This window comes from Oenanthe melanoleuca, chromosome 4 (genome assembly GCF_029582105.1).
Source record: "Oenanthe melanoleuca isolate GR-GAL-2019-014 chromosome 4, OMel1.0, whole genome shotgun sequence".
Taxonomy (NCBI): domain Eukaryota; kingdom Metazoa; phylum Chordata; class Aves; order Passeriformes; family Muscicapidae; genus Oenanthe; species Oenanthe melanoleuca.
Window position 1 is genome coordinate 35,274,256 of NC_079337.1, and position 57,626 is coordinate 35,331,881.

At 35.4% G+C, this 57,626-nt stretch overlaps 2 protein-coding genes across 7 annotated transcripts; one reads left to right on the forward strand and one right to left on the reverse strand.

The window, feature by feature from the left end:
• Positions 1–1,179: 1,179 nt before the first annotated feature.
• On the reverse strand, positions 1,180–21,022 carry FBXO8 (F-box protein 8). The gene is made up of 6 exons (XM_056489555.1): positions 20,812–21,022; positions 18,756–19,089; positions 16,483–16,609; positions 9,660–9,778; positions 8,069–8,265; positions 1,180–7,314 (listed from the first exon to the last, which is right to left on the reverse strand). Exons 2-6 carry the CDS (start codon positions 19,079–19,081, stop codon positions 7,127–7,129), a joined length of 957 nt encoding a protein of 318 aa, XP_056345530.1. The 5' UTR covers positions 19,082–19,089; positions 20,812–21,022; the 3' UTR covers positions 1,180–7,126.
• A 13-nt stretch (positions 21,023–21,035) lies between these two features.
• CEP44 (centrosomal protein 44) lies at positions 21,036–33,639 on the forward strand. 6 transcript variants are annotated; one of them, XM_056489553.1, is made up of 11 exons: positions 21,036–21,604; positions 22,603–22,741; positions 23,341–23,488; positions 24,491–24,637; positions 25,514–25,621; positions 27,047–27,175; positions 27,524–27,733; positions 30,285–30,354; positions 32,246–32,373; positions 32,624–32,661; positions 33,442–33,639. In XM_056489553.1, the coding sequence occupies exons 2-11, from the start codon at positions 22,653–22,655 to the stop codon at positions 33,548–33,550; spliced, it is 1,176 nt and encodes a 391-aa protein (XP_056345528.1). In that variant the 5' UTR covers positions 21,036–21,604; positions 22,603–22,652; the 3' UTR covers positions 33,551–33,639. The 6 variants fall into 6 exon arrangements, with proteins under 6 accessions (XP_056345528.1, XP_056345523.1, XP_056345529.1 ...); XM_056489548.1 differs by having other exon boundaries at positions 21,036–21,146; positions 27,044–27,175; XM_056489554.1 differs by having other exon boundaries at positions 21,038–21,146.
• Positions 33,640–57,626: the final 23,987 nt, after the last annotated feature.

A 57,626-nucleotide genomic window follows, 5' to 3' on the forward strand; every position in this document is an offset into this window, starting at 1 on the left:
TTTTGGAATGGATTGAAGTCATTGACAAACTGTCAACATGGCTTCTTTAACTTTTGTATAACAGAACTGTCTGTACTTAGAAAATACTGATACTCACTGAGAGTACATCCTAACTGCTAATTTCTCTTGTTTCTGTTATTTAACCACTGTGAAGAAACTACAGAGAATACTTTATAATTTAAAAATAACAAGATTGCACGCTATTTACTAATTTGGGAGGGAAGAGGTGCAGTTTGCAAAGAAAGGCTGCTCTACTTCCCTGTGCTCTGCTGTGGAGAGGCACAGATGTGTTGGCAGGGCATAAAAGCTGTTATGTTACTGCAGGAAAGAGGGAGGATGAGTATGTCTGGGACCAGGTGTCCACTTAAAGAGACCACCAATCTCACCTCTTCAAAAATTCTGTCTTGATCTGCATTAAAACCAACAAAATTTTAGCTTTAATGACGTCTTATCACAGAAAATTTCCTTTGCTTTTTTCTGTATTTGAGTCTTTAGACTCAGGCTATAAATCTTGATTTATGACAGACAATTTAACTTAATTTTTCATTTTTAATACATTTCAAAGTCTTTATAATTTTAAATAAAATCTGTTTTACATAGGAAGCCAGAATAATGTATATGTCCCATTTAGATCTTCAAATCAGCCCTTTTAAGTGCTGTGATTTTTCAGTATATGTTATGCAGCACTATGCATATTGTGAAGACTTAATACCAAGAAAGAGAAATCATATTTTACTTTTAAAAAGCTGATTACATATCTTGTGACTTCTGGATTTTATTACATATCTAAACTTTATCTACAGAGAAAAAGATTCAAGCATTTCTTATTGTATTTTTGCAGTGATAGATGAATTTTGAGTATTTATTTCAATTTTTTCTGCTATTCCATGGGAACAAAACACCAAAAAAGTCAGCTTTTGCTAGTACAAATTAGAAATGGTACTGTCAGACTTCAGACAGTGTGAAACAGTAATAAATACTTTTATTGATATAAATTCCTAAGTGGAATATAGAAACAAGAAGTTACATTTAATGTGAAAAAATACAGCATCTTGATTGTTACTAAGAAGCACGCTGAGAGATGCACTTCTTTAGCACTTGTAAAGAAGTTCTGTGGTTTCCTCATTTGTTTTGTCATGCAGGTGATTAATGCTGCAGAAGGCAAGTAAATTCAGTAAGTTCTGTTATAAAAATATATTTCAGTTCAGTTGTGATACATGTAATTATGGAAATTAGCCTGAATTCTAGATACGAAGACAGGGAAACTGCAGTTGTGAAAATACTTTTTTTTAACACATAAAAATAGCTAAGATAAAAGTAATGCAAAGAATACATGTGCCATCATGCCCCATAAAAGAGTACATTCTGCCTGGTGCAGCAGAGCAGTACAAACTCTTTTTCACCACCTACATCTCTGTGAAGCCTGCAGGATTTTTTTGCCTGCTCATTTAACGTATAGAACTGGTGTCTAAAGGGGTCCACAGGAGTGAATGCAAGGTCAGTTTTTTGATACAGCATTGTGTGGCTGCAGGAGGACTTGCACAGCACAGGCAGGCATGTTTTCTCAGAAGGGAAAGGCTGTTTTTGAAATTGAAATAATCTTTCTGATTTTTGAGTATTTCATATGTAAGAAAACACAATGCTCAAACTGTAGACCAACAAAACAATCTTCCATAAGGAAATCAAAGAAGACAAATTGTAAATAATTTTCAATATCAACCTTACATTTCAAAAGAGTTACTCACTTGCTTATATTATGGTCATATGTAAGAAGTATTGCAAACTTGTCAGATTTTGGCTCTTGGCATACACATTGATGCATCTGCATCAAGTTCAACAGAACATTCCTTGCCACTCAGCAAGCTACTGGCATGCATAGTGCTCAAAGGTTGAGCTCCTCCTAACAGAATACAATATACAGATTGAATAGATGGTCTTTCTCCAGAAAATCTTAGCTAAATCAGCTTTGGTGCATATTTTTTCCCTTTTAAAGTATTTCTCTTCTGCATGGATTATAGGATTTTCCATAAGGTTAAAAAAATATCTATCCTTGCTCTAAAAATTTAAGTTTACACTGGTATCCACTGTCAAAATTTGAAATAACAAATGAGGTTCACTTCCTCAGAACGTGTAAATGTCCCAGCTTAGAGTTAAACTTTCAACAGCTGAAAGACAATACCATCGACATGTACCTGGCACTGGTTACTCGGGTTTATTTTTTCCTGGAAAGCAGTTTTGGGCGACAGAGCGGCGTCCGGGTTTCCCAGGTTGTTGTGCTGACAAACTGCAGTGGTGGTAAAGGCAGGGAGTCTGACAAAATCCCATTAATCATTTTAAATTAAATCCAACATTCCACTCCAACACTGCCAAGAAGAAAGCTAACTTTTACAAATGAATACTCTCTCTGAAAATAACTGGTATCCTGACCATATTGCTTTCACAAAAACATGCTTGATTTCTGTTAGGTACACATACACTATTTTTAAGCTTAAAAATGCATTTTTTTTGATTGCTAGGAATCTGAAAAGTGCTTTTTGCTTGTTTTTTCTGTTAGGGTCTCTGAGTGAACCACACAACTGAAAATTAGGAGCCTCTTTTTTCTATCAATGAAGTTTTTTTGCTTTTCTAGTATTTTAAGTACATAAAGTTTGTTTTTAATGCAAGTAAATTTCACATAGGAAATGGAAGTACTCCATTTAAATATTTTCTCTAAGCATATTTATATAAATAAGAAAGGAAAACTGCAAATTTACTAACATTAGTATTAGCAAAAACACTGATGTGACAAAGGAGCAATGTGATCTCTCTCTAGGTTTTCTACAGACACACTTCTGTAACTACTCCTAGCTATTTGATGATTATGATTTAATTACACATGGCAAGTCTAAACTTTAAACATCTCATAAATAATTTTAGATTATCACATAATTTTTTTTCTTACTAAAGTCATTATTACATGATGATTATAAAAGTTTGTATTTCTCTTTAAAGCAAAATGAAACCATAATGTGCTGATGTGAGACACAGGTAATATTTTATATCTGTTTGCTGTCCATTTTGAGCTTAGAGTGGGAGACTTTACAATGGCAGAGAACAAGTCATCAGCCTTAATATTTATTAGTTTTAATACATCCATGAAATTTTTGAAAAGAAAAAAAAAATCCTAATTCAATAGAGGGCAAGTAAATCTGATTTTCCCAAATACTTTTTATAATTTTGACATTTTAACATGATCAAGTAGGTATACCTCAATTTTGTTTAAGTGCTTAAAATAATACTTGTTTTCTAAAAGTAGAGCTATCAACAATATCAGATTGCACAATGATATCCTTACAAAGAGAACAAAAATATTACCACTTCAAAAGAGAGCAATTACTGTTGATAAATTTATGTCAAGAAAATTAATAAAATGCAGAATACTGAAGAAGAATAGCAACATGTATTTGTCCAGCTAGTCAGTTTATTTTCTTAAAGCTGTATTTTGAAACTGTTTACATTTTTTCTTTTTCCAGTGTGGGGAGTGGAAGGAAAGGTTAAAGAGAAAAAAATTGGATTTTTTTTTTCCTGAATGCAAATTTCTCACTTGCTTCAAAATCAACAAACATGTCTCAAACTTGTATTTGTTTGGGCTTCTGTATGTTGCAGCAGTTTTGATTTATTTTAAAAAGTCAGAACTGTATAAATGTGTTGTTTAGAGTTTGAATGGAAAGTATTCTAGACAGAAATAATTTGAGAAAACAGATAATATCAGATGCTATCTACAGCTAAGCCATGTGAATATCTAATATATGCCATATTCTTTCAATAAAAGCAATCAGAGTCTCAGACTTTAATCAAAGCAAACATGAGCTGCATTTGTGTGACACTTTACATGGACACAGGTACACTCATTTTCCCAACATGAACAGAAAAGTCTTTATCATATTTGCGTATACTGAAGTTACCAAACTTTCAGAAATGACCATTCAGAACACTTCCAGTGTCTTTTAGGACAGAACAGTGAGTGTTTGCAGGGGGATGGGCTGCAGGCTCACTTCTTCCCTCAGTGCTATGTACAGTGCATACTTAAGAGTTAAGGCAACACCACATGGCCAAAGTTCAAAGGACATGCAGTGGTGGAATCACAACAGCTTGGGAATTACTTTGCAGTTATAAGTATAATCATGCTCATGTAATTCGGCTTGAGATCGTCTACCTAAGTGCTTGATCAAGTAGCTATTTCCACATCACATCATTTAGTGACACCTGGATCAATGAAGCACTATTATTTTAAAATGTGCGTGGAAACACCAAGTGCATTGAAGAAAACACTGCCCAAAACTTTGTTTTTTAAAGTTTTGGAGGACAACCAAGACTATTTTTTCATTTTTTAAGAGTATTATTACACCTGATTAAGACTTTTTTTTTCCTTTTAAGACAGAAAAATGTTTAACTCCATGTAAAGTCTAGATTGCTAAAATGCAAAAAATTACTTCTCAGCCACTTTAGAGCTTGACTCAAGCTGGAAAAAGGACAGAAGAAATGTTTGTATTAATTAGTTGTTTTGTGGTTGCCTCTGAGGGAATTCACTCTTGGCATGCTGTGTTTGCTGTTTTCTGTTCCACTCTGTGTTAGCAACATAACATGAGCTGGGCACTAATCCTCTAACATTGTTCAAAATCCTGTTGTGAAGATCAGATGCTGTTATCTGCATGTCATTAGGGTTTTGTTTTCCTTTCCCCTGGACTTGTCTTATGGAAACTTGAATTGTATTATTCTGTTTCTAATTTATCTCCTTGGCTGCTACACTGGCCCAAGTTTTCTAAATCTTGCTAATAGATGTACTCATCTATTCCAGTAAAAACATGTTCTGTCAGCCTGAAGGCTTTGCTCTGTATCAGGGTAACTGGAAATTAAGAGAAATGCAGACTAACAATTCATACTCTCTTACTAGTGCAAAATCAACATTAGTATCACTAATGTCAACCTAAGTATAAGTCAGAACAGAATTAAGCCTTGCTCTGCATTTGTGGTTTGAGGAGAAAATACTTTCTAACAAGAAAAGTTCTAATTTCAAAATTCACTGAATTATTCTTTTAAAGTGAATAACCTTTGAGGAGTGTTTCTTAGAAAACTATATTCTCCTCTCTTCACTTCAGACCACTTTAAAGAGCCCAGAGACACTTGTTCTTTATTGTTAGTTTTATAAATTATAAGTTTTTCAATTTTTTTTCCTATCATACAGAAGTAGATACCTGTGCCTTAAACAAAGCTCCCCACAGTACCATGAATTCTTAATTTGTGTTTGAGATTAATTGACCACTGCAGAACACATCCTTGGCTTTCTGCAATAAATGAAACAACACTGGGTGAAGAGTAGTTATCCTGAGCAAGGCAGGTGATACTGTAAACCTGCCTGAACAAGGCTGAAGTACTGCTGGCTCCTGGCTTTGGCTCTGTATGCTACATAAATGCAATGGCATCTACACTTGATTAAAGGTAATGTCATAAAAAAGTACCTTTTCTGCATGCATTTCGGTTTGTGGAGCAGAGTTATTAACACTTGAAATAGCAATGATAGCTACAACTTTATCTTCCCATGATTTATGTAGTCCTTGTACGGACTGTCCTCACACCCAAAACAAACATAACACTCCCTAGGTGCCAGCAGCAGCATAGGCAAAGTGCATGGTGTGAGGGGTCATTCCTGAATTGAATTCTTGGCTCTGCAATAGGCTTTCTACATAAAAGCTCAGATTAGTTCTGTTTTACAGATTATGAATACCTTCCCACCTCACCTCATGGTACGGTAGGGAAAAAGAATAAATGTAGTTGTTACCATGATGTATCTAGATGCTACTGATAGCTGAATATTATGTAAACAATCAGGAACAGCTCTTACTTCAACTACATGTTATGTCAACTTAAGAAAAGCACTGCTCTGTGAGTTGTCTGAACGAAAACTAGTCAAATCCTTATTCAATTGCTGCACATGCACAGCAGTTCCACTGCTAATACTCTCCACACTTCAGAAAATGTCAAGACAAAACCTAACCAAGTAATTTTAGAAGTATTTCCATAAATTTAGAGCTGCTTAAAATCCAATTTAGAAAGTAATTCAGTATCTGAATCTGAATTTATTCAGTTCTCCAATCCTGCACAGTCACTGCTCTAATCTTGCACCGTCAGTTTTTAACAGCTTTAGCAACGAGTCATCTGGTATACATTTGCCAAGGCATTTCCATCATTGACACTTCTAGACTGAGGGAACCAGTTGAAAGCAGCACTTTATTCACTCTTACCACTTTCCCTGTCCAGACTTTTTCTTGCTTACTGCACTGAATAGATGATTGTAGCTGCCCTGTCCCCAAAAACTAGTACTGCAAAATAGGTTATGTATGTAAATAACATAAACCTGTCTGTACACTGCATGATTTCCCCTGGCTACCCTTGTATGGCATCAGGGCTCATCTAAAATAGAGCCTGTTATATTTAAAATTGAGTGAATAGCAGATTGGCAACATGCTAATTCAAGTTAATAAATATAGTATAAAATACCAGCTTAGATAATTTACAAGTGTTCTATCATCTCCTAGAATAAACTTTATTGTAGTATTCAGACCAATGTTCCTCTAACTTAAGTATCTGAGGTAGTCAGCATTGTAAAAAAATGCAAACGAAAGTCAAACACTAATTTAAGAGATAAAAGGAGAAATTTTAGTTAAAATACTTTACAATAAAATAATTATGATTATAAATCTCTTTAGTTAAATATATACACATTACATGGTATTCTAAAAAGAATGAACTTATTAAAGTTTCAAGCAGATCTAATGCACAAATACACCACGTTTTCAGCTTAGGCTGTAATGTCAGTTTAACATTCATAAATGGCTGTGTCAGACTAATGGCATTGTTTTGTGCAAAACTAAAAAAAAATTATGAAAAAAAAATCCTTCTGTTCCCACAGTAAATAGATAGAAAAGGTAGTTTACACATACACACATTTACACACACAAACTTTGATTGCATACAGAGGTTAGAATGACCAGCACTAAAATAACCCCCATCTCTACAAAATAATTAATATCTTGAATTGATGTAGTTTTTGAAAATTACAAATTTTAAGTGCTAGCAAATTGTGCTTTTAAGCAGCCACATGGCCAATAAGGTAGATGTTGTCATAAAGGTGCCCTACAAAATCTTCACTAATGTTCTGTGCAGCTCGTCGCGTATTCCGGATGAATTCCCTCTTTGACATTTTGTTCTTCACGTGAGGGCTCGTTAGATCAATCGAAAGTAGAATCAAAGAGTAACACAGTACATACACTGCATCTAGACAAGAGAGAATAAATAAAAAAAGTTTAAAAAAGAAACTGTCATCATCAGAAGTATTTTTCCCTGTCTAAGAACCTTATGGTCTTTATCATCTAGGCTCTTAATTTTATATATATACATATACATACAACTACACAAAAGGGTATCCCAGTGAAATAAAATTTAATATAGCAACTTTCAAATTAATAATGTCAGCACAGTGCCAAATGAAAATTTAAAAATCTCTTAATATTTCTACATAATCCAAAAGCCACTAAGGGCTTTATATATTTTCATTTAAACAGATTCTTGAAGTTTGTGTAAACTAAAACCAACATATTCAAAAAGCTTATCTTTTAAATATGTAAGCAGTTCCACTGCTGAAAACTGTTTCCCCCAACCAATTAGAAATGCTTGCTAATTTGAATGTGGCCCAATATTCCCTTTCATTTCTGTGAGACTATCCACAAGGTTTTTTTTTGTTAACAGTGTAAGACTCTGCAAGATGAAGTTCAGAAAAGAGAAAAGCTCGAAGTACAGACAAAAATGAAGGAAAGATAACATGGAAATAAAACCAACTAATCAGATAAAAAAAAAAAGAATCTGTACATTTGGTTTTGGGATTTCCCCCCCCCCCCCACAACCCAAGTGGAATGACGACTCTATACTGAACCATGTTGTACTTTCAGAAATACTTGTTTAGGTGCTGCTATCGGGAACAGTAGCATCATCCAGAAGTATAAAGACTGATCCACCACTCATTTTTGCTTACCAGGGCTAAGGCCAAGCTCTCTCATTAAATCAGGATTACAAGCACAGAATCTGTGAGAGAACTTTGTTATGAGAGTTTCAAGGTACTCCCCACGCTCCTCAGGAGCGTGAATGTGTCTGAAGAACTCTCTCAGTGCATTTGGCAAAAACTGATTTCTGAAGTTGTGCAGCGTCACAAGGTCATCCAAAACATCTCTTCTGGCAGAACAAAAAACCCACATTATTAGAAAAGTTTCTTTTAACTGTTTAAATATGAAAATGTGTATATTTTAAAAATAAAAATTAAGGCTTTAGAATAGTATAAGCTTTAAGGCAAAATTATCACTAACAGCACAAAGATAATATAAACACATGTTCTTTGCCTATTTGTTACCAAATACTATAAAAACATACATGAATCAGAACTCAAAGTTTATATGCATATCAATCAAGGTCAATATAGATGCCTTGCTTCCTTTAAACTGTGACAAAAGCATTAAAAAAGATAGTAAAAGGAGAAGATTCATGTGTGTCACACATTTTGATGTCTAAGTAGAAGCTGTTACAGGGAGTGTCTTGTTAAAACCAGGCTTCAGCTAGGCAAAATTTGATCATAGAATTAGGGTGTGATGTTCTCAAGTGTTTTGCACTGAACACAGATACATATAAAAGATTCAAACCACATCTATATTACCAGATGTGCAAAAGACAGTTGAAAAAATTTGGAAGCAAATTTGAAGTGAACCTAAGAATATTTTCCTATGTTTAACCTGATTTTTACCTTGCTTGTGAGTTTCAACTTCTAGAAAAGCAGTTTTTATTTTTAGTGCCTGATTATACTATTTATGAAGGGAAGACAAATGGCAGTAGCAGTCGCTAACATTAACTGGCAATCTCATCCATTGAATGGTTTTGTATTTTTATTATTGTCAAAAAAAACTGCAAGTGGTGATAACATCAAAGACTCCTTTTATTCCTCAGGCTGAAGAGGATGAGAAGCAAGAGGTGATTCCTGCTAGAAGTGCAGTTGGCTCTCTGTTCTCCCTATTCATGTGCAGTCACTATTCTCCTTCTCCTCCTTGCCCTACCCCAACCTCATGGCATGAGAAAGCACTGCAGAGACAGAACAGCAGGCTACAGCAGGGGAGTGTTCCCTTCTGCAGCTCCTGATGTCTCCAAGAGGATGCTCCCGTCCATCTCAGGAGGGGTGTGCAACTTCCAATCAAGAAATATCAGACAACCAAGGAATGGTTAGATAATTCAACATTAGTTAAAAAGCTATCATTCGTTAGTAAAGTGATAACTACTTTTTCTGAGTAACACTCATACGAAAGGAAAAACAACCCTGTCAAGTCAAAGAAAAGCAGCAAAATATCTATGTAAGATTTCGTGGAGATGTGAGATTTATTATTTATAGGTGGTATTTTTGAGGATTCTTATTAAGTATTACAGTCTCATAAATACTTGAATGGAGTAACTGTTCAGATTTAGCAGAACCATTCATTACCTAGCTGCATACATCCTTGAAGTCACATCTCTACATTCAAAACATTGTTAAATGGGGCTGTACATTGAAAATTAATAGAAAATGTCTTAAGAGAAATTTGAATTACCTTTCATCAAGGTAGATTCTCAGCTTCTTCCAATTCAGTGTTCTTGTGCAAAAGATAAACTTAGCTATTTCTTTCGGTGAATCATCTAGTATGCCTTTGGACATAAAGTAGTTGACTCCCTGAGATAAAATAAATGTACGTATAAATATGTTTAATCTTCATAATGTATTTAGGAACAAGTATTGTACTTCAAAATGAAGGAATGTAATCCTACAAATTAACTGGTTTGTTTTTCAGAATGATTCCTCCTCTCTAAATCACATTTCAACATGCAGAATACACTCTAAAATTACAAATCAAATGCAAGGAAACAATTTAGTGTTATGGTTGAGATTTTACATAGTCATAGTAGAATATTTTAAGTTATGAACCCCATAATGAGCATGGCGGTTCTTTAATAATTTCTTTACAGTGTATATCAGTATTTTGCTTTTTATAGTTTTTTTAATAGTATTTAAAATGTGGCAAGGACCATAACTGGTAATTTCATAACTTTGGCAAATAAGAAAATCTTAGCCATAATGCGTTAAGTCTTCAACACCTTTCATTAAAACAGTAATGTTCTCACATATATACAATGTATCACATTCAAATAGATGCATTAAATGCATTTGTTTAAATGTGTAATAATGCAAATAAACACAAGCACGCTGATTTCAAAGCAGAGGTAAGTATCAACATATAAAAATATGCATACACATAAATAAGAACACTATGCCTAACATAAAAATAGTTTAAAAATACAGAATCGCATATAATTTATACTCATATTATGATTTCCAGAATTTTACACTTTGACCAAGCACACATTTTTTATAGAATAAACACAACAAATTTAAAGTATTTCAGTGATATTCTGGCTTCTCTCTGGCCACTGAAATATCCCAAAGCATAAAACTATTTTCCTTACAATCTCTTACAAATCAAAACCAAACTAATGGATTTTAAAAATGTTCACACGTTCCAACTAAGTTTAGCAAAAATCTAAACCTGAGAATAACTAACCAAGTTCTTCTCACTCAATTTGGCAGGGGCTGGGAGCAGTTCTCAGCATTTGTCACAAAGTGTTGCCATAGTTAAGTACAACAGATCTTGACTATAGCACAAGGTTGAAATGTAGAATGAGTAGGACAGTGCATTTCTGCATAGAATAATGTACCAAGGCCACAGCCTAAACCACCTTTAAAATACTTCTGAAATATATTTTCATAAATCTTCTGATATCAAACTTCACAATATTTTGTAAGTCTGCCCTTTGTGTTTATATTATAGCTACATAGATGTAAGGGCAGCCTGCCATTCAGTGTATAAACTAAACTTCCCAATGCTCTTGAATTTTGTGTGAAAAAGAAATCAAGGACTGAGTGCAGGTTTGGAACATTTTGTGAAGTGGCTTAGTAAAACAAGTCTTAGTTGCCCTGAGCAGGAAAACAGAATATAAGAACACAAGTTAAAAGATAAGAAACGCGTGTAGTATTAACTAGCTGTTTTTAACAGACCATAATTTTTGCTTATATATTTATAGAAAATAGCAGTTAATCAAGATACATTTGTTTTGTTAAAATAATGGTTTATAAAAATAAATAAAAATATAAGGGTTTTTAGATAGGTAAAACAAAAAAATCTAGCAGTGTTACACCCCAATTTTAAGAAAAATCTGTATTTAGGATGACAATGAAACATGCATTGCTCTATCAGCCTGCATTTCAGTCTAAATTAGGTAATATTTAAGTTTGTCCATAATATGGATGAACAACGTAAAGCTAAGTACTTTCTTGAACCAGAGCTAAATAAGAAACTAAAAATGGGAGATAACAACAAGGATTTTGGCAATTTATGTAAGATGAGCAGCAGAATATCTCCTTTACATATATCCCAAGTTAATGAGATTTATGTTTGCTTCAGTAAGAAGTATTAGCTTAAGGTAATACAAGCTGAAGCCTGGTGAGGAAATCTTGAGTAGCATTTCTGCTGCAATTAACAAACACTTCTTTAACATATCCAGAAAACACCTAGCACGACACAGAAGAGGCAGGAGGAAAATAATACTTTCTTTATGATAGGTTTGTTTTTTATGATGGGTTTGTTTCTCTGTGACAACAAATGCTGCAGTTTCTTTCTCATGCCCTAGCTCGTAACTCAATGTAGGACATCCATCTGATAGGCTACAAAGCCTTTGCACTATTATTCTCTAATTCTTTTTTCCCCCACCACACATAATGCTTAACAATATCTTTCCCTGTGAATGCATTTTCCTCTACTGCTTCACAAGTAAACACTTCACCACATGCCATTGTTTTTAGTTACTTTTTACTTCATCCTAAGCTGTCGAGAATACTTTGCAACAGTAGAAACCTGATTTCTCTTTCAAGTTCTTAAATTTTGTCTCACAGCAAATGAAATTTATTTACAAGATTTACAACATGTCACTGAATCTGCTTTTCATAACACTATAAATACTACCTTGAAAACCTCTCAGAACCCTTGCTTCAAATAAATCACTTTTGGTAGCTAAAATGGCCGCTTGTGGCATATATACTAGCTGAAATAAGTAGCCCTAAACACTATTAAAACCTATGCTAAGATTATTTATCAGTCAGCTGGTGATTCTCTTAGGAAACACTTGACTGCAATCAGGTAGGCTTTTCTGTGCCATGATCTAGCAGCTCTGAAAAGGTCTTTTTAATACTTGGGAAATATTGCAGAATGAGCACATATAGTAGTTTTAAAATTCTGATCCAGAGCACTATAATGTTCTTAGCACTGGAGAATTAGGAAAGATGCCTTAAAGCTTGCCTCTGAGGACAGCATATTATTTCTGAATTTCAGACAGCTCTGGATAAAATATCAACGTATGGAAGTGTTGATTTAAATTATATATACAAACAACAATTTTAAATATAGACTAATAGTTACAACAAAAGCCATTTGTTGTATTTCAGTATGTTATTTTTTACAGTAGTTTTCTTTTTCCCAGCACACAATGCTTGTTTTGCCAGCCCATTCCACTACAGCACTGACACTTCCTTGCTTGTTTTCTACCTGTTTCCAATAGTATTTGGATTTCTTTATAACCATACAGGATCTCTTTTCAGTGTTGATCCCATTTCTGCATTGACTATCTTCTTTGCTAAGAGTACTTTCAGACCACTTCAGTACAGCAGTCAACATCAAAACTAGCAGTGGCCTTTGACACCTCTGTTTAGATATGCACACAAAACATACCAGACATATCCTAAATTAATGGCACAGAAATTTTAGAATCATTATCTAGTACAGTAGGGTCTCAATTTCTGTTGGTGATTCTAGGTAACACTAACATTATTAGTAAATAATAAGTAGACACGTATTATTGTTCCCATTTTTCTTGGGAAGTACACTGTCTTAAAATATCTAATGGTACATCTTCTGGAACAATGCAGAGTATTGATGAGATATTGTAGAATGCAAATTTTTATAACTACTAAGTTATGAATCAAGTCATTTGCTGAAAAATGTGGACACAATATATAATATACATTTCAAGCAATGTCTCTCTCTTTCACTGTGTGTCTTTAAAATACAGTCTCAGTGATATAAACTTATGATGGTAGAAATTGCAAATAGAACCTGGAAATATTTTTCATGTTACATAGAATCCATAACTAATAATTTACAAGATTAAACCACTCTTATTTTCATGCAGAATTATCAAAAGGTTTCAGGTCAGTGTTCCTTTCCAACTATTTTGATAAATCATGTAAGAATTTCTTTACAACATACACATACTTATAATATTCAAACCGATAAATCAATGCATCTCAAAACTGGCTTGCTGAGTAGATCACTACAAAACAGGATAAGTTTCAAAAAGTTTTGCTTAGAAATATAGCACAGTAGACATTTTATAATCTACAGACTATCTATAATTAAAAAGCCAGGCAACGTAGCTTTATACAAGTGGCTAACAATTTATAACCAGGAAAAGGCCAGAAAAACCTGGCCTCGGTCTCAAAAACTAAGGGCAGCTTGTGGAATGAGACAATCAGAAGAGTGGAAAGAAAGGCTTAGTATAAGCACTATCTTACTGTACTTTATTATTATGCTACATAAAGGAAAAGCTGATCTCACTGAAGACAGACAGTTTTGGTACAGTACACCAGAAGGTCCATAAAAATAAATCCTATTAAATAGATCACTTAGAACCATTAAGGATGAAACAAAAAAACAGATCTTCTTTCCTGACCAAAAGATTCTTGTTTGTACTTTCAGTTTCAATTTTAGCTACATAGCATTGATTCATGTAATAAACTTGGCAAAATGTTTTGTAGAGAGTTAGAAACTGGATACAAAACAATGGGAAGTAACTTCTAGTTGCTTACAAATTCTGAGTCATAAGTACACGAGATGAAATGAGCACTGCATGAGAAACATTCCACATACAGCATAGACTCTTTAAAATAAAATACAGCAGAAACCAGGTAGGTTTAAACAACATGGTATTTATATTCAAGCACTAATACTAACACTAAGCCATCCCCTCTCTCCAAAGAAACAACAAAAACCAGGTTCCAAAATCTTGGCTACAATGGTGGTGCAATACAAAAAAAAGCGAACAAAACCAACAAACCAACCAACCAACAAAAAAAAAAAAAACCAAAAAACAAAAAAACAAAAAACCCACCCCAAACATGCACTGGATTTTTTTTTCAGATTACATGTCGTGTTTAGGCACATCCTATCAGCAGAATGTGAGCACCTGCTGTGAACTATGCAAGCTCATGCACACAATCAACACGTTAAATTACAGCAGATATCACAACACCATGCACACAACAATGGCTAACCAGAGAATCCTACCACAAAGTATGTAGATGCTCTTCCCTACCCCGTGAGCCACCGCTAGCTCTGGAGCTGTTGCTGTGGAGCCTGGTTACCCATTTTGATGACATGGGCGGTGTCCTTTGGAGAATCTTGCTCCTGTGGCTGTAAGTATTCTTATTTTTATAGTAATTTGATCAGGTCTGTTATCAAATGTAAAGCAGAGTTTGGCAGGAAATTCGGAGACACAATTTTTAATAGTGGAATGTCATATCATATATTCCAGTCACAGTGTCCTTATAATAATAATTCTGCCAATATCACAGTTGAAGCAGTAAAAGCAGTAGTATTTGTGAATTCTCCTGAAACTCAGGCCCTGAATGATTCCTACCAGGCTACGGTGCTCCACAGGGAGAGAGGAACAGAGCCCTTAGGAGATACCCTGAGGTTTTCATCTCTCATTGAAGCAGTGTTTGTACTTCTATTGTAAAATATAACCATAACCAGAGTCACATCATAAAGTTAATACCTAATTTAGGTATGCCATAAGTTAGGTCTAATTTGCAGATCTTAATTTCCTTTAAAAAATAATGAATATTCCATTAATTGCCTTTTCTGAATGTTCCAAATGCTTTAAACATACCAAGATTACTTTAAATAAGATTGAACTATAATGGCACATTATAAACTGAGAGAGTTAAGTGAAAAATTATGTGAAAAAAATTGAAATACAAAGAAAAATTTGGACAGACAATGCTGCTAGCAATATACTTGATATTTTACTGAAAACATGTAAGTTACCTAAATATTGTATCTCGTTTGAAAACTTTTACATTTATTTCTAAATTTGTGAAAATTCTGCAGAAAAACAATACTAATCTCTCAAGTGGCCAGGTGCTGATGTCTCCAAGCTATGTATCAGAGTTCAAGGCAGAGTTCTACCAGAGAAATTACAAAGTACTCTATTTGTGACTGATAAAAGTAATGGTCTCGTAATCAAGCAGAATATGAGATAAAGCAAGAACTTAATTGAAATCACATTATTGCAATGATTCATAGAACTGTTTTATTTATTTTACCCCATGGTCACAAGTTCACACTTTCTATATCACACCAGCTGAGTGAAATTTGCTCCTAGAAGTGTTTCTTTTCATATCTCAGTCCTTTTTCTACTTTGGATTTATTCAGTTACCACTTCCATGTGTATGTGTAACTATATGCAGGAAGTTAACAGCATTTTTGTTCAGTACTGTGTACACTCTTTTCCTAGGAAACATGAAGCAGGAGTCTCGTTTTGTACACAAAAGACTCTGTCACTTGGGCATTAACTGTCTATCTCCCAGGCAAAAGCTGTCTACTCTCAAATTGTTTTCCATTTTGAAAGGTGACAGACTGAAAGCAAAAACTTAGAAATGGAAACGTTTCAGTTTGACAAGGGATATTTTTTTTTTAAGATAAATTTATAGTTGTTCTAGAAGGAAAGATTATGCATAACAACACCCAAAAAAATTAAATCAATTTGATCTTCAAGATAGTTCAGCAGTAGATCTTTTTCATATTTCAAGATTTGCTCCTTGATAGTGGAAATAAGTAAAAATCCCCTACAAGAAAATGTGATTGTCATAAAAGCAATCAGACTTTATACCCCATCCTGCTTTGCCTAAAGTGGAACCAAACTCATACTCTGCATTTAACATTTTTATTTATGTAAGCTCATTGTTATGCTCATACAATTCACCACTGTCTCTTCAGTTAGGATATCTGCCTTGTTCCTAAGTTAATATGTGGTTATGAATTTCTAGCATCCACAGAAGTGTATAGAGCACTTAACAGGTAAGTCATGTAAATGGTGTACAAAGGTACAATATTCAAAAAAAGACCAGAATATGGCTGTAGCTCAGTATTAACATCCCTACAGTAAAAAATACACCTAGTAAAACTTTGTTTTTATATGGCTATAATTATAAAAAAAACAATCACAATTATTGTAACTGTTTATTACTGTCAGCAACAGTTCACTTACCTCATCAGGGTTGGCATTAAAGGTGAGACTGCCCTCATCTAGCTGCATATACAATTTTCTAAAAGAAAATCCTAGAGGCGGATTCTTATTGTATATAGAACAGTGACCCCAAGTGGATTTGCACAACCTATGAAAATAGAATTAATCTATTATAAAAATTCCTTTCTGAATTTCATGGATTTTACAGAAGTAAAATGTAATCAACACTGCAAGGCTAAATACTCAAACCATAGGAAAAGTTAGAAGCACATTGCTGTAACAGTTATTAAGTCTTTTGCCATATTTTTCTAAAATCTTCAATTATATGATTAAGAGGTTTTGGTGTATTTGAGTGCAACCTCAAAATATATCCCAGTAGGTGGCATCTTGACAACTACAGAGCAGAGACCTCTGGCACTCCAAGAACCTGAGCACTGGAGAACAGTGACAAGTTGTTCTCCTGAGGTACTATGACAGATTAAAACATTTTGTTTCTTTTCTTGTGCCCCAGTTGTGCAGTGAATTGGACACCATATCTGCACAAAATTATGCCATTAATTCAGCACTTTCCCCATCTGTTTTCTTCACCCAACTCTTCTTCCTCTTGTCCTAACTGGCCAGTCCTCTTGGTCAGCCCTAATGACTAGATCCAGCCCCATCCTTCTCTATCTTCTATAACTTATCAGTATCTTTCCCTTTTATTCCACCCTGACTCCACATCTCAGTTTCATCAGTTTCTGTCCCCCATTTCAGTTTCTTTGATGATACCATCTGCAATTGCCTTTATGCACACTCTAGGTTCCTTACTGAACTGGTAGCTCTGCTTCAACACACCTGCCCTGTAACTAATTAGGAACAATGTTTTGGACCAGCAGGTAATCACTGAAGACATGGAAAAGACTTTTGTTTTCAGTTCTGGAACCTGGGTCTTATTTGGACTGAGTTTGGAACTGCAACCACAGTATTTGCCAAAGCTTAAACACACACTTGTATATGTGGAATAGATTATGCAAATTGAGATTATTTATTGCTAAATCAGGACACAGTTTCATTACCAAAAGAAATGTGGTATGAACGTGAGTATTATTTGGAAAGACTTCATGAAAAATGATTGAACTGTTTCCCAGAATGCACTTCAAGGAAAATACATATTTCCACCCCACATGGTAAGAATATATACCACAGGCAATTAAGAAGCTCTAGAATCTTCAAGCTTTGGTCTATGGAATTTATTTGTATTTAGGATGGGTTTGATACCAAGAACTAAGCACAGTACAGTGCATATTGATAAACTTCGAAGCTTCCTGGTACCCTTCACTAGAATTCCTGTTTCCTGTCAATGTAACAGTCCCCAAAGGCAGGACAACTGTGACTAAGAAGTTATCCTGCACTATCCTTTTGCTAGGTTCAAAAGCATGATAGGAAGGGAAGCTGCTCAATTCAAATGCAGCAGGACAAGGAAACAGATGAGGGGAGGAAGTGATGTAGAACATTATTAAAGGAAAATAAACAACTTGAACAGCAACCCAACTGCTACTGTCTGTTAAGGGAGAAGAAAATGTTGTGAAAGTAGTTACAAGTTCTGCTGACTGCCTACTCTAAAGATAAGTATGATTTCATGAGTCTTTCCTAGTGCTACAAAACATAAAATACCAAAGAATATGTTAATTACATTTTGATATTACACTATTTTATCTGAAAGAATATTCCTTTATTTATTTCTCAGACATACAAATTCTGCATATGTTATACATAAATGTGTTTCAAGTGTTAAGCTGAAGAAATTTCACTTCAGAAAAAATGACCTTTTCTTTCCTCCCTCCATGACCATCTTCCAATGAAGATATACCTAAGCTGCTACAGGTGTAGTAGATGAGCTCACACTCCTCTTCATTTGAGGTTTGGCTGAGTAAGTTTGCTTGCTTAAGCTACACAGCTGTTTGAAGTTCAGAGGAGTAATGAAACAAACACCTGAGATGTGCTTTGAGCTAATAGAAAAGTGAAGACAAGTCCCTGTTTTTATCCCATGCTATCTCAAACACCAGGTGTATAATACACATGTATATTGTGCCAAACACACTTGTATATGTAGTAATCTCCAGTAATACCCCATACTAATTAGAAATCCAGAATAACACATTTATAAACTATATAGTGTTTTCTTTATATCAATCTCATTTAACTTAGGAAACCTTTGCTAGGGTTAGAAAGACAAAAAGCACTTCCTGAGGCAAAATTAAAATCTAATACATTTTACTATGTCCAGGTGATACTGCTTTTATTTTTGTGCTTACCCTTGCCAGAGGAGCTCATCATTAGCAAGATCCTGCCAGACACATGATGCTAGACAGAGATCAGTTGCATTCAGGTATGACAAAATGGTAAAACTAAGCTCTGGTGGCAACATTTCCAAGTTAATGAATCCTTGTTCTTTAGATTTTCTTGTCTTCAGCAGGTGGTAAATGTCAATGCCTCCTTGGGCTTGCTTGCGGTGGCTTGTACTGGAAACATTGTTAGCAGGTATCCTCCTACCATGCTCTCTGGTAAGATAGCCTTGTCCACTGTATCCTTGCTGTTGCAATTGCTGGTTTCTAGCAATTCTCCAGAGTCCCTGACCCATCTGCGAGCCTGCCGGACATGAAACCCAAATTAGATTTTGACAGCTATTTGTAAACATTTGTAAGACAGACTCAGCACATAAGCAAAATTTTAGGACTGATCTGAACAGGTAGAAAGTGAGTTCTGTCAAAGTTATGCTGACAGGTAACCAGTCTTCATGAGGCAACTGAAAAAATACTGAAAACAAAACCCATTAAAAAAAAAGCTAGAAAATTTTTTTTCAAAATTTCCATGCTTGAAGAGCTACAAAATTAACAATAAGCATCTTCAAAGAGTACCAAATATTATCTATATCCCATGCAAGTTAATAAACTTTAGGCTTCAGAACATTTGGAATCTTCAGATTTCCTTCAAAATTTAATTTAAAAATCTTACTTAGAGTCAATGAAGTACTATAAAACATAGGCAGAAACAAAAATGTATTGGGTAGCACAGTGACTGACACTGAAACAAAGTTTAATGACTTCAGTGATAATGCAGTAAGACTTTTGAGTGCTCAGAAACAGGAGAATAAGTATATTTTCAAGCTTTCTTACCAAGTGACATAACATAAAGCCTTGATAATAAGGTACTCACATACTTATACAAAGGATATCACTGCAGAAATAGCATAAAAAGCCTTTTGATAATGTAAAAAAAATGAAATATATTTGCTATTGTAAGGATCAACTAAAAAAATTTCACAGAAGAAACAAAATGAGACAGAATTTAAACGAGTCTAGAACCAGCTGCTGAAAATCCATAAGCTCTGCTATTTGTATATTCAGCAGCTTATATGCCATTTGTTAGAATTTTCCCAATCACGTAATTACTTTCAGCTTTGTAGTAATCCAGGATTAATGCTTTCAGAGCCCATCATAATAAAAAATGAGCAAACCCATTGTTATAAAGCCCTTTAAGTAGTGGTGTCAAAAACTATATTTTAAAATTATTTTGAACATATACTTTCAATCTCCAGATTCAGTATGCCACTGAAATGCGTGTTTTCAAACTTTTAATACTGTAATTTTATCTAGTAATTGAAACCTCTTGATAGCTTGGCTGCACTGACTACCACAGTAAAAATAACATCAAGCTTGTTTATTAATCGCTGATCTTCTCTAGCTCTGTCTGCTATCTATCAAAGTCTGATTTAAATTCCAATCGTGTCTTCTTTGTGTTACTTTGCTACTGCATAATAAATTCTCCTGCAGTGTTGACAAGCATGATAGGATCCTAAAAGTAACCTAGGTTAAAGCTGCATTAGTACTGGATTCTACTTCATTAAATAAAAATCAACACTCGCTCTAGATATAAACACTCTCCACTTCATGGCGATTGAGCCCTACAGCTGCTACTTTGCAGCCACGATTATCCCAACAGGAAAACGTTCTTTCCTTCGATGCAAGCGTGTTGAAGCCAAAGCTTTGTTCATAGCAGCTGCACTGCAACCGAGGCTGCCGGTGCCCCCCGTAAGGTGAAAGCCCTTCAATCCCGGCACCGGGCCGGCGGGTGCAGGCGCAGCCCGTCCCGCAGGCCCAGAGCCGCCGCAGGGAGCCGAGGGCCGCGCCGCGTCCCGAGAAGCTCGGCAGCCCCGCCGCCCCCGAGCCGCTGCTCCCGCGCAGAGCGGCACCGGGGCCCGGCCCGGGCACGGCCGCCCCGCTCCCGGGACAGCGGCGGTGCCGCCCCCCGGAGCCCGGCTGCCGATTGGCCGTGCCGCCCGTCCGTCCTGCGCGGCACCCGCGGCCCTACCTGTGCCAGCTCGGCTCCAACCGCCGCCGCGACGAGCCCGGCCCGCCTCCGTGCGAGGGCCGCGCCGGGCGGGAGGGGCTGCGCGGGCCTGGCGGCGCGGACGGGCGGACAGCCCCAGGGAAGGAGCCGCGGCAGGAGGCCGAGCCCGCCGCCGCCGCCGCCCCGACTGCTGCCCGGGCAGCGCTGACGTGCGCTGTTGTTGCTGGAAGTGACGTCGGCGGAAGCGGAAGTGCCCGTGGGCCCGGCGGCGGCAGATTCGGTCTGCGCCAGCCGCGTCCGGGAGCGGCCGCGGGGCCCGGCCGCGCTCCCGAGGGAACGGCGGCGCTCCCGCCCCGGTGAGCGGCAGCAGCGCCCTCGGCGCGGGGTCTGTCCCGGCTGCCAGCCCGGGGCTCTCCCTCTCCTGGAGACGGCGCGGTCTGCGGCTGTGGTAGGGGCGAGGAAAGGCGGGTGGGGAGCCGGCCCCGTTCCCACTCTTGCGAGTTTGCCGCAGAGCGCTGGTTCCGGGACCGCAGCCCGCCTGGCGTGTCCTGGCTGGGACACGCTTTTTTCCCGCTGGTGCCCAGGGCAACCAGCCCCTTGTGCAGTTGGCTGGTGTGCAGGTGGCCTCTGCGCCGAGAGTGTCGCAGCTGGCACGCCCGCCAAGTCCCGAACTTGTCGGTGGCGCTTTTGCATCTGTGTGTAATAGTGCGATTTCCCCCAGCTCCCCGACCTATGCAACAGAAGAGTCCAGATTCAGAAGAAACCAAAAGTCTAGTTAATGGGCATTTCAACGTTTGCAGTGTTAACATACTTGGTAACTTGCATGGGGTAGTTGTTTTAGTTTTTGTTTGTTTGTTTTGGGTTTTTTTGTTTAGTTTTTTACATTGATCCTTTGAATATCATACGTATTTTGAGAGTTGTCCTTTGACCCACTTGCTCAAAGTCCTATATTATTATATATTGGAACTTTGGTATACTTGATTTTTACAGCAAATGCTCTGCAAGTTCTGTTACAAATTTCTACAGACAAAAGCTGTGTACTTCGTTTTACTGGTTTTGCCTTCCCAAGATTTGCTACCAACCTGTTATTTTTATGATCTCTTAAGCTATTTTGTAGTTACCAGCTCTTATATCCAGAGGTCTGGTGTAAAAAGAATGATTGTTAATACTCTTGGGAAACAGCCTGTATGATTAGACAAAACCCTGAGAGTGTCTTCTGTGAGTGTTTGCACTGCAAAATAGAGTTTCAGTTTTATGTCAGATTCTTTGAGATTTGTCTTAATAGCGAGTTAAATTGGAAAAACCAAAGAATGGGTTGCATTGTAACATAATGCAGGAAGAACAGCTGCCTCAGTGGCCAAATAATTGGTTAAATTCTCCCAAGCTTTTAACAGTAAGTATTGTGTACTTCTGTCTAGTGCAACTAATTACCCAGAACCTAATGATTAAATTAAAGGAATCTGATGATTAAGTAGGAAGAAAACTATTTTAGCAAGGGCAGAACACATAAGAAGAGCTTAATCTTGAGGGCTGCTGGTTAAACACCATAGAAGCACAAGAAGAAAATCATGCACAACAAACCCAGCCCACTGTAAATGCAGGCTTTAACTGTCTCTTGAGAGCATTGCTTCATTTACAGGCTGTGTGACTGTGCCTCTTCACTGCTTGGATTGGTAGAATACTTGTTTTGTAGCAAGAAGAGAAATTTAGTGAAGATAGTGGCAGATAATTATCTCCTAGGTTCTAGCAGAAAGCTGAATTAAAGTGATTATTTCCTTTTGTAATTTTTATGTACATAATTATTTTGAACAGACTTTTTAACGTTTATTTCATAATCTGAAAGAAGAATAGCATTTGGAATAATGGCAACAGGAGACCTAAATGGAAGTTTAAGAAAAATAGAACAAGGACTTCGCTTGTTAAATTACCCAAGAGATGTGGATTATACAGTGTAAGTGGCAGTGTGAAAACTTGTGCTAATACATAATGACAGCAAGATGTGTAAACAAGATGTGTATAAGGATTAGCATTGCACCCAGTGATAATAAACAACACAACTGTGGGAAGTTGGGGTGTGGTCTGTGTGAACTGGAATATTAAAGCATGCAGTTTGGCTCTTCTGAGCAATCCTTAGAACAATCCTGAGCTGTATTACTGTCTTGCTTCTCTTCTGCTGTACTTGTCTTTGCTTTGGTTAATCTTTATGCTTTTTTGGAAGTGCTTGCAAAACTTCCTTCAGGAAATTTTGTCCTGTAAAGTTCAGAAATAAACAAAAAAAAAGGTCTGAATTTTGAGCTGGAAATGCTGGTGGGCTTCAGACTTGACAATGTTTAAATTATATGAAGACCACAAAGCCATTTTCTTTTAGCATTTTATAGATAACAGCAAAGGTGGCTGAATGAGACATGCCTGGACAAAAAAACCTTAAAATGAAAGATATTTGGATATAAAGTGCTGGCTGTATTTATTAATTTCAAGTTAAATGTTTGAATTCATATAAAAAGCCTTTTTTTACTTTCTGCTGTGTAAAATACTTTTGTTTCTTAATAGGTTAGTAAAGGGTGATCCAGCTGCATTTTTACCTATCATCAGCTATTGTTTTACATCTTTTTCAACTTGCATAGCAGAGCTTTTGGTAAAGTGTGGTGTGGAGCTGACAGCCAAGAGTGACCTGCGTTTTATTGAAGCTGTTTATAAGGTATCTCTTCATGTTCTTTGCAAAAGAAACACGGGTCTGGGTACAACTTCACAAAAATTAAACATTTACTGTGAGCTTTACTAGAAAGTGAAAGTTTTTGGCAATGAACATGTATTTTAGTTCTATTAGGATTTAAGATTGGTAGTAAGTCACTGTACAAGTGACTTTTACTTTTTTAAATTTTAATTAAATTAAAGGATAGGTGGTGGTAGCCAAATCTCAATTTTGAGACCTTGGCAGAAACAGTAATATTGTTAGATGTTAGTTTGGAAGAACACAGAAATATTTATTGGATAATAAGATTCATAGAAGTGACCTTGGCAAAAATCTTAACCAAAAAAAATTATAAGAAACTCAAAATATTCTAATGTGAGCACAGTTTAAAAATACAGCTACTTTCAAACACTATGCCATTTTAGTACATAACATAAAGTTGAGTACTTAACCTTTTATAAATTGGAATCAAATTCTTAACTGATTGAAAATAACTTTGAACTATCCTTAAAATATAAAAAAGCGTGTTAGGTGGATTGCTGAATTAGAAACAGTGGCTTATTCAGACTAGTTTTCCATCTGAGAGACTGCTTTGCTTTGCTGTGGGAGCCTTATGTAGCCCTCTGATGCATTTGATGAGATTAAGACATCTTTTTATTATGCATTCACTTTAAAAGCTCTTAGTTTAAATTTCTTAGTATTAATTTCTGTAGTAATTTATTTCTTGAATCTTAAGACTATGAGTTGAAGTTTACAGGAGGGATGTGAATAAAAGGGGAGATAAATTTAAGGCCTTCCTTTCTGGAAGAAGGGGTATGTTTAAAGCCTAGTTAAAAGAAGCAGCTATATATTTATTTATATATTTAAATAATCAAATGAGAAAAGGCTTAACTGCTGAAGTGCAGAATGAAAGAAAAGATTGCAGTAAAATAAGAATATGGGCATGCCATTTCTACAGCAAATTGTGAGGTGATTTTGAAAGTGAAGTAAACTCTTATTTTGTTGCAGTTTCTTCGAGATCAATTTCAGTATAAACCAATTTTAACAAAAGAGCAGTTTCTTCAGTTTGGCTTTGCAGAAAGAAAAATGCAAATTGTTTGTGACATTATCAACTGTGTGGTGAAGAAACATAAGGAGTTGAATAACTCTAGTAAGGTACAGATCAATTGGTTACCTTTATTATAAGTTTCTTTTGACATGTTTGATGCTGCAGATAAACTGGTCTTCAGCTTCTGTTTGAAGATGCAGCATTGCTCTTGGACCAGATAATGGAAAGTTAGTATGAAGTTTTGTTGTAAGATGCTTGAATGCTTTCATTCCAGACATGAAGCAGCCAATAATTTGTAGTATTAAAAAAAATTAGAATGAAGATAAACCTAATTGTTGTCTTTACAGTAAGTGATATATTTTCTTTTATACTTCTTGATACAGTCAACATGTGAATCAATAAACTTTTCAGATAAATTTAAAGGCAAAACAAAATCATCTTATTTGTTGATTTTCTGTAACAATTTAAATTTGACACTTGTGTTCGTTTCTCAAATCTGATTATTTTCATCAATGATACTTGTACTGGCATTTTTTTATCAGTGTGTGTCGAGTATCAATCTGCTTTAATGAAAGGAATTGCTAGTCTTTATATTTTACTGGATTTTGTTTCCTTTGAGTTTTTAACAAGTCTTCAGGACTTCTGTATACATAATTTGTCAGTTTTGAAGACACAACTACATTTTTTATATTTGTTTTATTTTCAAATCTGGTCCAAGTTGTCTTTTCTATTTATAACCGTCTATTGATGCAATCTAGCATAGGCGTTAGTGAGTGTGAAACTGTGGTATTCACTTCTGGATTTGTGTTCTCTATAATTTTGGGTAATATTTAATTTTTTTAACCAATTTTGTACTACAGAGGTTTAAATGTGTTTGTGTGTCTGTGCCATTAAATATTCCTGACTGTCAGTGATGGTGTTAGAAAGTGGGGTGTGGAATCCTGAAAATCTTCCTGTGTTGTTTTCTTCTGTTCCCTTTGGAGGTTAAATCCCAAACGAGGAAAAAAATCAGACCTGTTAAATTTGAAGTATGGTCAAATTGTGGTAAAGGTCTTGCTGATCCAAGTGGCAGTGCTCTGAATTCCAAACAGGTATGAAAATAATTTTTGTGTTTTATGTCTAAAGGTTAATCTCGTTTCTAGCAAGTCAGGCTCTTGCTGAAATTTTTGCTTTCATTTAGATTTTAATACTTAATCAAACCAGTTTAGAGGTGGGTTTTGTTTGGTTGTTTTTCCCCAAAGTGTGGTTGGCTGAAATACAGAGGATGTTGCCTCTCTCTTTTACTGAGTAGTAGATCTATCTCAAAGTCTTGGTGGTAATGACCTGCTGCTGTTGTTTGTGCTATATTTGAATTATATCAAGTGTAAGGGAGAGCAATGGAGAAAGATACAATGGGGCAAAGAAGCTATATCGTGTTTGAAGAGTGAAGTGTGCTTGGCCTAACATGTTTTCAATACAGCTTTCAAAACACTGGTGTTTTGTCTGAATCTGTTCAGCAGATTTTCAAAATGTGGCATTCCTCATGGCTTTGGTTTTACAAAGGTAAAATGATTATGTGTTGAGTAAATATGATTATACATCATGCCACTCTTGACACATTAAGAAGGCAGCTTTCCTAATATTTTCTGCAAAATAAAATTGTAGAAAACTTTTAAAACTATGACTGCCTGTTAATAGTTTATGATTCTTACTTATAAGGAAAATACTGCTTTTATCAAGGAAAACTTCACAAAGAAAGTATTTGGAATGGCTTCTCTGTCTCTTCTAGTTGTTTAATAGTAGTGCTGAATGGGGAGAGATATGTGTGTTTTAAGAATTCCCTAGTAGGGGAGAGTTTCAGCTTAACTAAAACATCGAGGAATCTGTGCATGTTAAGATGCTGCAAAGTAATTGTGCAGTCTTAATCATTAAATATTCTGTTTTATTTTGTGATAGTATCATAGGATTTAATCCACCCAGAAAGAATTGCATTTCTCTTCATTTTCTCTAAAGGAAGCCTTCAAAAGAAACTTATGTGTGGCTCATAGGGTTATTTGCTGATAGTTTTCAAGAAAAAGGAAAAATTCTAACCTTCCTAGTTAAACCCTTTTTCTTCTTGATGTTTTAGTTATGGTTTTGATGTTGGAATTGTCTATATGTATGAATTTTGCTGTATGTAATAATGTATTTTCCAGTCCAAACTTAGAAATCTAACAACCTTTACATTAATGGAAGACATTCATGTCTTCATTACTGGTTATGGAAAGGAAACAAGGTACACAGTATATGTGGTAAAGTGTGTGCATATTTGTTTTACAGTTCCTTCAAGGCTTTGATTTTTTATAAAAATTAAACTGCCTGCTATTGCTTTCTGTGTTTTGTAACCAGTTGGGATAAGAGAGTTAGATTTGAATAAATATTGAAATAATAGGTCTTATGTGTTATTACTTGGCTAATGAATTGAAATATTCTTGCAGTGAATAATACCAACTCTTTGTTGGTTTTGTTTGTTTGTTTTTAAACATACCCAAAAGAAGCCTCTAGTGGAAAGGCACTCAGGAAATGAAGTTAGTGGTGACCTTCGTCCACTACCCCTTCCAGCACAGGAAGGGAACAAAGAAGAATTATGCCTAGATCATGATACTGTGGAAGTTAAATGTGAACAAGTAAGAACTTCTATTTTAAGATGCTGTCTTCTTTTACAGGATTTTTCTAAAGGGATAAAGGTTTTTACATTATAGTTGTATTTCAGGAGCACGCAGTTCCTGAATACATTAATAAATGTACTGAAAAAGTTGGAAAAAAGGAAGAGTCAGTTAAATTGTACTGTCTCTTTCGAGACACAGTTTTGTCAACAGCTTCTTTTAAAAGCTGAGTTCCCTGAGTAGGCATATTTTGGGGATTCTGGAAAAAATGTGGTTACTGAACTTGAAGATTGCACTTAATTATTTTAATAAAATGATTAATTGTTTTTGTTTTGAAATTAGAGGACGTGTTCTTATTGATATTTTCAGGCCATAGAAGAAAATTCACAAATTGAGTTTTTAAAGAATCAGCTTGCAGATTTCCAGGAAAAGCTTCAGAAGCTAGATTGGATGGAAGATAAGCTACAAGTTTTAGAAGAGAAACTGCAAGGAAAGGTGATCATAGATGAGAAGGACTGGAACAACTTACTGAATCGAGTTTTGCTTCTTGAAACAGAACTGTTGTTACAATCCCAAAAGGTATGTTAACTTCTCTTTTAATTCTACAACAAAAATTGCCCAAACAATCTTATTGGTCTGTTTCTGCCCTCCTCTTCTCTCCTCTTCTGTTTTTTTTTTAAAAGCACGATCTGAATGCAAGTGCTGTTTATGAAGTTGATGGTATTTTTTCTTAACTGTTACATTCTTTTCTCTGACACTTTATGAACTAAAGCTCTCCATCTTTTCTTATTAGTAATGATTCAGTGTCATTTTATTTACTACTGAAGTTATAGAAGAAAGTTTTTGAACATGGACTCTTCATTCTCTGCAAATGATAGTGACAAAAACGGATGGCATGCACAGTGAAAAATGCAGGGTTCATCAAAAAGTTAATTCTTATTTTAGTCCTATGTTTAATTTATTGGCCCTTGAAATTTCTAGCCTAATCAATGGGTTTTTTCTCCTATTTCTACTCTCTTCCCCTACTTCCTATTTCCTGTCAGTGATATTCATTGCATTTTTGAACTTGTAAAAGCACTATAGTTGTGATGTGGCTACATTTGGCATACAAATAAAGCCTCTTGTTGCATTAAGACTGGGTTATTTTTCATGCTGTTGAAAGGTCCTTGTGTGCACATTATGTAGCACACATGTAATATTTTGAGTTGTAATGAACCATAGCATCACTTTGAAATTAATTGTGTGATCCAAAAATTTTATTCTCTCATACATCTTGTGTGTTTTCCAGAAGCTGAAAACCGTTATGTGTTTGCATTTTTTTTTTTGCAGTTGTAAAACTTCTGAATTTATTCATGACCAGGAGTTCTGTGCATGTTGCTCACCCCCACAAATTTGAAAGTGTTACTAATACTTCTATACAAAGCATCTTTTACTGTGTGCCTTGGAAATGTGGTGGTTATGTAAAGTCTTGAAATGGACTGGGGTTCAGACTGCTCACTAGGTTATTTCTAAAGGCTATAGCTCAATTCCTAGGGATAGATATTCTCAATCACTTAGAAAGTTTTAGATCAGTAGTAGCTCAAGTGATTTGCCATCTGAAAGTAGATTCTTACGGATCAGTAGACATATGTCCAAATAACACCATCAATAATAATTTTTTTTTTCTGGCAGCAGTCTCAAGAGGCCTTCAGGTGAACAGCCATGGACAATTTTTCTACTGTTTCAAATGTATTCTTTTCAAGAAATTACTGTAGCACATGGGAAAGCTCATGTTTCAGACTAGACTTGTTCTTTTGTTTTTGTACATTTGGTTTATTACTGTTTCAATAACATTTTTATTGCAGTTGTTTGTATGGTAGAACAGTATTTGGAAAATTCTCTCAAAACTATCACTCAGAAATTTCATGTGAGATAATTATGTTTCTGTACTGCATGTTACTGAAAGAATTCACCTGCAGAAACAAGTTCAGTTAGAGTTTCTGTGTGGCATTGTATATATAAGCATATATATATATTTATACATAGTCTTCAAAACTGTTTTGCAATAGACATTTGAAAACTAAGAAATAAAGCTTTGGGCCACAGAATTGCTGCTTTTTTTGTTTAATAGACTTGCATCCAAGTCATGCTTCACACATTCAGAATTACTCCTCTCTCACTCTTGCACTTTTCAGGGACCTTTTGGCATCTAGCCAACCTAGCAGGAACACTCTGAGGTCTGCCTTTTGCTGTTGCCAAAGTAGCAGCAGCTGTGCATTTAGCTCTGGGAAAATCTGAAAACTACCAAATCCAATTGAACAGGCATGGTCTGTGCAGATTCTATTTTTGTATTTTTTAAGAGATAGACATTATTACAGTTTTTTTCCAGCATTTTCTCATACAATGCCTGCTATTTCTCCTTCATTCATTTATTTGGGTGTAGTATTCCCCTGGTAGCTGATGTAGTTACTCCAGTATATAAAGGCTAAGATGTCAAATTGTAATGGTAAGTCATTGGTAGAAAAAAAGTCTGTATGTTGTTTGAGAGTTGCATTTTTTTACTTTGAAATTAGAAAGTTTACTATTGTTTCCTTCTTGTGAACAACTTTTAAAAAGTTAGATTGAGTTAAACTGAGAATGTTTCTTAAAAGAGCCCTCTCTCATTTAGGAGCCTGGGAAACAGCCTTCTGAGTACTAAGCATTAGGTGGAATGAGTTTCAGTTAGTCTATAGGCTATTTTTTTAGGACTGAGGACTGCATTTTTGAATATCAACCAGCAGTAGAAGGCACACTTATTTTAAGCTAATGGCAACCAATGTTGTGATGGAATGATTGGTATGGGCTGAGAGCATTCTGATTGTCCATTCTACTCATAACCAAGTTATATGCACTGTGTTTTGGCCTGGTTTTGGCCTCTTTATGAACAGCAATATTGATACTAAGAAAAAAGACCCATAAAATAGACTGTTTTTTAAATGGAAAATGGAAATGTTGAATTGTTTAGTCCTGTGAAGATATTTGTGCAGTGCCAACATATCTGGATGGTGTAGCGAGCAAATACATACATACCTAGTACTTAAATATACTTTTGTTCAGTCAGAAGATGATTTAACAGGATGGATGGCTAAAATGCAGTAAACTTGTATTTCAGAAAGACTTACCAAAAGAGTTCAGCAATATAAATCAAGAAAGTACTTCTAGTACCATTCCAGTATCTCCTGGTGAGTATTAATGATTTTCCTTTTAATTAATGTAAATATGTTAAACACTTCTTGCTGGCCTTGACTATAATAGTTTAAGTAGGTAACTGCAATTGTGACCTCTGAATTTAAAAACATACTGCAGATTAGAAGTCAACCTCCTCATCATTTCATTTTTCTAATTTATTCTTTAGATGATTTGGTTGCTATAGCATAGTAAGTAATGGTTGCAAATAGCTACTAAAAATATCAAAGATGCAAATCTAATCAAGGTTCTGTTACTAAGGCTGTGAAAAAAAAATACTGTCATCTGGACTTTAAAGCAATTATCATGTTTTAAAAATGCACTGTTCTTAAACACAAATGGAGTTATTTTTGCTGTCACTAATATCTTTTGGATTGCTGTTTTCTTGTTTTTAATGGGACTCAGACAAATCATTATTCATAATCTTTGCTGATTTTCAAGTCTCTACTGAATGTTTTCTCTATTTCATCTCTGAAGCAGTTTAGCAGCTATCCAACTGGCATTTTTGATAAGATTTTTTGTTTTGAAGGGAAAGACCAAATCTTTTTCTTCCATTTCCAACTTCTGTTTAATTTTGATAACATAGGAGAAGTAAATGAAGCAGACTTGAGTGGGAAAGAAGTTAAAAGCACTGCCCAGGCCATGAGTAATTCTTCTGTCTTCCTCAATGGTAGCTCTATAGCCCTCAGCTCTGTTAGCTCCCTTACCTCACTCTGTTCTCTTCCTTGATTTGGCATGTTTCCCTTGTGGCAGCTGTTCCTACCACCAGTGGTAAGGAGGATATTCTATTTTCCATTCTCACACATTAGGCTTTTTTGTCCAGTGTTGAGCTCATGAATTGTAATTGAAAGGGAGTCTCAGTAATCCAATTTCCATGGAAATTAGGAAGGTAGTTCTTGGTTATGTCAAAGCTTGTTTTTATTGTGGAGTCTCAGAAATGGGACCTTCATTTTATAGGACATAGAAAGCTTGCAACATGTTTGCTTCTTTTAAGTTTAATGGTATGTTAATGACACTTGAGGACTTTGTAATTTAAGTAAACAGGCAGATGGTTTTTAAATGAGAATTTTCATATTTTCAGACTCCCCAAATTCTTATGAATTTGTTATTCCTACTTTTCTAAAATTCAGGAAATTTTAGGCATAAAAGTTATGGGGACAGTCTTAGCTCTTTTACCTGAGAGTATAGTAGTTTGAATCCTTTCAGGCTCTTTTTGGTTGTAACACTCTTCAGAAATCACAGCTGTATCAAATAAAAAAAAAAAAATTAATTTTTGGTGTTTAACAGTTTAATATGAATTTTAGATACAAAATAGTGTAGCTAAGTATGTTTCAAAGGTATGATGTATAGATGGTGACATTATTAAAAAATGGGTGTGGGAACATTGTTTTTTTTCAAGATACTAAGTTCTCTTCCCTGACAATAGTAATGTAAATTTGCAAAGAATATCACAGCCTTCCAAATTTGGAAAAAAAGAAAGAATTCTACTACTTATGAGACAGGTTACTTAGCACAAATTAAAGACATGTTTGAACAGGCAGTTTACAATAAAAATAATGTAAACTATATGCAATTACTATTAAATGTTTGGCACTGTAATCAGATGTTCATAAGCTTTGATTTTACTCTAATCAGGAGAAAATAATATTAGTAGTCTTTGGAATTTGCTTTTTGTATATTATATATATTATACATAGTGTAATACTGCACTTGTTTTAAAAAACTGAGAAACCTATTTTGGACTCTCATAGTAGCTTTTTCTTTTCCCTCTCTAAACAATGCCTTCTCTTCTGTTATTACCTACTGTAAATCAAGTTGTTTGATAGGTGACCTTGCAAAAGAGAGCAAAAAGGCAAAGGTGACATAAAACTGAGCATTTCTCTATAGATACAGAGAGGAATGAGGAGATGCCAGAGAGTCATCCTCAGTCGTCTGGATGCAGTTCACTGTTATCCACAGACCAGTCTCCCAAAGACATGACCATTAATTCTCATGATCTGACAGACATTTCAAAGGTAAGTATAACTGGTGAATACTCAATTGATTTCCTTTGAGGTCAGGAGAACAAGTAAGCTTAGGTATTAGTTGTATATACTGATGGAAAACATGTAAACTATGCAAAACTACGTCTAGGTTTGTCTCAAAATCACTTTTCATATGTAAACAGTGCTTAAAGTCATATTTTCTATGAATTTCAAGTTGAAAGTCTATCTGAAGAATATCAGCTTTGAAGAATTGACTAACCTTGTTGCTTTTAAATTGTAGGAGACAATAAGACAAAGAATGGAAAAGATAAGTAAAATGTAAGTAATAGGAAAGGGCAGAAGGAATTTATTTCCCAGGAGGGAGTCGTATTGGACTAAGGCATACAGAGAATGTACATATGTGTTCCAAACCTCAAAGGTCTACATCAGGTGTGGCATTTCCTTATGGCTCTACTGGATAGTAAATCCACTTACAGTTTTGTATTGTGGGATGAGTCACTGTTTTGGTTTCTAAAAAGCAATAGAAATCACTCTTAATAGTATTAACTAGATATTAAAGAGTGTTTAGAATTTGGTTGATACGAAATAGGAGTATTACTTATTTCCTGATTGAAATTCTTTGGTACTTGCAACTTTTCTTCCTGAAAAATACCTATATTATCTTAACTGGTTTTTATTATTTCAGGAAAAGTAAAGCCAATTTAAGAACTGTATTAAGATGTATTTTATATTAATTCTGAGACTTTTAATAAATTTTTTTGCTATATTTTTATTATACTTGAAGAGAAATGTGTTGCTTTACAATGTTTCTCAAGCAAAAGATTCTGTTTTTGAAGTCTGTGGGCTATAAAAAGCTCTAGCCTTTTCTGTGATTTTAATTTTATTGTGTGGGTTACTTCTTTCTTCGTGTACTTAATGTTTATTGATATATGGTAGGCATTTAAAATAGAAACCAATTGCAGAGGAAAAGTGCAGGATGAGAGAAGACTTATGGGGTCATGCTGCTTATTAGTATTTTGGATAATTAGGAATTTAAAAGCAAGTCAGTTATTTTGTACCTTATTTTATTAAGTGTATGTGAACAACATTTATTTTCAGAATTGAGGAAACCTTCAACTTGTTCAAAACACCAAGCCCATCACTGGCAATACCTGAAAGCACAGGTCTTCAGACCTGGTCTCTGGAGACTTGTAGATACCAGAAATAATGTATGTTTGTACAGCATTAAATTTTTAATATATTGAATTTATAATGATCAATGCTTTTATTGCTTTGAATAAATATTTTATTCATGCATCTGTGTATTGATTTCCCTCCCCATGCCCATGATTTCTGTTTTCAAAGACTGTTCAAATAGCTTCTTACCCCCTCCTTGCACTTTTGTAAATTGAAATCATTACAGCAGTGTTTTCTTGTGTTGACATTTGTTAGCAGTGTGCTAAGTAATATGTTTTTTAAAGTGTGGGCTTGAGGACCGTGGTTTACATCCTGTTGGAAACATTCCAGCTGGAACTTGCATATTGCACCCAAGAGGCATTCTTACATACCATCTTACCATCTGTACTGTTCAATAAATCTTAATAAAAAACTTACATACACAGTTTCAAATACGTACCTTTTTGCTTGTTGTTTTTTATTTTTAAATATAAGTTTTCAGGCTGAGCTTGAGAGCACCAACACTTTATGGCTTCCATTAACACTGACAAAGCGAGGGTCAGTTTGATCCTAAACACTAAAATGTGCAAGTAAGTCCACAGACTTTGACTGCAAGAGATGTGTTGAGTGTTTTAGTGCTCTTACCCAACACATTTTAAGACCAGCAGCACAGATGGAGACCAGTCAGTATACAAAGAAACACAACATTTTCATTATTTGAAGCCATATTAAGATTTCTGTTAAGAGACATAAGTGGGTGTAAGACTTCCATAAACATATGATCAAACCAAGAATGTGTGAGACTTGATTAGATTTATTTATTTGTTTATTAATCTTTGTAAATTGGTAGCCTATTATATGAAGGTTCTTTTGTGTTTCAATACTTCACCTTAAAATATTATTGGGGTTTAATATTACAAACCAGTTGGAATTTTTTTGGTGGCAGAGTTTGCAGATGAAGGCAAAAGCAGCTGATTGACATGCTGTAAAAAGTGATTTCTATGTTTTAACAATAATTATGGGTCTTTTTTCTATAACCTTATGGAATATAAATGGTCTTTATTTTAGACAAACAGAAGAGCTTATGATGATCTGTTATGTTATATAAACTAGTTCTGGGGTTTTTTTTTACTTCTGTGATTGGACTTTGTCAATTGTTTAAAAATAAAATAACCTAAAAAGATCGGAAAATTACATAGTAGGAATTTGTTTTGCTCCTTAATTGAAAATATGCCTTGCAAATCACTGTTCATTATTCTAACAAAGAAATGAAATGAGGTTTTTTCCCCTAAATGTTAGAGCAATTTGTTAAAATAAGACTACAGCACCATCTTGTGGAAGTCTTTATAAAGTCAGCAAAGAAGTAAAAATTAGTATTTTTGTCTGCTTTAAGTTTCTATGGTCAAATATTTTGAATTATCTCTCTCTTATTTTTCCTCTTTGCCTTGGAGTCAAAGAGGCTTTTGTGTTCAGTAAGATATTTATTCTCTGTGATATTTGATAATGTTTATGGCAGGAATGAGAGGAATGACTATTGTTTGTTGATACCATGGCAGAAATGAGAAACGGTAGTAAGTATACTTGATTCAAGTTATAGAGACTTTATCATTGAATGCATCTGTGTGTGCAATTCAATATCATCTCCAGTGCTATAAGATTGAAAATCCCAAAGTGTTTAATAATTTCATTCTTCCAGCACCTTATATAGTAATGAAATCTAAGGATATGGATAAAATGAAGTTTGAGAAGTACATTATTGTCTTGGAAAGGTTAATTTTTCTGGAGAAACAGGAAAATAAGATGATCAAAATATATTAGAAGACACCAATTGTGGAATTTTGTTACTTTGTATTACAGATGCTTAAAGTTCTTTACTAATCACTGGTGAACAGGGCTTGAAGCAGCTTTTTTTGATCAACTGCTTGTTTTGACATTGGAAGTTAGGTATAATTTCAAACAGTTGCAATTGTAATATATTCTATCTTAAAATTGTTTATTTGCTAATTGTTTACAATTACCTTTTCAAACACTTTATGCTACATATGGTTTCCCTTCAGGTGTTTTTTTTTTTTTTTTTTTTTTTTTGGAACCTTTTTTAACTCTGTGTGGTGAAAATACCTTAATTAACTTATAATTCTCAGACAGTAAATTATGCTTCCTCAGGAAACATATTTTATCAGCAAAAATGGTTTAATGGTAGTATTTTGGTTCTGTGGTCTGTAGGCAGATTTCTGTGTGATAGAGGTATGTTGTGGTCTTTGTAGGATACTGGGGACAACGCACTCTTGTCACTATGCCAGATGAGCAATTAGTACAAGGATAGTGGTTAAAACACTTTTGAGTTACCCAAATGGGGAAAATAAATTGTACCAAGACTATGATGTTCTTTCCTCTGAGCATCCTATGCTTATTTAATTAGGAGTAGTTAAGTTAGTATCTCTCTTTAGGCAATGTGACCTTATCTGAGAGAAAAGTGCTGCATCAGTCATTGCAAAACTCATTCTCTTTAGACAGTCTAGAGTAGATGCTTATTTGGAAGTGGTGATGCTTTTTGTTCTCTAGGAGCAAACTGCTCTAATTACAGGTTCACAACAATTAGTGGTAGTGTGGAGCACTGATGTTCTAATACAGCATTATGTTTGGTTTTTCCTTCCCCTTTTCCTTTGCAGTTATTGCAAAGAAAACTTAAGCTTTAAATCACTTTAAAAATGACTTTAAAGCAAAATCACTTGATGATAGACTCAAAATCACCATAAATAGAATTTTGCCAATGTTAGGTTTATAATGATAAATTTTTAGCATAAGCAATGTTAAAGAGTATTACGCTTTGGGGTATTTTAATCAAAGGTGCAATCCTATTTCTAAAACATACTGCAAGGTCTTCATAAACTTTCACACTTGCATGTCTGTTCTCTTACCTGGTGTTGCTGCACTGCACTGAGTGCATGTTGAAATATGAACTGGGATTAGGAGTTAGAGAGACTTGAATACTTTCCATGAATGCTGAGAATAGTTTCACAAAGCTGAAGTTTTTGGCAGCTTAAGGGATTTCCTCCCAGTGCTGATCATTCCCATCTGTCTATGTTATCAACTGTGTTTTGTAACTGATGTGACTTAAATATACTCTTCTGAAAATAAATAGCGAGGGGTACTGGTTGTAATTTTTTGGAGTGGTCTTGTTTGTTTGTTTTTTTATTATTTTTTCTCATTCACATCAGCTCTGTGATCAGCTTATGACATTGCATCCAAATGTTTGTGCCTGAACTTTCAGTTGGAGCAAGAAAGAATCTTTCTCTGAGTCTGCAGAGAGCTAGAAATGAAGAAGTACTCATGCAAAGTCCCAATGTACATATTCATGAAAACTTGTTTAATTTATTTTTTACTTGACTGAATGAAAGGGTAAATGTGTGTCTGAGAAAGACATGGAAAATAGGATTAAGGGAAATCTAAATCTACAATTTGGAATTGGGACAGTTTTCAGGAGCTGAAATAGCTCTGTTTATTACACGTGCTTTTGTTTTTTATTTTTTTTCCCTTGGCCAGTTATTTTTTATTTAGGGACATATTTTTCATATGTTCAAAAATACCTGAAAAACTCAACTCTTTGCTGTGTAAAATGACCATCAAATATACAGGCAAATGCAAACTTAATCCTTGGGGGATATTCTTTGTAATTTTTTGTATTGTGGAATAAATACGTATGAATATGTAACACATTTAAAATATTTCACATAGGCAATCAAAGTATTATAAAAATATGAAACATATTCTCCTTACAACCTTAGTTTAACTGTAGTGATAAACTAGGCAATATAGTTCATGGACTTTGAAGCATTTCACTGCTATCCATGTGAGCAAATTTTCAATATGCAGAAAGACTCTCCAGTTATTTTTAGCACTGGGTGTTCATTTGCTCCATAGGTGATCAAGTAGGATGCACTATGCCTTTCCTGACTGACTGATGGTCTGGCATTGCAGTCTTTGTCCCTGTATTGTTGCATAAGACACTAATAGTAGTTTCTTTGTTTGCTCCAACGGCAAAATTAAGAGATTCACCTTGCTTTTCTCTTGAGTATGATGGGTTTGGTTCATTGTTTATGCCTGCTTTAAGAATTACTTAGGTAAAAAGCTAATGGAAAAAATGTAGTCTGTTTTTTTCTTGTAATTGAAACCATCCCATTGGAACCTGTTGAAGAAGCTAAGGATAAGTTCATGAACTTACTTGAGCTTATGTATTAGTAGTGGTAACTTAGAGTCCAGCTTCTTGTAGTTATAAAAGTGGTTGACAGCTGTGATAATTTCAGTTAAAGTAGTTGTGCTTTTGTGTGAACTACAGAAAAATAGGTGCTGATATGGTGGAAGATTACTAGCCTGAATACTTTATCTAGTTCCATTTTAAGCTGAGACAATTTAAGATCAGTGACTCAAATTTTCTGTAGGTTTTTTCCTTGTATCACTGTTGGAACATTTCCGTATTCTCTATATTATATATAACCTTTTTCATAAAGATATGCCAGCAAACAATATATTGCTCTATTGTGATTGAATGTCATACTCAAAACATAAATCTTTTTGTTTGAAACTGACTTGGACTTGCATAATACTGTATTGATGCATTGATCATAAATTGTCTTGAATATAAAATATACAGAGGCAAGGGATACAATTGTTATGTTACTTTAGCTTGGAAATAACAATAGGCAATTACTCTAGTGATTGAGAAGGCACTGAGATTAATGTTATTTCATTGTTGTTTTAAAGGCTTCAGCCTTGAGTGAAAGTATTTTTGTTATAGGAATGTCTTTGTTAAGTGTTTGGATTTTGAGTTTTCTGAGGGTTTTGCCCTCATTTTAAAGATTGACATAAATATGTGCTAATAATGATCTAATAGTACAAGCAGCAGCAGTGATCTGTAGGTGTTCTGGTAAGGTTTCTGAGCTTTGCTGTACAGGTATGATTTTACCTCAGCAATAAATAAAGACAAGTTGTCTGTGAATCCCTTCTTGCTCAAGGGGAGAAGTTGTCTTGAGTAAAGAGCAAACTGAAGTCCTGATAGCGGTAAAGCCTTGAAATATCAGAACCTAGAATATGGAGGACTTTCCTGGTTATTGAAGGGCCACAGGAAATTCCTCTGAAGGAGATAAAATTAGAGCTACAAGTGAAGCAGGAAAAAGGCTCCGGATGATCCAAAAGTGGGTATTAGCAGGACATACTTTTTTTAAGTGATATTTTAAAAGTTGCCTTCAGAATGTAATGTGTCAGACAACCAAACAGCACAAGATACCAAGGCGGTGCATTTAATTAAAAGTATAGTCATGTTGAGAACCATTTGAAATTAAAAAAGCTCAAATGAGTAGGAAAAATTCACTGTGGTATGGTGGTCATATGCATAAGACCGGGTTAGGCACAGTACCCATATGAACAGACCAATCAACCTTGTGACCAGTGGCTCCATACCTAATACACAAATGCTTACATCAAAATTGTCTCCAACCTCTTCTGGGCAGATCTATTGTTAACTGTTCATGCCTTACATTGGGCACCAATTAAGGCTGTCCTGGTTTAGGAACGGTATTCCCCAGTTCAGTGTCCCCACTGAGACTCTCCAAAACTACTCTGCTCCTCCCCTCCCCTGCTGAGTGGGATGTAGTTGAGATTTGAAGGTAAAAAAAGTCAAAGATCATGGACTGAGACAAGAACAGTTTACTAGAAACAATGATCAGAAAAACAGTAATAGCAACAGGATTAATAACCAAAGGGTTCAAAAGAGAGTGATTCCATGCAAAATGCTCACTGGGCCCAGAAGGAGCCCCTTCTCCCTGGATGAGAGTGTCCCTTCCCTCAGCAATGAGGTGAAGTGGTATAGAAGAGCCTCCATATGCTAATCACACCCTCTCCCTGCTACTGCAAAAAATTAACACTGTCCTGGCTGGAACCAGGATAGACAACAATATTGCTTCAGCAAATGGTTTCATAAGCCTTTAATCAATAAAAGGAGATGGAATGTGACAGTATCTTGAATCTTGTACAAATCGCAGACCTGTAAATAAAAGGTGAAAACTTAATTTGATGGGTTATCTGAAACTGCACAGGTATCAGAGAGGGTTTTTGAGTTTTAGGTAATAGACCTTGCAGACCTGTGCTAACTGACCTAAGCAGCACACTTTAGCCCATAGCTAACTTTAAAATGTCTCCCTAAGTTAAGCTGTCTTGATTACTCATTTAGCTCCTCTTTCACAGTGTCTTGCATTTCTATCACCGTTTGTCCCATCAGGCATGCTAACACTATTTATTTCTGTTATGCTTCTGTATTTAATGTCTGGGGGGGGAGGGGAGTGAAGAATGATTGGTGGGGTTTTTTCTGGCTACCTGAGTGAGGTTTAATGTGAACACTTAAGCCACAGCTGTGCTCAGAAGCATAAGGTAGCTCAGGTAATCGCTCTAAGTTCATGTAAATAAAATTGTTAACTGTAGCCAGTGCGAGCATTCCTAAGTTATCAGTAACTTGAGGAGCTCAGGTCCTGACTTGTTGTTGGGGCTAATGTTGAGGTCAGGAGAGGCTGCAGGACCCAGGAAGTCTGTGAGTCAGAACATGCCAATCTCTGTTTCAGTAACTGCGCTCTTGCTGATAACGGGGCTAGTTTGTGACTCCAGTCTTAACATCTTGGACAGCAGCACATACATCATGAGCTGGGTGTGGGATCTGAAGTTAAATGGTGTTCATGCAGTTGAATTGTCTCATGCATCCCACCATGATTGCTGTATATGTGTTTTTGTGTCTACCTATGGGAACTGAAGGGACGAATATGTTTATAAATGTCAATAAAGTATTCAAAACATAATTAATACTAGTTTTAACAGAAATGGTAAAATTAAAGTAAGGATAACCTGAACTCGAGATTTCTATTTTTAACTGGGCTCAGTGCTTTCCTGTTAAAAATTGTTGGAGTGATTTAAGAAATAATATCCTGTTTTCATGTAAAGTAAGCCTGTAATTCAGGCAAAAGTAATGACAGAATATCCTGGGTTGGAAGGGACGCACAAAGATCATCATTCTGGCCCTTGAAAGGACCATTCTCAAGAGTCAAATGTTTTAAAATCTGAACATTAAGTCAGACAATTTGGTACAGGCTCATTCTTTTTTATTGCTCCAGTGCTAGTCATTGCACAAAATAAAAAGTTGACTCTTACCAAAGAGACCCTAAATAAAGCATATAAATCAGAATACATGTTTTCTATTTTGGTGTATTTTACTGGAAAATGTAGACAGAATTGTCTACTATAATATAAACAATTTAGTCTTTAAGCTACATTTTTTTCATAGAAGATTGACATTTGCTGCTTTTTCCAGATAACAGTAGCCACTGTTGTCTTATCAGGAAATGGATTAGCTGCAGTTCTCTAAGTCATGGAGAAGATAAGAACAACTTTGAATAATGATGCAATGGTGCAACAAGGTCCTTGTGTTTGAGAAAAGATTAAACACTAAACTTCCTAATAAGCTGACAATCAGCCTTTTTTTCCCACGTAAAATTTCTTAATCACTTAGAAATATGAACTTCAGATAAAGATGTTAAATTATAAAGCTTTATTTAAAAATCTTAAGCTTTTAATCTTTAAAATTATAAAGCTGCCTGCAATAGAGAGAATATTTCAAAATGACGTGTCTTTAATAGGAGAAATTCAATTTAATATTAATGAACAATGATTTTTATTGTTCATGTGGGATATTATTTATAACATTGAGTCCATGTGGCAGATAGAATTCCTTTAATTTAATATTTTCCAATGTCTAAGAAAAGATATTCAAGAATATGGTCTTAAAATCTCTTTAGAAATTGCTGGGTTACATTTTTTGCATCTCTAAATCTACTCCCTTGCTAGGCACGATTTTCTTGATGTCATTGAAGAATGCATTTTTGCACATGATTCCTCTCTCTTGCTATTATTATTGGCATGTATGTCATTTAGTCCTTCCTGCATGTTCAGATTAAAAACTGGTTTTGTAGCTGACAGGGAGTTTTACTCCCCTTTCACTTCCCTTCCTTATAGCTGGCCTACTAATGTTTTCTTTCTTTACAAATTGAAGCTATGCTTTTCTGTGTCAGAAACTGCTTCTTCAGTTTCATGTCTGGATTGCATATCTGGGGAAAGAGAAGAGGAAGCTTCTGCTACCAGTACTAAAGCTGATTCTGCTTTCTGGTTTTATCTTCATATATTTGACTTTTTGGTTGAAAAATAAAAGGATCAACACTGCCCATACTCTAGTATAAATAGAATTAATTTTGTGTTTATGTGAAATTAAAAAAAAATCCCAAAGCAGGAGCTTTGAGGCTTTTAACACACCTGTTATTTCAAGCCCTTGTGCTATCTTTTTTGAATAGCATTGCCCTTAAGCAATTTTTTTCTCCTTCACTAAAGAAGAAATTGTTAATTGTGTTTATTACTGTGTCAGGCCAATCTGGTAGTATTTTGCTTGCTAATACTTTCTTTTATGCCTTGAATTTCAGAATGAGAGAGTTATTGTGCTGGGTTTTGTGTTCCAGTGAATCTAGGAAAAATGAGGGAATAAATTGGCAGGTTCAGTCAAGTACCATGGCAAAAGTGCTGTTCTTGTCACCTCATCCTATTCTGTTGGTGGAGATTCTGTATCAATTTTTCAAAAATTACCACAGAGGACATTGTGCAGGCTCTTGCCAAATGTGAACCATGAGAGAGGTCATGGTCTAGGAAAGGTAAATCTGGGAAATATTCCATGGAACATGTAGGTAAACATGCTAGTAAAACTGTGACTGCTAATTTGCATGACTGGAGGGAAACAGTAGAGACAAAATACATAAACAGTAAACTTCAAGTATTAAAACAATGTTTGCAGAACAGAACAGATCAATAGGAAAGGAACCTGAGAATTTCCAGTTTTGTTTGGATAGGTAGACATTAGTTTGAGATTCTGTATAAATCATACAAATGCATTCTTCTGTTTTCTGTTTGAAACCTGGATTCTTCAAAGCAAAATCTAATGTCTCTGATGTTTTCCAAAGGGGCTGTTTTGCCTCTGTTCAGTGAGATACTGTACATTGCATAGGGACAATCAACTTAGAACTCATTGCAAAGTTAGATCTGTGTTGTTATATATCTTGTTTAATGTTTGTCAGCATTGAACTATTTCAGCAAATTGTTTTTTCACTCAGTATTTTCAATAAATATTTTTTCAGCATTTCTGATCTTAATAGCCTGAATATTAGCAGCCAAAATGATCATGTTACAGGATAACCACTCCTTCCAGAACATTTATGAGTAGATTTGGATTTGATATTTCTACTTTATAACAGGAGGAGAAATACACATATAAATCTTTGTCCTAACAGCATCTTTTAAGTTTCCTTCAGCTTTTTGTTGTCTGACCCTTAACAAAATGTCACTTTAGAAATTTCAGAGAAATGTCTGAAAGAAAAATGGTCCAAATTCAGGAATGTCTACTATAATCAAGACCTCTTTGAAATTACAGATTTCTATATCCATACATGAGTCTTTCTTTACTTGCTCCTCCTGATTTATCCAAGCAAAAAAATTTTATCTTTTCCCTTTCTTTTTTACCTTCTTTAGGTCAAACATTGGGGTTTTTTTGGCATGTTAGGTCTATATGAAATGTTATCTGTAATGGAGAATATTTGAGGCATAATATTAAAAAGAAGTTCTCACCTAAAAATCTCATTCAAATGAACATATTGAGGAAAGTTTCTGCTCCTCCTTTTGAGTCCTTTGAGGTTATTGTATACTTAATGTTTATATGACTTGAAGAAAATTAGACATTTGTCACAGAAAAAATTGATGGATTCTAGGAAATGAGCACAGCTATCACATAATTGCAGCACAACTTTAAGCTGAATGCAGGATCCTTCAAAGGTAATTGAATTTCATACTGTCAGTAGTGTAACATAACTTATTACTTGGTACTTAATAACAACTTTAACTTGGAGGTAATGATTTTACATTTAGACTCCCATTAAAAAGATAAACACCTTAAACTGACCACTCAGCTCACTTAACCATGGTGTCTGTTTAGTATGAAAGACTTCATGAAGTTTTTTCCTCTTTCTTTGGGTTTCTGAGGCTATTTCTGGTACTAAGCTTTAACAACTTGTCTGCCTGAGACCTTAGGGCCACACAGAAATGTCTGATGAAATTGAGGAAGATTCAAAGCTCCTTGCATAGCTAAAATTGCATCAGATGACCTGTGAGAAGCAGGTACCACTGCAAATTCAAGTTAATGTTAAGATTCCTGTCAGCAAAGGCAATCATTTAAGCCCTTTCTTGCAAAGCAACCAAATAAAGTATTATTCAAACATCTGTCAGCAGAGACTTGAGGTCTGACTCTCAGCTAAGCTAGAAACCCATAATGAGGGACACCTGGTCCAAACTGCTTTTGCTTAGACAAAGCTTCAGCACTTCTTTGATGTATTAGTAGGCCACATTTGTGACAATATAATTTTCCAGAAATAATCTAATTTGTGCAGTCTGATTAACTTTCTTTCATTAGGCCTTGCTATTTATCTTCACATTATAAAAATTTTCTGCACCTGAATGTATTGTGCCTTTCTTTAAGACTGTTCACTTGTAAAGCTATTAAGTACTTAATAATTCTGAGATAAGTAGAAGCCTTCTGATCTCTTTTCCATATCCATGTACCAAGCCAGCAGAGTCCACTTCCTTCCTTTCCTAATATGGGCAATATTCCACTATTTATTCATTATATTCCCTGTGACTTCTTCCTCTGCTTTAATGTGCAAGTTTGCTAATTCAATCTTTTGTCACAGGATGGGTTCATTTCCTTTAGATTTCTGCACCTTTTTAAGTACTCATATGCTTCTAGAAGTTTTTCAAAGCTCAGGTTTGTCTGAAAGCTGAGAGCTAAGGAATATACATTGTATTTCTAAATAGGGCAAAAGGGGTAAGGTGAAGGCCTGTTTTTAACAAAACATGGATAATCACTGTCTCCTCAACAGAGAGTTTAGCTGCTGCTCTTGACTTGAGATGGGATAGTTTCATTTACTTGAAAAAAGCACAAGAAAGGCCATTAACAGTTGTTTACAGAGCATGATGGATGTCACCTTATAATTACTGATATTCTTCTGATAGTAACCTGAATCTTAGAGTTGTCTTGGGAAATAAAAAGGTCAGAGTCCAACAGAAAACATGATCTTTGTTTCATTTTTTGCTTCTATTAAATGGTGCTACTGTTAGAAAGCTTTAAAGTAAATACCTAGTTGTTAAAACTATTGCTGAACCTGAAGATGTTTTACACTGATTTTCATTTTGTTATTCAAATTTGAATTTTATGGATTTCTTATATTGCAAAAAAACCTATTCTCTTGTAGCCTTTTTTTGTAAGGATCCCTGCTTTTTTGTTTCAAGCACTATCTAGAAACTCTTGAGAGCAATTTAAATTGCTTAAGGAGTGATATCACAAGGCAGGATATGTTTTTGAAAAGTGAGTATATACAACAAGAATCCTTAATTTCTCAGCAATGTAAATAGAAATCCTGAGGGACATTAAAGATTATCTAGACCCAGCTTGCCTGCCATGGACAGGGGCACCTTCCACTAGGCCAGGATGCTCAAAGCCCCATCATCCAGCCTCACCTTCCATGGATGGAGCATCCACAGCTTCTTTGGGAAACTTGTGCCAGTGTCTCACCACCCTCAGAGTGAAGAATTTCTTCCTGATGTGTAATCTAAACCTGCCCTCTTTGAATTTGAAGCCATTCCACCTGTCCTGTCGCTAGATGCCCTTGTAAAAGTATGGAGGGGCTTGGCAGCTGGCTTGTAAGCCAAACTGTGTTAGCAGAAGAAAAAGCAATTGATATATTCCAAGTGTGTCCGTAGCAAGGAAGAAGATAAGGCTCTTAGCATGGAAACTGATGGAAAAAGAACATGAAAGATTTTTTTTAGTTAGTTTATGTGTATAAGTAATTGTGTATCTGTGCCATATTAATTTTTTGCAAAACTTTCACCTAATATATCAATGCTAATTGCTTTGCACCACTGAGCAGCCTTGTAATCTCTGCTGTACTTGCTCCAACAGGTCCATGTCCTTATTTTGGGCTCCCAGAGCTGGGGTGGGGTGTCACCACAGCAGAGCAGAGGGGCACAATCCCCTCCCTCAGCTTGCTGCTCACAGTGCTTTTGATGCAGCCCAGGGCGTGCTTGGCTTTCTGGGCTGCAGCTGCTCAAGTCTGGGTCATGGTGGGCTTCTTGTCAACCAGAGAATGCACTCTGTGATCAAGGAAGGTCTTGGCAAACAGTTCATCAGCATTATTCAGGCAGTCTAACCCACCACTGTAGAGCATTTAAGTTAATTTTCCTTCTAATTAAGTAAACCTGAAGTATATCAGTGAAGGTTTACTTTCCTGGAATTGAAACATAGAACATAATGTAAGTGACTGAGTTGCTCACTAATTGAAGCAATCAGTCAAGATAATGAGGGAGGATTTTCTAGTGAGTGGTAGTGGTGGTTGGGGGATAGGGAAACATTCAGAAATTCCTTGAAAGTAGAAACATGATTAGTGGGTACAGGCTCAAAGGGATTTGTGTTAGGGTTGGCAGTGAAGAAGTTGTGCACTCTGCACTCAGGAATGATACTTGAAAAGGTTGTTGCTTATGTTTGTTGTACTAAACTCTTTTATTCTCTCACTAAGCAGGTTCTTCTGATGTATGGCAACTATAGAATAATTACTGGATTAAAATGGAAGAGTAACTGCAATTCCAATTTAAATTGAATTGTTACTTAAGGGTGGAAATTTTACTTGCTTGTTGTAGTTCTTTCAAGTGAGTGTGAGATCTGGATGGTGTTCAGCACTCATTAATCATGTTTGCATACCTGTTTTACAGCTGGATTTTTAAATCTGGTATTAAAGTTCATTTAACATGCCTTCCAGAAAGTAAATATGTCAGTAAGTTTTGGTTTGTTTTACATACTCATTCTTCAGGTAGTTTAACTCAGTACAAATCTATACTGCATTCAAACTTTATTCAGAGTTGGTCAAGACTAACTTTCATTTCAGATTATGGAGTGATTCAGAAACACCTGGAGCCAAGATTTATGTCTTTACCCAAATTTTGAAAGTACTGTGTTTTTATAGCTCTTTAGAGGAAAGGCAGGAACTGCATTAACACTTGTTAGAGCAACAGTTAATGCAATGCTGACTAGAACTTAACCCCCTCAAATATTAATGTTAAAATGTCAAAAAAAAAAAAAAAGGGGGGGAGAGGAGGGGAATAAATTTCAATATTTGTTCTTGGGAAATTACTTATTCTCCTTTATTTAAGAAGTAGTCAAGTTTTAAAGCATTTGAGAGACATTATAGTGATGTGAACAAGGTTTCCTTCTTTATTTGCTGCTGATCTGGTATGAAAAGTAAAGGCCTCAAGTCCCTATAGAAGTTATTTCACTGGAATATGTATGTGAATATTTTAAAGCCTGACAGACTATGTACACAGTCACAGACTTTGAAACTGATGTACTTCTCAATTGAAATATCTCACTGGAAATTATCCTTTGGTTAGCTTTTCCTTGTGCCAGAGAGATTCAGACCCAGGATGTTGGAAATCTAGATTTCAAGCTGCAAGGATTTGAAAACATCTAGCTTTGAGTGCTTCTGTACAGTAATGCTATATCATTTAGAAAAATTGTGTCTGCATAAAGTTGTGCACATATTTAAATCCTTCCTTAGAGATGATGAAAATAACAGTGTGTAACCTCAGGTCCCATAATCTGTGTAATTCCCTTGCTTACAGTAGATAGTAGAAGGCCATGAGTTATAGAAGTTCTGGCAGGTTTCAGCAGTCCAGCCTGCTTTTCCAAACTGTTAAATAGTGAAATGATACCATCTTTTGCTTTCTTTAGAAAACTTCAATCAGCTGGAGTTGTTCATCACTGACAGCACTCCATTCAGTATCATTTCTTGAGTCAGGGTGATAAATCATACCCTGCAATTTCTCTCCAGAATATAAAACCATTCCAACACTACATCTGTTAAGAATATAATGCTTGTCTTTCTATACAGCAGAATGTAGATTTAATCACAACAGCACCATTTAGAGGTGTCCATTCTTGTATTTGAATATTTTGACTAAGGAAAGTGGGTTACTTTCTGACTAAGAAACAAATAAATCTTGGGATAATCTCTTCTATTCAAGATCTTTTCTCTATGAAAAGAGATTTTGAGATATACTTGTTTAAAATACCTTCAGGAACTTGAAAACAACAAGTGTTTTCACTGTTTCTGCAGCTGTGTGGAATGTTTTGAACATCAAAATGAAGGTGATGAATTATGGTTACACAAAAAGGGCAAGCAAATTCTATTAAGACAGTCAGCAAAAGTTGGTTTTGTAAACTTCCTTGAAAATGCTAAAACTTTTCCTGTTAAAAATCACCACAAAACAAGTAAAAATTATGTGTTTGATTTTTTTTTTTTTTTTTAATGACAATACTGTGATGCATTATTTTTGTCTGCCTCAATAAATATGCTCTGGAGAAAACCAAATTTTTTCAGGTATTAGAGTGACCTGACAAAAGTTGATAAATCTTAGCTGAACAGACTATACACTCTTCTTTTTTTTTTTTTCCCAAATCCCCATGACTCATTCATACATTATCTTGTCTCCTCATCCTGTATTCTTTCTGCCCCTATCCTAGCTTGTGCTCTGGACAGGTTTTACTCCTTTGCAGCCAATGTGACCCCATGGTGTATAGTCTGCATGCTCTGATTTGGGTTAGATCCAATCTGTCATATAAACTGAATACTTGTCACTAGTTTGAATGTTTTAGCTCCCCCACATCCAGCAGCTGGCAAACTGTTGTTTTTATTAAATCTGACCCATTGAATGTTTCAGAGGTATCTGTAAATTTTCCAAAGAAGTGACAAAAAATGAAAACAAATCTAGTTCCACTTGTGAGGCTAGCATGCAGTTAGTTTGAAATAAATTTGATAGTGTACATTATAATGTTATAATTGTTTGTACTTTAATTTTACACTGTGGCTGTATTTTGAACAAAATTATGGTCAATTTAAATAAGGATACCTAAATTAATATAATCTATAGCTCCATAAACTTGAACATCTCTTTTTGTCCAGTTCTAACCAGTATTGAGGAGCGTTTCACCTGGTCATTAACCAAAACCAACCAGCTCATTTACAGATATTTCCTTGGGGATTGGTCTGACTGATGTCCTTGGAGCCCACTTAGTGCACCCATCAAGCAAGAGTGGTGGCAGGATTACATGAGGGAAAGGCTGTGGGTATTACCTGGACTTCAGCAAAGCCTTTGATACTGTCTTCCACAGCATCCTCTGGGAAACACTGGCATCCCACAGACTGGGCAGATGCACAGTGGGGCTGTTCAGGCTGGAGAAAAGGAAACTCAGGGGGACCTTACTGCTCTATGCAAATCCCTGAGAGAGGGGTGCAGCCTGGTGGGGTTTGGCCTCCTCACCCAAGCAAAAAGTGACAGGACAAGAGGAAATGACCTCAAGCTGCATAAACAGAGGTTAATGTGAGGCACCAGAAGGAATTTCTTCATGGAAAAGGTTGTTAGGCATTGGAACACCTACCACCACCAGGGAGGTGGTGAGAGTTCAAGAAGTGCTTGGGTGTGGCACTTGGTGCTCTGGTCTGGTTGACAAGGTGGTGATTGGTCAAAAGTTAAAACTTGGTGATCCTGGAGGCCTTTTGCAACTTAAATCATCCTGATTCTGCAACTTGCCTTTTGTTTTATGGTTTAGGGCATGTCGTAGTTTTCTCAGCAGTGGGAATGCAAATATGTGTCTCTACTTTCAGGAGTTTTCTTAAGCACCAGCCTATAGAATAGCTCTTAATATGGTTTGGTGTTTTTTTTCCTGCTTCTCAAAACTTTTCACTTCTTATTGCATTATATGTACAGCTACAAGGTAAGCAGTCCTGGGAAAAGCAAATGGAATGTAAACTGTCTCGCTGAGATCTTCCTGATGACTAGACCAGGATTTCATGGATTTTTTTGTCATTGTGGCCCAGACAATTTCCTCTGGATTACTTTATAGATGTCATCACCACATGTGTTTTAAGAGAAAAATATCTTCTTTCCAAAAATAAGTAGGTACCTGTAACTTAGAGGGTGTTTTCTTCTGTGATCACAAATAGAAAGAGCCATTTAACTGTAGGTAAAACACCTAAGCATCAAAGATTTTATTTTTCTGGCAAGAGTTTTTAATTTCTTATTTCAGGATGCAGCATAAAGGAAGCAAGGAATGGCTGGAGTCAGGGAGGAAATGCATGGGAATATCTTAAACTGGCCGTGCTGTCTGAAGACAAGACAATGAATCATGTAACTACACTCTAATACAGATGTTTGTATTCCTCTGAGGGAGGAGCTGGTCGAGTGCTTAAGTGGTTCTGCAGCACCTCTAAACTTTTTAGATGTGAAATTACAATTTATTGGACTGTGGAGTGCTTCACAGTCCCTGTCAGAATTATGTACTCTCAGCAGTACAAAAAAATAAAAAAATCGTTATTATTTAATACCTTTGCATAAAGTCCCAAATGTAAAGCTGCATATTTTCATAACCAGCAATTAAGGTATTGAAATATAGGTAATATAAATTAAAAAAAAAAAAACAAAAAACAAAAAGAAACCAGAAAACCCAAACAAATAATCTCTACAAAACCCAATTTACATATAACCCAAGAGATAAGTACTTTGGATACAAGTCTGTGGGTTACTTTTTTTCTTTTTTTACCTTTTCACTCCGGAACAGTTTTGAAACAAAAGCATAAATTCATCACCCTTGACCAAAGAGTTCATATCCAGGGAAGACATTTTGTGGGGAATGAACTATTCTCCCTGTCACTATACACTTGGATCTCAAATGCTTTTCTGACTTGGGACCTCTGTCAACGCATAAATACAGAGGAAAATGGGCAAGATTATCAAGTGAGTAGTAAATAATTGCTCAAAGAAGGATGGGAAAATGGGGAAAATTGCTTAAGGAATATAATTTAATGATAGATACTTGCAGGTGGTAAGTGTGTGTATTTGCTGCTCTTCTTGAGCAGTCCTTGCTGAGAGAATTTATATGCATCAACTACTTTCCCTGATTTAATTTAAACTGTTTTACTAATTTTTGTCTCCATTCAAATGGCACAGAGCATTAAAATGAAGATGCCTTTATTTGCAAGGAGCACACTTTGTCCTGCTTTTCTCTGAACTCTTTCATGTTTTCTTCCTAACGTCTTTTTTTTTTTTTCAGTGGTCTTTTGAACACATGCTCACCTGCTTTAGAGGATCCAAAGCTACTAATAAAAACACCCCATAATATATAACAGATGCAGAAGTGAATATAAGTGGAAACAGTTGAAAAAGGGGAGCAGACCCAGAGCTGTCATCAAGCTCTTCACAGTCACTAGATTTTTTTTCACCTGCTCATGCAGTGCTTGCTCAAGACCTGTTGGCAGTGACTATATGTTTCATCTCTCACCATCTTTTTACCCCTCTACCTCACAGGCTTTTTCTGAGAGTTTGTGGCTATAATAAATTCATGTTTAAATCCTGCTGAATGTGCTAAACAATGTAAAGTGGTTGCCATTAAAAAGACAAATTTATGTGCTGCCAATATTTTAACTAGGACCTCCTTGTAAAATTTTTCCTTGGAGACTTTCTGGAATCCTTCCAGCTTTGAGAAACTGGTGGGGTGGGGTGAATGCCAGCTTGGTGAGGAGACCATTGCAGGGCTAGGAGACCTTCTGATTATTTTTCTTTATAAACAAAATGCATTTTGGGAAGAAATATGGAAATATGGAAATGCCATTTGACAACATTTTTTGCAGTACTTAGAGTCTGTGGCCTAGTCATGATAGACATACAGGGCCTATTGAAAATACCATGGTTCTGTGTGTCAACTTGAGAGCAAAAGAACATTTGTCTTTCTTCAAAAAGGTCCTTGAAACCAATTGATATTTGTTGTTCTCTATCCACGTGTGAAAAGTGTGTTTACAGAATTTTTTTCTAGATGTGTGAAGAAAGTTTTGGGCAAGATGGCTTTAAATAAGATGCAGAGAAGCTTTGATTTGGATACAAAATTAAGCACTCCAGAAATTGTAATTTCATGTGCCTTCATTTCCTTCCAGGTGCATTTTCAGATTCTGTTCAACACACCAGGCTTTATTGACTTATGTTCCTTGTGGATACAAAAAAAAAAAAAAAAAGAAAGTAGAGGCTATAACAAGATTAGAATCTAACAGCTGATACATAATAATAGAGTCAGTCACATTTTTCATTGTGAACTTTATCTCCATTTGTTGGTTGTAGTAATGTAGTTGGACAGTAAACTTGTGGAAGAAGGACCTTCTTGGTGGCACACCAGCATAATTCTCATGTGTTAAACCACAACACTTAAAAGGGATTTGTCAATTTGGTTTCATTTAAGTTCTGCTTACATGTCTTAAAATACTTGGCCATACAGTGCTGTTGTGTGAAATATCTATAGACACAAATGTCTTTTTAGAGAGTATCTCTGTTGGCAGCACAGAGAACACATTCCCAGTTCCCTATCAGAGAGTACAGAGAAAAATAGTTTTGGTCTCCTTCCCTTTCTCTGTCCTCTTTCCATTATCCCATGTGAAATGAAATGCAGTGCTCCTAACAAAAAAGTTATAGCTTTGGGGTTTTTTCCAGCTAAATTGAACAATAGCATTTCTGCAATTGATTGTTGCATGTTCAAAGGAATTTTGTGTCCTGTGGTGTTTATTGATTTGATCTGTGTTCAATATGACTGATTTTCTTTCTACAGGCTCTTCTGCTTTCTGTTCCACAGAGCTCTTGAAATCACACATCTTTCTTTATTATGCAATTTAGTGTCACTTGCCTGTTCAGAGGCAGAGCAGGACAGCAGTGAAAGCCAGTTTGTCACTTTGTGTTACACTGTGCACTTCCTTTCTCCCTGCCTTTAAATTTCAGACCAGCTCTGCTGTAGAGAGACCTGTCTCTGTTTGTTCACGGGCAAATTATAAGTGGAACTTTATTTTCTTTTGTTTGCAGCCTCTTTAGCTCTATGTGGTTGATAATTTTAAGTATGCACTGAAATAAGCACTCACTAAAACATATGGATCCAAGTGCTGACCTCAGTTACATCACTGTAAATCTGGACAGGAACTGTTATCATTTGGTTTTATGCTGGTGCTATTAAGATAAAGAAAGGGAGTGATTTATTAGTGATGAACAGAGTTTTTATAGCCATCTCAGTCTTGCACAAGTTTATAAGGTTGTTTAAGTACCAATACTCACAGATTTAACTCCTTCTTTTATTATGTGTAAAAAACTCTAAGGCAGGTCATTCCTTGCATAGTAAATGAATGGTATGTAAAGGAATATTAATTAAAAGTCCTGTTATTTGAGGAAATTACTTATTGGATTTTCTTTACATTCTCAGAGCTCTTTTACAATCCTTAATTCAACTAGTTTATTATTTTTAACAATATTTTCCTTGGCTCAAAAGAGGATCATTAGCAAGACAGTGAACGTGTTTGTAATTTTTCAGGGATACAGACATATAAATGTGTTGTGATAGATCTTCTGGACACCTCAAGAAATTTTAACCAACATTTAAAAACAAGGGAAGGAGACAAGAGGAAAACTTTTTTCAGGGATATTGATTTTAATTCAGAATTATGACTGGTGTTTGGTCTCTCCTTATCTTTTCATTCATAGCTCTTTCTGTATTTTTCAAGGTGTACTGTAAGGGAAAGAGATAAACAGATAAATAAATTTGCATATGTATGAAGAATAAAGAGTAATATATGTGAAGAAAAAACACTTCAGTCTAAAAACGTTTTGTCTTGGTTACTTTAAGTATTTAATGAACATAAAATACTGTGGTCTTTTGAATGGTGTCTAAAGTAACTAACATTGTGGGATATACCTAATTATTTTATTCATTAATATTTTGAACATTTTAAACATTTTTTTAAAGTGTAAAAATTGAGCTTTTCTGAGAAAACTGGCAATAAAATTATTTTAATTTAAAAGTCACAGAAAAGGCAGGAATGACAATGACTGCTGTTATAAGGCCAGATTCTGCACCACAGAAGTCTGAGCCAACATTGTCTTTTTCACTAATCACTGACTGAATAAACTGTACAATTTCTCTTTAAAGGGGACAATCATTTCATACTTAAGAGAATTGGAAGGCTCAAGATATATTTATCAACCTCATCAGAAAAAAAAGTAAACTTTTAGGAGGAATGCTTAAAAAATAACTATTTCAAAGAAGGTTTCTGGTTTCTGCATTCTGAAAAGCTGTTCAATGTCCAAGATTATAGCACTGAAGATACTGAGTGTATCATTTTTCCATTAATATAAGCAACACATAGGAATTTTTCAGAGATACACATATAAATAAATGCAAAGTCAAGGCATTAAAACAGCCCAGAAATGCTTAGCTCTCTTGATGTCTACAGCTTCTCAGAGCAGGCATTACTTTTACTTACCTGAAAGTGGTTTTTATCTTGACATGCGTATATAAAACTTTTATGAGTTCCCAAGAATCTGTGAGAAATTATGCAAGTATACTCTGGGGGAAAGGGGCCCAAAACCCCCTAAAGGTGGATGTTTAAATAATACAGATAAATTGTGAACTAACATCAAATCCTTATTGAACAGCTCATGGAGATGTGGTCCTTTCAAACACACTGAGCTGAGACCTCTAAGGCAATAAAAATAGATCTTCAAATATTTATGTATGAATACTGGGCTTATACAGCAATAATAGCTATCAGGAGGATGCTGCACATTTGCAGACCTACCATTTTCTGTGCTGGTGTGCTGCACATATGTTTCTTACTTATATAGTGCCAAGTCCTGTGTTTGAAGTGGAAATTATTTGATGAAGATTTTTTTATTAAAAGCATATTTGTATATTTGGTATTAGCATATTTGTATATTTGTATATTTGGTCTTAGACCAAATGTACATACAGATACATTTATAGATATACAGATATACATTTATGGGTGTACATTGCTTCAAAAGATTAGATGTTTCTATTAAGTAATTATTTTCATGCTTTTTACCATATATTGAAATTTAATAAACAGGTGAGTTCAGAATTTCTCCTGTTTCTACCTGGATTTATTCTATCTACACTTGAAACTGCTCCATAATCTAATTCCACTTCTCTTTCCTCTCTTGTGCCAAAAATCACAGGTTTTTTTGGGTGTTGATCTATCTTGGACAACAGTACATTCCCCAAAGTGTCTCTGAAAAATAGCTTCATGCTATATAATATTCATATATGATTAATTGAATAATATTTATTTAAACAAGTAAACCTATTGCATAAAACTTTCCTATGATTTTGTGGTTGGGTCTGCTGCAGGGGGAGATGAGGATTTCTGACTGGGGCCAGAATGTGATGCTGCAGGTGCCCTTGTAGAAGGGCCTGAGGAGAGAGGAGGGAAGAAGACCAGGATGTGTACAGACTAATTCACATCCTTAGATGAGTAACCATTTAGAGTTATTTCCTATAATCAAAAGCATTTAAGCAGCTTTGCAGTTTTAAAAAACTTTAATGTAATATTTATCTTTGGAAGTAGAAGTTTTACCTTTCCACTTGGTTTTAAAGCACTTCAACTTCTCCATTTGAACACACATGCAAATTTAACAGGCAGGCCAACTTAATAGGCTATGCAGAAGATGATCATTTATTTGCAGGAAAGAACCAGCATATTTTTGGTATTTTGTGCTTGTTGCTAATATGAGCTCCAGCTCACCCCAGCAGCTGTAAAAGAAATTAATTCACTGATGTTCCCTATTAAACCAGCAACTTGTGGATAGAGAACTAATTGGGTGTTTCTTGGGTTTTGCTTTTGTTTTTTAAATGTCTGATTGAAATAAAAAATAACTGGATTTTTTTGATTGGGAATTTCACCTCTCTCCAGGCATGTGGTCCTCCTCTATGTCATAAGGATGATTCTAACTTCAATTTTACATTCAATTCTGACTGCAAAAGCCTTGACATCTTTCACTCAGAAAATTTATTGTTGTTTTTCTCCTTCTGAAGAGTACTAAACTGAGGGCAGCATTTTGCTAAGATTTTAAGGTCTCTTTATCACTGCTAATATTATAAAATACTAGGTCATAGCAGCTAATTGTTATGCTACATACTTGAACTCTCCATTTACTGACAGAAGATCTCTTTGCTCTTCTAGTAGTGAATATTATTTCTGGTCTGTGTAAGCCTGTTAGTTGACTCTCTTTTGGTTCATCATAATTAAGGAGGGTCATATTGATTGTTGCAATTTTCACTCCAGTGAAACATCTTCCATGTCTTCCACTCCACTTTGGCCAATAATCTCCTCTGCCCCATACATGATAGACAAAAGTTGGATGGCTTGTTTGTGTTTTGGGGGCAAACAGGACCAAAATTGTCACTTTTTGTGGTATTCAGGATCTTAGAATTCAATAGTCTTCTTGTTGAGGACAGTAGAGGAACATTCTCTTAATAAGATCTACATACTCTTCATGAGCTCAAGTATGCCAATATATTTTTTTATAGCTTTTTGGGGAATATAATGTGCCCCAAGAAATATTCAGATTCATAATGGCCTGTGGAAGTGTGATTGAGAGGGATAAAGGAGAAGATTTAGGAAGATTGGCTGAAAATGGAGACGGTCCAGATAAAAATGTGGAAGACTGGAATACATGTTTTTTAAAATATATTCAAGTCACAGCCCAAAGAAGAGGCATCAGAGCACACTTGCAAAACTTCAGACTTGATCCCAGCTGCACTTTTGCTGCAGTTATTGTTCATGCTGCAAGGTTTTGTACCCTGTGTTATGGTATTTTGCTTTTTTAACTTTTATGAGTGATCCCTATGATCATCAATCTCAATATAAAAAAAGTCATTTAAATAAAAAACTAAGCAGGTTGTTGTTCTTCTGCTGAGTCTATCTGATATAACATTTGAGACTGATCAATGTTTATTTACCAGCCCTGAGTGAAAATTACATACCTTGTGGTTCTTACAGCCCACAGTGGAATGGAAATGGGTTTTAAACTGTAAAAGGTGATGAAGTGCTTCCTTCACGTTTGCAGTGCAGCTATTCCCACTCTGGCCATGAATTCTGCTCAGTGACAGCTCCTCCAAGGGTGAGAAATGTTATACAGGTGTTATTGGGGCATTACTTGACATGCTGAGCAGGTGCTCTTTAAATTGTAGGTGAGAGGATGTGTTTGAAAGGGGGATTTTAAAAATATGGTTCTGATAAATGAGAACATTCCAATTGGTCACAGCTGCATACAGTGTAATATGATTTTTTAATCTCTGAGTTGCTGGTTTTATCTGAGTTGATCTTTGAAGTACTAATTTGGTGCAGAATCTTGGCATCATTTTTAGGTTTTATAGAATAATTTGTTGAAGTTAAACTGCTAATATCCTATTTTTAAAAAATAAAAGTGTTTACCTGTCTCATAGGCAAGTGTACTAAAAGAAAAGGAAATTTGCTTTTGAGTGAGTGTTTCATCCAAGAAAGCTAATTAACGGAAAATGGATACTTTCCACGAGATGGCAGTGTGGGTGTATTTTTTTTAATTTTCCTGAGCTAAAATAAATTGTTCTGCAAAACCCAAGAGAGGATTGGTAGTAAGTTAGCCATTTATGACTACAAAATAATTACTGAATGTTGTATTAATGTAGTTATTAGTACTGTATCAGATCCTGGGTGATACAGAATGTCAGTAACTTCCATTGCTACTAGGTTTTAGTGTCATTTATTTGAAACACATATAACTGTTTTCTTGCCATTTGTTTTGTGGTTGGAAAACATGACCACTCTAAGCAAAGGGCATTTTGAAAATATCTGGTAAAACTGAATCTTACGAGCTGGAGAATTAATGCTACTTTTTGCTGAATTTGATTCACCAGATGTTTGAAAACAGATTTCTGTGCATTACTGTATAATCAGAATTTCTGTGTGTGTAGACCTGTGGTCCTTTCCTTGGATGACCATTTACCTGTGTGTGAATTCTTAAAGCCTCATAATGCATTCAGTGTTATTAACTGCTGTCTTTGTTACAAGCTTAAAAGCAAGGTAGGATGC

What these genes read in the sequence shown, in the direction of transcription:
- FBXO8 (XM_056489555.1), bottom strand. Translation starts at nt 19,081, where the DNA reads ATGGGTCAGGGACTCTGGAGAATTGCTAGAAACCAGCAATTGCAACAG. An exon ending in GATGAGCTCCTCTGGCAAGG is followed by an intron (nt 16,610 to 18,755) that starts GTAAGCACAAAA and finishes CTATTTTCATAG; the next exon opens with GTTGTGCAAATCCACTTGGG. An exon ending in TTAATGCCAACCCTGATGAG is followed by an intron (nt 9,779 to 16,482) that starts GTAAGTGAACTG and finishes ATTTTATCTCAG; the next exon opens with GGAGTCAACTACTTTATGTC.
- CEP44 (XM_056489548.1), top strand. Translation starts at nt 22,653, where the DNA reads ATGGCAACAGGAGACCTAAATGGAAGTTTAAGAAAAATAGAACAAGGA. An exon ending in ATCTGACAGACATTTCAAAG is followed by an intron (nt 32,374 to 32,623) that starts GTAAGTATAACT and finishes TTTAAATTGTAG; the next exon opens with GAGACAATAAGACAAAGAAT. An exon ending in ATGGAAAAGATAAGTAAAAT is followed by an intron (nt 32,662 to 33,441) that starts GTAAGTAATAGG and finishes ATTTATTTTCAG; the next exon opens with AATTGAGGAAACCTTCAACT.